The sequence below is a fragment of the Schistocerca nitens genome, chromosome 4, assembly GCF_023898315.1.
Source record: "Schistocerca nitens isolate TAMUIC-IGC-003100 chromosome 4, iqSchNite1.1, whole genome shotgun sequence".
In the NCBI taxonomy this organism is placed as follows: domain Eukaryota; kingdom Metazoa; phylum Arthropoda; class Insecta; order Orthoptera; family Acrididae; genus Schistocerca; species Schistocerca nitens.
In genome coordinates, this window is record NC_064617.1 from 618,986,704 (window position 1) to 619,058,792 (window position 72,089).

At 40.2% G+C, this 72,089-nt stretch overlaps 1 protein-coding gene across 3 annotated transcripts; it reads left to right on the forward strand.

The window, feature by feature from the left end:
• Nucleotides 1-45,570: 45,570 nt before the first annotated feature.
• On the forward strand, nt 45,571-57,019 carry LOC126251322 (probable chitinase 10). 3 transcript variants are annotated; one of them, XM_049951653.1, is made up of 3 exons: nt 45,571-45,646; nt 51,570-53,258; nt 53,568-57,019. In XM_049951653.1, exons 1-3 carry the CDS (start codon nt 45,634-45,636, stop codon nt 54,161-54,163), a joined length of 2,298 nt encoding a protein of 765 aa, XP_049807610.1. In that variant the 5' UTR covers nt 45,571-45,633; the 3' UTR covers nt 54,164-57,019. The 3 variants fall into 3 exon arrangements, with proteins under 3 accessions (XP_049807610.1, XP_049807611.1, XP_049807609.1); XM_049951654.1 differs by having other exon boundaries at nt 51,570-53,201; nt 53,511-57,019; XM_049951652.1 differs by having other exon boundaries at nt 51,570-57,019.
• The last annotated feature ends 15,070 nt before the right edge of the window (nt 57,020-72,089 follow it).

Genomic DNA, 72,089 nt, shown 5'->3' on the forward strand with positions numbered 1-72,089 from the left:
CACAGATAGCAAAAAAGATTATAATTGTCGTTGTCTATAAACGTAGTTCTCTTATAATAGTTTTAATTCACACAGAAATTAAACAGAAATTAAATTATTGCAGAAATAATGAAATAATTATCGTCATTTTTACACGATACAGTCTTTTTTATACGTAGTATGGACAATATTTGCTGATGCTTGTGCACTTAGTTCCTTTAAACATCTTGTGGCTAGAACATAGTGTCGTGGATATTACAAGTGGCATCAAGTTGGTCTATATACATATTTACACAAATAGTGTTGAGTATTTAAATTGCTTCAGTAACTGTATAGTTTAGGAAAAAGCGGCGGATACTTCCCGGATTGACTTATCGCCCCCCCCCCTCCTATATGAGTTCACTGGACTCGGAAAACCGGGAATAAAACCGTCCAAGGGGCTTCAAGAAAATACAGTTACCTACTCTTAATTGTCAGGCTTGACATGAAGATAACATATAATATGTTGAAAATGCAAATTTTATACTTCTGTTAGTTGCATCTGAGGTATAAAATGTCTTTTATGGTGGTGTTTCATCAAGGTTAAAATTTCAGATAAGTATGTCAAATAACAATTCGCCGATGACTTCGTGGAACCCCCCCCCCCCCTCCCACTGTCCAGCCGCTGGGTCTCAGGCAGGTAGAAGCTGCTGCTGGATCGCCCCAGGTCGCGTGGATGGATCGTCGGTTGCCGTCGGCTGCATCCCGACCTGGATCTGCTGCTGTCTGGAAGTTGTACTGCAGCAGGTCTTGCTTCTCTCTTTCCACGTCCCTCTCGTACAAGATGGGTACACGAAATATCGAAACATGGGTATCAGTGACAAGATAATAATTATATTCATCCTGTGGAAGAAGTTTTTAGTCTCAATTTCACTTTCATTCACACGGATGGAAATAGTTAGTTTTTGGAGGATGTCTTGTATCTTCACACTGTTCATTTAAATGTAGTGATTCACAATTAGGTTTAACACAGTATGCACATATACGACACTGCACCGTTATTTTACAGGTGACCATCGTGCGCTCTGTTTATTTCCTGCGGTATGTAAACATTTCCGTGGAGGCGCTGCGTAGCGAGCGTTGCATTATATTGTTGCCGCGCGGCTGGCTGTCCAGTCTGTCACATAATATTCGACACTCGAAGACGACTTATAACACTTTAATGTGAGGTCTTCAGTTCTACGTTGTCATAAATGCTGTTAACAGGTTTTCAAAGTCTGTGTCATTGCTGCTAACATTTAACTATGAGCGTTCATGTGTTCTATGATCACAGTTCTAATCACTGTCTATCACTTTTTACAAAAAAGAACACAGTTTTCACTCGTCCACTATATTTTTTTAGTTCTTGTGAAAAACGTTTCACTGCCCTGATTGCTGCCAGTATTACTCAAAGTACTCGGCAGAAAATCTTATATGCAAATGATACTTTACAAGATAGTGAGGTCTTGTAAATTGGCACATCAGTTCTTATTATTACATCAAGGTAACAAAAATCATAGACTGTCACATTAAATATGAGACAATATGACTTTAAAATCTGCTACATTGTTTTCACCATAAGATCATTATTGAACTATGTAGATATCAGTACATTTCACTTTTCATGTCATACATTTATTAGTGTTTCTTTGTAGTCATTCATACATGTTTTCATTAGGAATATTAACATATTATGGGACAGATGTCCATTTTCGGTTCACCTAACAGAGAGATGCCCATAAAAGCATACGAAGAATATAACCATGTAAAGAAAAGTATGTACACAAATCGGTAAATATTTGGAAAACGTTTCACCAACAGTGGAATCGGTTTCTGACAGTCACGGAAGTCACACACAATTGACACCCGTTACGTGTGTGCTTCTACATGGGTCAGGTTCATGGCAATATTTTTACACATTCACTCCCATACATGAACAAATACATTAGCCAAAGATACACATTTTTTTGCATTGAACATTTCTCTATCCTACGTGGAAAAGATAATTTTTTTTATATTTAATAAAATAGAATTTGACAAGGAACTTGTGTCAAGTTAATGACTTTCTCAGAGTAAGAATGCTTATCATTAAGATTCTCCCTTTTTAACATAATGTTTCATGAATATTTTAATGTAATAACTGGCATGAAAGCTTACAGACTAATACACACATAACATCATGACTTTTCTTATGCTAAGAATTTTACTATAAGTACTATTTCAAATTTATAGTTATGCTATAGTGCTCTTGCACCAAACATATTATTCTGTTTACACAGACATTTAAATTGGATTCCTATTGTAAATATTTTTAATGTCTCCATGACAATATAGTCATTTTCTCTTTCCTGTATTGACGTCTTCTAGTATACAGCATCCATCATGTGTGATAGAAGTTGTTTTATATGGTCCTTCATACAGTAATTGTTATTTTTTTTTCTTTTTTGATTAGCGATGCCTTGGGATGCGTCCTCAACAATACCAATTCATCGATACAATATCGCTGTATGTTAGTAAGTTTTTTGCCAAACTTCGCCTTTCGGAGTTCTGCTTGGTGATTTATATTCTGTAAAGCTATATCTAGTTTCTTTTGATGTGTTAATCGTTCTTCTTCGACTTTTGGTATGGGATTAACCCATTAGTTCACCTCATTCTTCTGTTTGGTCATGAGTTCATTGGGCGTAAAACAGGTTGATACATGCGGTAAATTATTATAAGTTTCCATGAAACCAGTTAGGTATTCCACCCACTTAGTGTGCTTATTGTGGGCGTATGTTCGAATAAACCGGTTTAGTCCCCTAAAAGTTGTTTCGACCGGATTACTGATAGGTGAAAACCTTGAAATTAATATATGTTTAAAGTTACGTTCTCCCATAAGGGCCTTCCACCTCACTCCAGTAAAATCCTTTATAACAGTTGATGGGCACCTGACAGACTTGATGTAATCAGTCGTTTAACTTTTTCCAATACTACTGGCAGTTGATGTCCTAAGTGGATACATTTTTATACATTTTATGAATAAATCATACACTGCTAGGACACATTTCACTCCATAGCTGCAACAATCTGCCGTGGACATCTTGCAATAATAGGATGTAATTCAATGTCTATGCATACATTGTTCGGTTTCACTTTCTGCCATATTTTACATGTTCTGATAAAATCTTGAACCTTCCTCTTTAAATTTGGCTAGTAACAGTACTGATTTATTTTCATCGTATTTTTGTTAATGCCGAAGTGCCCCCATGCTCGATGCGTTAACGAAATTAGATCATCAAGCTGGTCTGATGAAATGCACACTCGACAGTTACTGTTAGGAGCATCCGATTTGTAAAACAGAATATCATTGTTTAACTGATAATACAGGTGGAAAGCACTGTCATTTTACTGACGCAATACGTCTTTGATGTTCTTCCACATCAGATCATTTTCTTGACATTGTTTTAGATTTTTCCACGGCGCTAGATATTTTTTTCTAGTGGCTTTGTCCCTTACTAGCAGAATTTTATACTCTGTGGAATTTTCGACTAAGGCCGAAAACTCTGGTAAGCCTTGCGGTAGCCTGGATAATGCGTCGGCACTATCAGGTCCATGGGCATGCCCGATTTCAAAGTCATATTCTTGCAGAGGTAGAGTCCACCGAGATAAACGCCCGTGCAGTAACTTGCAAGTTAACAGAAATCTCAAAGCCTGGTGATCACACAGGACCTTAACATGTTTCCCATAAACATAGTATGTCAATTTTTTAAAGGCAAATAGTACGGCAATTGCCTCAGGCTTGGTCACTGTGTAGGATCGTTCACATATGGTTACTATCCTACTCGCAAAACCGATCATCTTGACTTCCAGTTTATTATTGATGTGTTCAGTTTGAAACAGGCATGCTCCGATTCCATAATTTGAGGCATCGGATGCAATAAAAAATCTTTTGACACATCCCGCTAATGTAAAATCGGTGCATTGATAAGTGCCTCTTTGATACTGTTAAAGTCTTCCTTGCATCGCGATGTCCAGCAGCATTGTGCATTTTTCTTTAGTAAACGCAATAATGCTTCGCTGTTTAACTGCTGACTTGTCAGAAGTCTTCTAAAGAAAGATACTAAGCCAATGCAACTTTACGTTTTTTCTTCGTCCATGGGTACGAAAAATTAGCAAATCCTCCATTTTGCTAGGATCTGGTTTTATACCTTGAGGCGATATTACGTGACCTAAGAATTTTATTTCCTTTCGAGCAAACTAGGATTTCTTTAAATTTACTGTTACTCCTCTTGCTAGAAACTTGTCTAGCACGTTTTGCATTAAATTAAGATGTTCCTCCCAGGCATCTGTCGCTAGCAAAAGGTCATACACATATGCTGTGACCTGATCTAACAACTGGGGTCCTAGTACGTGATATAACGCTGCTTTGAACACACCACCACATTCAGTCTAAAGGGAAGAACTTCGGCCTCCAAACACAAAAGCTGTATATTGCCTAGATTCTTTTGATAACAGGACTTGCCAAAATGAAGAACGCAAATCGAGGGAGGTTAGATATTTCTTACCAAAAAACTTCTGAATTCGTTCATCTAAGTTTTCGGGTCTTGTCCGCACTGGCACTATAATCTTGTTGATGTCTCGTGCGTCGAGAACTTAACGTATACTTTTATCTGATTTGGTTATGGCCAAACGAGGAGTGCTATATGGTGAATTTGATGTTTCAATAATTCCCCAGTCCAGCATTTTTCGTATTTGTTTCATTACTTCGTTTTTCTTTGTCCAGGGGACCGAGTATGAAGCTCTGCATTAGGTCTTATGTGGATAGATCTTCATATCATAAAGATAATCTTTTATGATATCTGGTCGTTCACTGAATGCTTCATGGTATCTGGATAATAATTTTGCTGTCCAGCCTCTGAAGCGTCAATGCAAGTTGCCTCTTTCACCTTTTCCTCTATTGTTGCAGATATGTCACTCATATTACTAGGTGCATCATCACTTCGGTTATTGTGACACTTTCATGCATCCTCATATTCTAACACTAACAATTTCTGTTTGCTGATAGATAGATTCACTTTTCTTATCAGCGGAAGGTTCGCACCGAACTTCCGATTCAGATTCAATGTTATTGGCCGCTGTTGGCACTTAAATACACATGTTAAACGGGCGAGATCAATTACAGCTTCTCTGTCCCGTAAAAACTCAAGACCCAGTAACACCGGTATTGACAAGTTTTCCATTAATAGGAACGTGCATAAAACGCTATCATTTCCAAGGGAAACTTCAACCTGTGTCTGGTGCTTTATAATCTGTGCCTTTTTTCCCAGCGATCCTATAACCTTACAATTCGTAACAGGCAAAATCGGCAGTCTTTTTATTTGCGTTACCTTCTTGAAGAATTGTGTATTCATTACGGACGCACTCACACCTGTGTCAAGGAGAATAATAGTTGCTACACCATTGATGGTTCCAGTGACACTTGCTTGAATATTCTCTTTTTCTTGCCTATCAGGGACAGAAGATTCTTGATAGAGTTCATCTTCGATCCTCTTTCCATCCTGATAGCGAATCATATTTATATTCTGTTTTATTGACCTATCGCTCTCATTCTTGGTCTCGGTCACCTGGCGAAGGCCTACAGGGATCGAGATTAGTTTGTTGGCTTCTGTATATTCTGCTTTGGTTCCGAGGGTACCTCCACTATTTTCACATTTTGTGAGTCTACAGTCGGAGGTGGCCTACTTGGGTCCCACCATTGTGGATACTGATGATTTGTCGTGGGTACAGCCTGTATATAATTTATTGGCTGACCTGGATTCATAGAATTTTGTTGCGGCTGCCAGTGACTTGGCCCTGGTTGTCGCCAATACTCATTGTTACCTCACATGTTTTTAGGTTTATCCTTGTACGGAATGTGCTGACATTTTTTCAAAATTTTTATTTTCAAATTTCAATACCTTGGCTACTTCCGTTCGGACTTGTTTTTGAATTTCTGAGGGGAATGTCACAGTAGTAGCCAAAGCTTTGAACTGGTTTTCTAATTCATCGACTTCAGTTCGAAGACTATTGACTTGAACTGATATGGTTCTTAATGGTTCGATAGTAGTTTTTTATAGCACTGATCAATTTGTTAAAATGAACAGTAATACCTTTATCGCGATCGACCAATATCTGATTTATTCTGTGAACAATCTCCTTATCTCTCTCTACGAAAATACTGTTTATCTGTTCCATAAATTTCTTTTCACGCTCCTGGTCCCTGAGCTCGCGTTGCTTTTCACGCTCTTGCTCCCTTCGCTTAATATATTCAGATGAAAGTCTTTAAGCCTTTTGTTCTCTATTCTTTAGTATTTAAAATTATTCTCAATGAAAAATGTTTCATTCTTTTTATACCAGCTGCTAGTGAACTCCGCTGTAAGTTACTAGCGCTAATGGCTGCGCTCCTAATTGCGGAGCTGAAAATTAACACTTAAAAACATTAATTAGATTCGATTACAATTGAAATAAATACAAATCCACATCTCGACAATAGCGACTCTATTTTTCAAATAATAGTTAACAATATAGTTACAGGTTTTCTCTTTACAGACCTCTCACGTCCGAACAGTTCATCGGTTAGTACAGGAAGAACAACTGAACCACGATTATCACAGATAACAAAAAATATTATAATTGTCGTTGTCTATGTATGTAGCTCTCTGATAATAGTTTTAATTCACACAGAAATTAAATTATTAAAGAAATAATGAAATAATTATCGTCATTTTTACACGGTACAGTCTTTTTTTTACACGTAGTATGGATAATATGTGCTGAAGTTTGTACACTTAGTTAATTTTAACATCTTGTGGCTAAAACATAGTGCCGTGGATATTACAAGTGGCATCAAGTTGGTCTATATACATATTTACGTGCTGCTCATGTCATTAATTTATATGTAGCTGGAGGTGGTCTGAAAATCATTAGTATAGTAATGCTGTACTTTGTCGGTAGTCAATTTTAACACGAATGTTAACACTGCGGTATGCATTACCTGCCAAAGGAAAGAGAAGATCCGGTAAGGTTAGGAGCAGGGCCGGTTTAAGACTCAAGTGAAACAAGACGTGGCTTGGGGCACGGTGGCGCCACAGCTGTAAGATTTATATACAGGTTGTATACGTGTGTTAAAAACAAACACTACAGCTATATTAGTGGATAAATTGTATGTCATGGGTGTAACAGCGTGAAGGCTCACAGGGAGATGTGTGGGGTAGATGCGCGGTACAAGTTAGGTCGCTGGATTGTGTTCATGAACTTAGCTTCTTGGTAGGTCTGCTAACTGAAGACAGAGCAGGTGATTCCGCACTGTCTTCCACAATGCGTCACAAGAGGCAACTACAAGGCGTTCACAAAGTTATCTCTATCCTCCACAACGCGCCTTGTGAAATATTGGCGCCGCAGTGGGAAACACGCCAGGGGGATGTTAATATGCCACAGTAAATGCAAAGCAAACATGAGTTAGTAATAACTTATGTGAACAGAATGTACTTAACTCTCTGCACATTGTTCTACATTACTAGAGGGGAACTTAAGTGTTAGTCATGCTATGCATCAGCTGTTTCATTCTTTCGGGAGAGGCAGCTTCCCCATTATGAGCACCGCTAGATTTCACTTGCAGACTATACCTCCACAGCACTGCCCATCCAAGTCTCTTATGTGAATATTCAAAACAAGTTCACGTAGCTAATATTCATATTGCGTAGTTGTTTTCAGTTTATTGTGTACTTATTTGCAGTTATCAATTCAGGTATTATCTAATATAGATCAGCTGTCAACTGTCTACAACACTGAAGAGCCTGTCTTAAGTTTAACATGCTGTCAACACGTTATCGACAACATCGATTTCATTGTCTCCACTATCTACCTCTGCAATGCTTTCCCCAGAATATGCCTCAGCTCTCTCAACATCTGAAGAGACCCAAGGCTTAAATCAGCATCCCTCTACAACAGAGGTATGTACCCTAAGTTTTATAGAACTTCAGATATTTTGACGTAAGTCAATCAATGAATATGGGCAGATTACTGTTCTAGACTTGAACATGACCAGCCCATTCCATCGGACATATTCGCAGCCATCTTGAAAGATATACTATGGATGTGTGGTAAGTGGTTCCACTCAGGGCAGCCAACTCTGCAAACACAAGTAGTTCCTGAATGAAAAAGATTTATGCAGCCTATCACCAGCACAGTTCATGGAGAGAGAAGTGCAGTGACTTACAGCTCATTCATTAATTCAGCGTCAAGCTAGTATAACACAATGAAATGGCTTTACAATGCGCTGTCAATGATATACACCAGAAAGGGGTCACATTTACTAATTCAATCCCTTTCCGTCCAACACTACGTGGATAACTGACATGACACTTACACACTAAACACTTCTCAACTGTTGTCTACAGGATCGTATTTTGTGTATAATCTCACGTAACATCTGGAAAAGGTACTCGTTTGATAAACTGGAATTAGTTACGCTACATAAAAACGTGCTAAGTGGAGTTATTTTAGAGAAATGTAGGATAACTGGACAGGAAGTGCTGGGGAGGTATATCTGTAACTGGAATCTAGCAGCGCTCATAGTGGGGGAAGCAGGCTCTCCCAAAAGAACACAACAGCTGCTGTAGAGAATGGCTAATAATTAACTTCCCCTCTAGCAGCTTAGATCAGTGTGCAGCGAGTTACGTACATTCTGTCCACATGCATGTTTTGTGTTAGTGTTACTAGAAATTAACATCTGAATTCCATGTGGTGTTCACGTATTTTGTCAGAAATATACAATCCCTGGCCATGCTACACGCTGGGTCGCCAAAGTTTCATGAATTACGCACTGGTTGCTTTGGAGACATTTTCACACGACTCCGTCACTGCCTTTTGTTCTATTCTGTTGTTGACTGTTTTTGCTGTTGTTGTGCTCCACGATTTCCCTTATTTTGCTCTGCAGCCTTGCATTCGGTGCTGCAATATTTTAGTGTAAGCTGTTATATGTCATGCAAATGTTATGTCACCTCTGTTAAAAGCCATGTAGATGCACATTTGTTAATCCATATGGCAGTTTCATTTTATCGTTTATCTGGCACATTAAATAAAAACGGAAAATATACTTTCAATGTAATTTACATTGCATATTTCTGCATTTGTTCACTAGTTATTCTGAGGAATTCTCACTTTGTGATCTGCTGAAAAAATGTTCATTCCACGGATACTTATCTTTCCTTACGAAAAATATTTTTGTTTTATGTGGAAACTTCCATGTTTTTACTTTATTCTTGATGACAGATCTGATGATGGCCTTTAGCCGAAACGTGTAAGCAAAATAAAAATAACAAAATGTGGGCAAGACTGAAAACTATTGTGTGTTTGTGCATATACACTCCTGGAAATGGAAAAAAGAACACATTGACACCGGTGTGTCAGACCCACCATACTTGCTCCGGACACTGCGAGAGGGCTGTACAAGCAATGATCACACGCACGGCACAGCGGACACACCAGGAACCGCGGTGTTGGCCGTCGAATGGCGCAAGCTGCGCAGCATTTGTGCACCGCCGCCGTCAGTGTCAGCCAGTTTGCCGTGGCATACGGAGCTCCATCGCAGTCTTTAACACTGGTAGCATGCCGCGACAGCGTGGACGTAAACCGTATGTGCAGTTGACGGACTTTGAGCGAGGGCGCATAGTGGGCATGCGGGAGGCCGGGTGGACGTACCGCCGAATTGCTCAACACGTGGGGCGTGAGGTCTCCACAGTACATCGATGTTGTCGCCAGTGGTCGGCGGAAGGTGCACGTGCCCGTCGACCTGGGACCGGACCGCAGCGACGCACGGATGCACGGCAAGACCGTAGGAACCTACGCAGTGCCGTAGGGGACCGCACCGCCACTTCCCAGCAAATTAGGGACACTGTTGCTCCTGGGGTATCGGCGAGGACCATTCGCAACCGTCTCCATGAAGCTGGGCTACGGTCCTGCACACCGTTAGGCCGTCTTCCGCTCACGCCCCAACATCGTGCAGCCCGCCTCCAGTGGTGTCGCGACAGGCGTGAATGGAGGGACGAATGGAGACGTGTCGTCTTCAGAGATGAGAGTCGCTTCTGCCTTGGTGCCAATGATGGTCGTATGCGTGTTTGGCGCCGTGCAGGTGAGCGCCACAATCAGGACTGCATACGACCGAGGCACACAGGGCCAACACCCGGCATCATGGTGTGGGGAGCGATCTCCTACACTGGCCGTACACCACTGGTGATCGTCGAGGGGACACTGAATAGTGCACGGTACATCCAAACCGTCATCGAACCCATCGTTCTACCATTCCTAGACCGGCAAGGGAACTTGCTGTTCCAACAGGACAATGCACGTCCGCATGTATCCCGTGCCACCCAACGTGCTCTAGAAGGTGTAAGTCAACTACCCTGGCCAGCAAGATCTCCGGATCTGTCCCCCATTGAGCATGTTTGGGACTGGATGAAGCGTCGTCTCACGCGGTCTGCACGTCCAGCACGAACGCTGGTCCAACTGAGGCGCCAGGTGGAAATTGCATGGCAAGCCGTTCCACAGGACTACAGAAGTAGCAACCATGAAGCATCTGTGTTTCATGGAGAGATGAGCAAACTCTCCCACTTTCATGGTGGCTAGTGTGCCACTATACTCTGTCAACTATATGCCTGTGTACTTGTTCGTTGCATGGTTGCAGTCTGATCACTTTTTTTGCACGTATCATTCTATGAGTGTATATGTGAATAATATGGTTATCTGCCGTAATTATCCTTTTATTTCCCATATAGAATTTTTCAGTGATGTTACAGGGATGGGTAAGGATCTGGGCAAGCCTAGTGCTGTGACTATGCAATCCAAGGATGTGTCCACTCCACAACTTATACCGGAAGTTGGTCCCTGGGACGCAGCCAAAACGCTGACACCGTCTACTTTAATCCAAAAGCTGAGAGGTGGTCTGCAATGGGATGGTTTGTAAGGTCAGCGATGGGACGCCTAGTCACCATGTAGATTATGTTGTTATGCCATGAAACTATTTTCAGCTCTGACCTCCAGGGCTGGACTCTAATTACAGAGGAGTATAGTACTAACTCATATTTCTTGTACAATTATTATTATTTACACCTGCGTGTATTGCTTATGAAAAGTTCTTGTTTCTAGAAGATACTGACACAGAGAATCAGCCAGTCCAGGCAATCATACCTTTCTTCAATATGGGCTCACATGGAGGGCTTCTGCTATAAATGAGTGCATGTGTTTTTGGTAATATATGTTTCTTCTAAAATAATCGATTTATGCTTGCATGCACTGCTAATGAGATGTCCCTGTTTATAGGATCTTCCGATAACATTACAGCCGTGAGGGAACAGCTTGATACCAGAGATTTTGAAATCGAATGGAATAACCTATTCTTCCCCCCATCCGAGGCCATGATACCTTTCTCTTCCTTGAACGTACAGAGAAAGATTCCCATCATACACAGCCAGACATGTCACCAGCAACAAGTTATTTTTTCTCGATTAATTTTACGCTTGCATAAAATACTTGCGAGATTTTTTTTTCTAGGTGCACTTTGTGCTGACATGGCCGTGGAGGAGGACTTCAAATGCAACACAAGAGGATTTGAGATATGAGATCCATTCTGAACGATGTAGATGCTGATGAATTTCTACGTAAGTACCAGGAATTATTACTATCGATGATAGCATATGATTCTTTCAACGTCATCACTTCTTCTTCGATGCAGGAATTTCGATACATACGGTTGTGGGAACAACAACACACCCTCACCTGTAGACGATGCTCTTGCAATGCCCATACCCAGGTGCATTAATGCTGCCTTCCCTGCACTGGCAGCAGTAGCACTCTACCCTGTCTTATTAGTTAGGAGAGCATTAAGTCAGTTGCTCACCAGCTTTAAAGTATTATGTACTAGCGGACACTTTTGGGGATATTGTCTCTTACAGTCAAATAGATAACTACACTGCAGGCTACCGAGATCCAACCGTTTCCCTTAATGTGTGTCTATCGATTCTGGAAAGGGAGCTCTAGAAAGTCATCTATGATCTTCAGTAACCCATAATCAGGTGAAGTGCAGTGAGCTAACATACCTCCAAAAGACGAAGGTAATGGTGTGTTGGTGAAATTCATCACCCATATTTGGGGGGGGGGGGGGGAAACGGCGTGATAGCGTGGGGCGATTCTATTGCTGAGCGGATCCATGACTATAACTTGAGTTTCACACTAGGGAACGTGTGCAAAATGTAAGATACGGGGTCTGGTACAGAACTCAGCCATGTACTCCGTTTGGAGATCCATTTATATGTTTCTTCTTTTTCCTCTGCTTCTTCCTTGCACACACCTATTGAAATGGACCAACAGATGACCTTTCTATGGTCTAACACTTCCTGTGGATTTGGGCATCTTGATCTCACATCTGCATTTACACTGTACAAGCACCATTATTTAGACCTTCCATGCCATCTCTGGCGTTGACAGCGAGATGACAGGCTGAATCGATGAGTGAAATAGGCAGTGCCCATATAATATGTCCTTACCAGCAAAGTCTCCATACTAGCATGTTTATGACACATTAAATGGGATCCTCCTGTGTCTCCCTCCGAAGGGTAAGGGAAGAAAACGGGTTTGTATTAATGTCCAAAATCTCGACTGCAAATTTTTGCTCACATGGCCAATACTGGCATGTTAAGAAAAGTACATGATATATTCGCATTTTTCGCATCTTGTGAATACATATTAAGTGGATGACTTTTTTACCACTTGGACTGAATCGATTTCTCCAATTCAGAGGCAAAGTGGGGAAGGGGAGGTGGCCATTTTGGATCGTATACTATGGTAATTAAGATTAGAGTTGAATAAACGTAGCTGGGGCTGCTTGAAGAGGGCTGCTAGTAATTTCAGATCACAAATTATGGTAATTAAAATGTTAGTTTGGGTCACAAATTAGATTAGGCTACAAGCATTTTGCCATTAACTAACAGTTGTATAAATATTACAAAGAGTGCGAATGAGGAGTATGGTTACATTAGAGTCATAAATTATACCACTTTGTTTTCATTGAGGGGCAAGGCCAAGTGGCCAGTTTGTTTACCCAAGAAGAACACTGGGCTCATTAATCTCTTTTGCTCTTTGCTTTACTACTATTAGTCAGTGAAGTCAAAAATAAGAGCGATGATTAGTTAGAAATGAAATGCCTGTCATGTCACAGAAATAATTATAAAACTTGTCTATGTGCAGATATTAAACGTATGTACTACATTTAGTAACAGTGGCGAGTTGTAATATTTTAAATATAGAATAAGAGACAGTTCTACTTTCACAAAACATACATATTCTTCAGATTAGATGCTCAAATCGCCCTACATGGATCTTCGAAAATTTAATAACGAGCTGGATCATGTATCTCTGAATTCTTCACTTGAAAGTAGAATAATGAAAACGATCGTACTATCATTTATTTGTAAGAACTAACCGATTACAGATGCTTTTTATAAGAATCACGAAATTTCGATCACCAACTTCCTCCTCCGAATGCGAAAATGTTTTGATGACGCCGACATACATACGGAGGAACGATCATAATAGTAATACAAGGGAAATCAGAGCTCGCACGGAAAGATATAGGTGTTCGTTTTTTCCGCGTGCTGCACTAGACTGGAATAATTGAGAATTATTGTGAAAGTGGTTCGATAAGCCCTCTGCCAGGCATTTAATGTGATTTGCAGAGTATCCATGTAGATGCAGATGCTGACACGCTCACTGTACAATAAGGTGACAAAGTCATGGGATACCTCAATATCGTGTCAGGCTGCCTTTTGCCCGATGAAGTGTAGCAACTCGACGTGGCATGGACTCAACAAGTTATTGAATGTCCCCTGGATAAGTATTGAGCCATGCTGAATCCTGAGCCGTCCATAGTATCGAAAGCGTTTCCAGTGCAGGGTTTTGTGTACGAACTGACCTCTCGATTATGTCCCAATAATGTTCGATGGGATATATGTCGGACGGTCTTGGTGGCCAAATCGTTCGCTCGAATTGTCAAGAATGTTCCTCAACCAACTGCAAAGAACTGTGGCCCGTAACGTGGCGCGTTGTCAGCCATAAAATTTCCACAATTGAAACACGAAGTCCATGGATGGCTGGAGATGGTCTCCAAATAGCCGAACATAAACCATTTCCAACCAATGGTCGGGTCACTTGGACCAGAGGACCCAGTGCATTCCATGTAAACACAGCCCACATTATAGAGTCACCGCCAGCTTGCACAGTGCCTTGTTGACAACATGGGTCGATGGCTTTGTGTGGTCTATGCCACGCTTGAACTCTGCCATTAGCTCTTACCACCTGAAATCCACCTAACCTGGCCACTGTTTTCTTGTCGACTAGGGTTCAACCGATATAGTCACGAGCTCAGTACAGGCTCTGACGGAAATGTTCTGTCAGCAAAGGCACCGACGTCGGTCGCTGCTGCCGTAGCCCATTAACGGAAAATCTCGCAGCACTATCCTAGCGGATACGTTCGTTGTAAGTCCCACGCGGTTTTCTGTGGTTATTTCACGCAGTGCTGTTTTCTGTTAACACTGACGACTCTATGAAAACGCTGCTGCTTTCTCTCGCTCGGTGAAGGCCGTCGGCCACTGCGTTGTTTGTAGTAGGAAGTAAAGCCTGAAATTTGGTATACTTGGCACACTCTTGACACTGTGGATCGCGTATTGTTGATTTCCATAACGGACAGCCATATGTGTATAGCTCCAACTCTTTTTCGCGTTCAGCGTCTATTAATTCACAAAGTGCGGCCATAACCGCATCGGAAATCTTTTGACATGAATCACCTGAGAACAAAAGACGGCTCCCCCAATGTGCTGTCCTTTTGTACATTACGAACACGGTACTACGTACATGAACCTATTGCTATCCCAGGACTTGCGTGTATAACGATGAAGGGGTCAGATGCAGTCTAAAATAAGGAAACTGAAAATAGTTATATCTACTCTCGGAATCGAATTAACAAACTTGAAACGGACCAGGTGGCGCTATGATTGGCACCGTAGACTAGCATTCGGGAGAGCGGCGGTTCAGAGCCCCGTGCAACCAAATGGTTCAGATGTGTCAGTTGGCTCTGAGCACTATGGGACTTAACATCTGAGGTCATCAGTCCCCTAGAACTTAGAACTACTTAAACCTAACTAACCTAAGGACATCACAGACATCCATGCCCGAGGCGGGATTCGAACCTGTGACCGTAGCGGTCGCGCGATTCAAGACTGAAGCGCCTAGAACCACTCGGCCACACCGACCGGGCCCGTGCAACCATTCAGCTTTAAGTTTTGCATTATTTCCGCAAATCAGAAGGTAAAAGCCGGGTCCCCATTCTTCATTAATCCGAGCTTGTCCTTCGTCTCTAATGACCTCGTCATCGATGGACGTTAAACATTAACCTTCATTCCTTTCTTCCTTTTGCGAACTCGAGTATGCTGACAAAAAGTCTTTCCGCAAATCAGAAGGTAAAAGCCGGGTCCCCATTCTTCATTAATCCGACCTTGTCCTTCGTCTCTAATGACCTCGTCATCGATGGACGTTAAACATTAACCTTCTTTCCTTCCTTCCTTTTGCGAACTCGAGTATGCTGACAAAAAGTCTATCCACTGCAATAGGTGGGGAGCGTTGCTGTTGCGTACTAAGTGATGTAATTACCGAACACTGTATTATTAAGAGATTCGTCCGTTATTTCGCCTAATTTTGTTCCTCCGTTCATTTCTTTTACACGGAGTGACTAACTCTCCTTCTTTGTATTCAAGTCCATGACGAATTATATTTCATGGAATAATTAGAATCTTAAAACTTATTTTCCTGATAAATGACTTTGTTGTAATATTATAGTTATGCTGAATTTCGTAAATGTTGTCAACGCCTGAGCTTCCAAATCGAAGCAACAATCAACGATGGTAATTTACATTGCAATCTCTAACGTGTTATTGATCCGTTAGTCTTTGCTAAAATAATTAGTCTCACGTTAAAAATGTTTTATGGCGAAGAAGATCCATCGAAGATTGCCCCGCGAAAGAGTGGTATTCAGTTACTAAAAAGTGCCAAATGTCCATTATAATAAAATACACACCGAGCGAGGTGGCGCAGTGGTTAGACACTGGACTCGCATTCGGGAGGACGACGGTTCAATCCCGCGTCCGGCCATCCTGATTTAGGTTTTCCGTGATTTCCCTAAATCGCTCCAGGCAAATGCCGGGATGGTTCCTTTCAAAGGGCACGGCCGACTTCCTTCCCCGTCCTTCCCTAATCCGATGAGACCGATGACCTCGCTGTCTGGTCTCCTTCCCCAAAACCAACCAACCAACCAATAAAATACAGCCAACCTGAATTTGACTGACTGGCCATTGAAAGTGGTATCTTTAGATATGTACTTCCGCACTGTTAGTGTTTTATGCACTCTATTATATGTACAGAAGGGCTACGTAATCTTTTGTGCGCTACATAGGTTAGTCAGGAATATGTCACTCTAGACAAATAACGAGTCCTCACTCGGTTTTCGTTTTACAAAACCTGGCCACACTACTCAGTGAAGATGCAGTACTTGCCGTGCATATGATTATTGTCCTGTCACACTGTTCCTAACGAAAATATGCTCAGGACGACATTTTGTAACAGAATTTTTGTACTGCTGGTACGCAAATAAACACGTCAGATGCTGGAAGGTTTCTTGGGGAATGGCAGCCAATTATTCACGGAGTGCTGCACTGAAGAGAGGTATCGATGTCGGTCGGTGAGGCCTGTTGCGAAGTTGGCGTTCCAAAACATTCCAAAGGTGTTCTCTAGGATTCCGGTCAGGACTCTGTGCAGAATAGTCCATTACAGGGATGTTATTGTCGTGTAATCACTGCGCCACAGGTCGCGCATTATGAACAGGTGCTAGATCGTGTCGAAAGATGCAATCGCCATCCCAGAATTGCTCTCCAACAGTGGGAAGCAAGAAGGTGCTTAAAACATCAATGGAGGCCTGTGATGTGATAGTGCCACGCAAAACAAGCAGGTGTGCAAGCCCCCTTCATGAAATACACGACCACAACATAATACCACCGCCTCCGAATTTTACTGTTGGCACTACACACGTTGGCAGATGACATTCAAAGGGCATTCGCCGTATCCACACCCTGACATCGGATCGCCACAGTGTGTACCGTGAGTCGTCCCTGCACACAACGTTTTTCCACTCTTCAGTCGTCCACTGTTTACGCTCCTTACAGCAAGCGAGGCGTCGTTTGGCATTTACCGGCGTGATGTGTGGCTTATGAGCAGGCGCTCGATCGTGAAATCCAAGTTCTCTCACCTCCCGCCTAACTGTCATAATACTTGCAGTGGATTCTGATGCAGTTTGGAGTTCCCGTGTGATGGTCTAAATACATGTCTGCCTATTACACATTACGATACTCTTCAACCGTCGGCGGTCTCTGTAACCCAACCGACGACGTCGGCCCGTACACTTTCGTGCTGTGAGTGTCCCTTCACGTTTCCACTTCACTGTCACATGGGAAACAGTGGACCTAGGGATCTTTAGGAGTGTGTAAATCTGGCGTACAGACGTATGGCACAAGTGACACCCAATCACCTGACCACGTTCGAAGTCCGCAAATTCCTCGGAGCGCTCCATCCTGCTCTCTCAGTAAAAAGACTATTGAGGTCGCTGAGAGGAGTACCTGGCAGTAGGTGGCAGCACAATGCACCTAATATGAAAAACATATGTTTTTGGGGGTGTCCGGATACGTTTGATCACATAGTAAAGGTGCAAAGGTGATCGGATTGAGTTATCTCTATGGCAAATTTATTGAAACATTATGCAATGGCATTCTCCAAAAGACAAGAGATAATTAAGTGATACATTTACGAGTGATACATTTACAATATGCAGGTCAGACTTTATGGGACGTATTGCTGTGCTACGTATTTGGTACCATGGAGTCAAAAGGAGGCATTTCACCATGTAGAACTGTTACGGGTCGGAACTCAGGAGAACTCCGCTCACTCGACGTTTCACTCTACAGGGAGCGAGATGTTTCAAACCGGATACGGTGAACAGTGTAAGATTCTTTTGTGGTGCAATATTATCGTCTGACTGTTCCATCTACACCACCACACATGTCTATGTGATGAAGAAATGTTACGTGTGTAACACGCTGCGCACGTCAGCGAACTTGCGTCAGTTGTACCGGTCACATGCAGTGAAAATAATGTTCGTACAGTCCTCCCTATTTAATTAATGCTGATTGGAAGTTTAGCGGTATTTTCCGTCTTTGATATGAAATGTATATCTCTTGTACAGAGATAAAAGAAAGTAATTTGATTAGTCACACACGACTGCGTGTTTGCAGTTTCAATATTCAGGCTCTAGAAACGTATTACGTACTAGCTTAACGCCCGCTACTTAACTCGCGTAGTGTGTTACGGCCTGAGCAGACTTTTTTTTGAGTGGAATTTTTACGTTGTTCACAAACTGCCTCGCCTTCTGAGCTATTCTCGCCGTAGATGCATAGTTTTTTCCGAATGAACTTCTTACCAAATGGCGATTCGGAAAGACGGAGTCGGGGCTTTTCGTTAAGCTTACGTTTTAAGTTTTTATGGTGACATTTCTAAAGAAACTTTCATCACCTAACGTATTTCTTCATTGCAAACGAAAGAGTGAAACACGAATATTCATACATTTACTTTTAAAAATGTTTAATGAAGTAAATATTTCCTTAAAAATTTTAATCCCCTATTTCATTATCTTAGGAGTTGAATTTCCGGAAACACTGTATTACTTTTTTTTTTAGTTTCCAACGGAGAAGTCAAATACCAATTTCCAGAGATGTAGCTTAAAAATGCTTTAGTACTGGTTTAATAATGACTAATTTTTAAAAAAATACTTTCACCCACTATTTCATTCTCATAGAAATAAAATTTCCCGAAACGCTGAAACATGTGTTACTTTATTTGTGACCGAGGAAACAAATACCAATTATCGTAGCTCTAGCTTCAAAACTGCCCTAAGAGCGACGTATTTTGAAAATATTTTTCATCCCTTACTTTAACTTCTTAGGGAGGCATTTCGAACAATCCCTTACTAAGCGGTACTGTCGGGCTTGGCCGGCTATTCGATGGGTGACCATCCGGGCCACCATGCGCTGTTGCCCTTTTTCGGGGTGCACTCAGCCTCGTGATGCCAACTGAGGAGCTACTCGACCGAATGGTAGCGGCTCGGGTCAAAGAAAACCATCATAACGAGTAGGAGTGCGGTGTGCTGACCACACGCCCCTCCTATCCACATCCTCAGCTGAGAATGACATGACGGTCGGAAGGTCCCGATGGGCCACTTGTGGCCTGAAGACGGAGTGCTTACTAAGCGGTAACTACAGTTTAAGATCAAACCCTCTCCACTATGAAGTTCCTATCCTTAGCGGTTTCCGCTGAGCGATGATGAGTCATTGAATCAGTCTCACCATATTTCACGCTCTCAGGGATTGAATTTCCAGAACCACTGAAATAAGTATTTTTTTATTTGTAATCGAGAAGTTAAATACCAATTTTTGTCGTAGGATCAGCTTAAAAAGTGCCAGAGTAATGACATGCTTTTTTTTTAAAAAAAGTTTTCATCCCCTGCTTCACCCCTTCAGGTGTGAAACTTCGAAAGCTGCCTTCTTAAACGATGCCCACAGTATAAAGTCAATACTCTCTCCAGATTTCAAATTTCTGCATTTTCGGTTAGGGATGGACGATGATGAGTCTGTAAGTCAGTTAAGACATTTCCTTTCATGTATAAACATTATCTAAAAATGGTAATAATAATAGCGCTAAAATGGATCATTTCGACCCGAAAAACATACTGCTGTATGTTTTCACTACTCCACCCGGTTTCAGAAGAACAACGATATGGCGATCTTATATTTATTTTCTTGTTTTTCTCTCATTTGTTTTTTTTTTTTTTTTCTTTACGCACATTTCGCTCATGAGTGCGAGGAAATTTGGAGAGAATTTCCTCCTTATGCAAGACGTAATTCATTTATTATACTTTCACTCACACATATTTCATCTTTTTTTATATCATCAACTGCGTTTATTATTCAGCCTAAACAATTTTTTAACGTACTAACTTGTTCTGGAGATTAATACGATTTCGGCTTCAAGCGATTTCTATGGAAAATGAAGTGATAAATGGATTTTAATTTACAAGAGTTTAAAAATGTAGTATATGTAAGGCCTGTGACAAATATTACACAGTAGAGACATGAAATATTAATTGCCTATTATTTAGTAAAAATTAGACCTACAGTACTGTTTTGAAAAGAAGACAGTTATACTCATATTTTTGCCCCTTAAGTGACCAATTATTTCGTGCTGGTGACAGCATGTTTAATGTATGATATACGGCTTGTCATTTGCGAACAACACAATGTTTTCTATTTCTTTCATTTGAAAACCGATATATTACATCGCATATTTAGCGTGTCACATAAATTTTCTTGTAATGTTGTCTTGTTTACCGTTGTATCACACGTGTTAAGTGACGTATTATGTTCACTGTAGATGCTTCACCTACTACAAGCGCATTTTATTTTATTTTATCGTGAAACTGTCATCAGATCGGGTGCTTCTATAACTATACGACATAATAAACAGTATACAGAAAGGGAAGCAGTGGACGGTTTCTTTGACTTGCGTGAAGTAGAACACTTCGCTCGATGCCGTATTGAAACAGAGAAAACGCGAAACGATAGCTGCTTTCTGCTATGGCTTGAAATGGACGTAATTAGATAACGAAAGTAATCTAACCATCTAAATTAAAACTTTTACATAAGGAAACGCTAATGCAACAAGTTGTGATAAACTATAAGTTAAAACTTATAAGTATTTAAATTAATTACTCTTCACATGTGCAAGCTGCGGGTTGCCACTGTCTTTAGTTTCACATGACAACTAATTTGGATAATAAATATCGCTTTTTTCCTTGAAGCAATTTTATTTTGCTTCTTAATTTTTCTTTTCGTGGACTTTCAGCCAGTAGATTAACTTCATTTCCGACAGGAACAGCTGTTATAAGACACACTGCAGGAGTTTCAGTATTAGTATCGGTACAGGAACTTTCATTCATGTTTTCAACGTGAAATTAAGACTTATGTATTAATTTTTTGTGTGTCTGAATGGACATTCATAAACGACGATTGACAGGAGTCCGAAATTAATTCTAATTTGGGTACACGGAGAGCCACAATGGTTAAGGCGACCGCTTGTGTGAAGTGGGAAATCTGGAATCGAATCTAGTTCTGGCACAAATTTTTACTCTCGTGTTCAGAAGAAACAGAACACCTTGAGCGACTAGTGACAGGACGTTCATATTCACAGGACATGTACTTCAGTATGCCTTGCTGAAAAATGGCGTCTGTGGTATTGTACAGAAAGGGTATGGCTACGAGTCACAGGATGTCATTCACGTAGGTCAAATGGTCACAGTGCCCTGGACATGCACCAATTGTATTGTGTGGCTGTACCCAGTAGCATAACACACCATCAGGCCTTGAGTTGGCGCTATATGTCTTGTGCGAATGCTGTCACTATGATTCCGCATCATCCTGTCTGCGGCGAACTAAAATGCGGCCATAATTTTCAAACAAACAGAACCTGGATTCGTCTGAAAACACTATCTGAGGTCAGTGAGTTCATTCCTTATACCATTGCCGTCTAGCATGGTTCAGTACATTCGTGAAATATAGGCGGAGACGTGGACGACGCGCACGTAACTCATGCCATAACAAATGGCGACGGACTGGCACCCCTGATGGTGTACGATGTGTTCCAGTGTTGCATTAGAGCCGAGGAGGACGCAGATCTGTCCTGCAATCCCATTTGGACGAGGTGCCGATTTTCTCGGGGGGTGGTTTGGGTGGTGCGACCTGATCCATCTCGCCTTATTCTACGGCCTTCCGTGAACTATTCTGCACACATCCGTGATAATGCCGAAACACTTGGTCCCACACGAGCAGCAATTTCCCGGATGGATGCATCACATTCTCTCTCGTTAATTATGTGCCCTCTTTTAAACTCACTGATTTAACGGTACTTTTCACGCTTACGTTTGCGAGGCATCCTGCATGTTTGCGCAAGTCACACTGAAAATTACCTTCAGATTATAGAGACAAAGAGAGCGGCTGGTACATTTTATCGATAGGTGCTGCTGCGCCGCGATTTCAATGTTGAGCTTGAACCCGCGAGAAGACATAGTTTAAATGCTAATCAAATCTGCAGAACATATTAGCGTACCATTCCGGTGAATATGAACGTCATATCTCTAGTAGCTCAAGCTGTTCTGTTTTTATCTGAACACGAATGTAATGTCACTAAGAGGTAGTATATCTATCCATAGCAGAGCTGTCTCCTAGATACTCGCTGCCAGCGAGTTTATTTCTGATTAATATTGGTATTAATTTAAATAAATACCTTAGGCTGCATTAAAATTTAATTTATACAAACGTTTTGATTTATGCTCAGATAGATAAGTTCACTCTCACGTTATCTGTAATACGAATCATGTTCTTTTAATACACACATTAGAAAACGTTTTGTATCACCTGAGACTTCCGAAACCTGTACAGAAAACTGGAATAGAGATCAACATAAACATCATTTCTGCCCTTTTTATTGCTCATGAAAACCACACATTGCATGTTGTAGCACTATACAGCGAGATCTCCAGATTGCTGTACATACCGGTACCTCTTATACTCACTATCACGTCCTCTTGCATTGATGTATGGCTGTATTCGTCATGATATACTATTCACAAGTTCATCAAGGTGTAGCGGGACTTTGAATTTCGCCGCGCTACACTCGTTCCCTCAGATAAAAAATATCTCGTCGCGCAGCGGTATGAGCGCTCGACGGCAGAGAAACTACTAAAATCGTAACTTTTTTTCTGTTTTCCATCCGTTTTCAATTGTCTCTTGATAGCCGAAGCTGAAGGCAGACGTGACCTGATGAAGACGTTAAAAAACTTATTAGCTAGTCTTGATCTGATTTTAATGTGTAGACATATTGTGGAAGTTGTTAAGAAATTCGGAGGATGGAAGTAGCGAAGTAAATTAAATTGCATACAGTATCAAGATGATTTTAATTAGTATAAATTAGTGATTGCTGGACTATTGCAAGATTTCGGAGCAGTTTTTTCACGCAGAAATGAAGGAGATATTTGAAGACCTGGACGCCGCCCGAAAGAAGACATGTTAACCTGGTAAAGAATGAACTCAAAGCTACGCCATTTCCCCCTGTCAGTTACATTTTGTTATTCTCTGTTCTTTTTTTTTCAAAAATTTTTGTAGTGGAAATTGGTTTAACTTTTGCTCAAAAACGCCACAAGGACCACCCCAACAATAGCTTTTCCGAATAACGAAGTCCGATAGCTTTTCTGTAATACAAAGTCCGATTTGCTTTTCATTTTTCCCCTTTTTCACGGTCATTAACGATTTTAAAAAACCCATTTTCACTTACGATTTCTTCCCACATTTTCAACCTTTTTCCTTTTCTTTTATTCTCTTATTTTTCTTTTTTTATTAACCACTACAACTGGCGACCGTGACAGGACGCAATTTTCGGATGTGTCGTTTTTGAGCAAATTTGAAACTTTAATTTGTATTTTTTCCCAACAGAGAATATCAAGAAATCCTGAACTTTAAATGGTAACTAAAACACCAACTTTATTGTACCTAAGCAAATGATTATACAACAATGTTGTAAAGAATTTTTGCAACTAATTCAATCTGTTTTCTGCTCATGGCATATATTGATGCAAAACTGTTATTTTGAGACATTTTGGTGATTATCCGATGGAGATGTATTAAGAAAATCCGTATTTTGACGAATACGATTTACGCAGAAGTGTTTGACCAGCCGCTGCAGGGCAGAAAATTTAATGGTGAGTCATACAATTATGTTTCATTCAAACATTCAATAGCCAACTGCAGAATCCATTTTTCCCTTTCCACACATCCTGTAATTTTCTTCTAGATTTTTCCAAAATTATCTATCTCTATTGTACTTTGTGGTAATTATAGTATTGTTGTAGCATGTGAAGAATGTGAATTTGACCGCCAAACAGTCATTTGTTACGAAAAATTTTGTCCGCCCTGCTGCATTTTTCTCAACCATTGTTTGCAATAGAGCAATCATTTACATTGACGAGAAAATATTTCAACCTAAATTTGAGTCAAATCTTTATTAATCAGACTCATATTATTCCCTTTTGACTTACGATTATACATCCTATTACAATGGAACGTGCTAAGGTAGAGATAGTTTCGGCAGATGAGTTAAGTGAAGTAGATTCATCTTTCAACCAACAAGAAAGTCCGCGTTTCCCTCCATGGACGAGTTCACAGATCAATGCAATGATTTTGCCTCAAACTCGCAACATTTGTGATAATACACAGATGGCGACTTTAAATGACGAAATGTGGAATGGACGCGAGACTAGACCGTCAGCGCCATTGTTAACATCAATGTCAGAACCAAATATGAGACAAATTCAGCAATGTGACACAAATCGGACACAGGAAACTGACAAACTGGACCGACTATTAGAGTTATTTGCAGACATGAAACGAGACGTTAGTCAGAAAATTGACATATTAAACCATACTATGACCGAAAATTTTGAACGAACGACAAAACAGATGACATAATTAAATAACACCACTCAACAGCTCAGCCAGCGATTTGAGACATTGTCCGATCGAGTCACTAAACAGGAAGAAACTTTGGTTATATTCACACATGAAACAAAAAACAATATCGCCCGATGTGAGAATCAGTTAACTCAAATAGTTAATGTGCAGCAGGAAGTGAACACTCGTGTGGAAGAGTTAGCTCAGGCCCACACTTCAGCTAGCTCCACCCAAGAAAAGCTGACTGAAGAAGTGGGAAATATTACCCAACAACTCACAATGGTAGTTCTTGAACAAACCCACCTCAAAGAAAAGACAGAAAAATTAGAAGACCGAGCGGACCGAGCGTCACTAAACAACGACACCAACATGGCCGAAAGAATTGTACATGAATGTAACTTGTGAGACGACTATCTGGAAAAAAAACTTGAAACAATTACACAGGACATACTTTCAAAAGCAAAGACACATGTTAAAGACGAGACAAAACACATAGAAGACGAAGTGACAAAATTACGAGACGATGTTGTGCCGTGTTTGGCGATTGGTGCAAACGCATCTCTAGGAAACGACAAAACAGCTAAAACCATGGCTAATGACACAGACAGAACACCTATTGTGGAATCACCTATTTCCAATCAAAATTACAATGAGCCGCTTTCTTTTCCACCAGACGAACAATATTACGGTACGACACCTAGAATAGCAAGTGACACAAACTACGTCAATACAGTTATGCCAACCGGCATGGCCGATGACACGTTTGTAAGACATGGGTATTTCCAGACATTTTCCAGTGAGGACAAGCACAAAGTCCACCCTATTGTGTTTATTAGATCATTTGACGGTGGTTTTCCACGTAGTTGGTCAGAAATCGATAAAATCAGATACGTCACCAATCTCATGAGAGGACGAGCAGCTAAGTGGGGTGCCGCTATGAAACGGCGGTGCCTTACGTTTGAACAGTTCGAACAAGCCTTCTTGGACTAATTCTGGTCCGAGAATGAGCAACAGAGTCTAAGGAGAGAAGTGTGCAACCCCGAGACCTATGACCCTAAAAAAGAGACATTAAGACAATACTTTGAGAGGTACCTAGACAAGACACTGTACTGGTCCAAACCAGCCGACTTGCCAGCGATAATTGACACTTTAAAGAGCCACTTACCCTTTCCATACCGAGACAGATTAATAGGAGTACCGGAGAATGACGTTAAGACTTTCTTAAACTTCTTAGATCAAATTGACGTAGTTTACAGAGGCGATTCACGCCATTCAAATTTTACTCATATTAGTAACCAAAATCAGCACCCACCCCAAAGGAACCGTAGTGACGGTGGTTGGTGGAACCATCCCTCCGCGCCGCGACGCAGTACGATGCCGGCGCGCGAAACATATTCAAATGGAAACGTGTATGACGGTAGGAACAACCGCAGAAATTCGTGGAATTATAATAATAACAACAATAATTATCACCCATATCAAAATGGTAACTACAAGCAAAATGAAAATTACAGACAGTACAACAACAGCAACAACAATAGGAGACGTGAGAATAACCGGTACAACCCGGGCTATTTTGACAGGAACATGACATATAACAGACATAATTACCACCAAAACAATAGCAATCCCAACAATCACCGACAGAATATGTGGAACACACAAAATTCACGCATGACAAATCATAACCCTCCACGGAATCCGCCCCCGTTCCCTAGTACAGTTATGCACTCCCCGCCACGAAGTAGCAATAACAATTGCGATGCGCCATCAGCTGACGCGTGGGCGCCAACCGGCCGGAATGTAAACATAGTGGAGCTGGTCAATGAACCCGGCCAAACACAGCAGGCGACGGAAAACAGTCGACGACCGAGCTAAGCGCTCGTGCTTCGGTCGTGAGTTGTTGTAAGAGCGCAACGACTGAGACGGTTTGTTTCCTCAGGTACGACGACAAAATAACAGTAGAACAGGAATTAACAAACCTATCAAGTTGATGACCTCGTTCTTTTGCGTTCACATCCCAAGTCTACAAAGTTAAAACAACTGAACAGAAAATGGCAGCTATTATATTCAGGTCCTTTCAGAATAGCAAGCATACCTCACCCAGGTTGTTACTCCCTAGAATACCCGTTATCTCACAAGCCGAGGGGGCTGCATCCCCACAGACATTTGAAACCCTTTGTGCACTAAAACAACATAATATAATGATAACTAAGTTGAACATGAGCAAGTTGCTGTGAAAACGAGATCATAAATATTTGTATTGAATACACGAACATTAAGCTATATAGCCTAAGAACACAAACATTAATTTATGGAAATTATATACTGCAGTTACACTTGTACACATAATTATGAAGAGAAGGTAAACCCAGGTGAGTACACTTACTGAATGAGAAACGATATTCATATAGGAATGAGACCTACGCAGGTTACATTGGTTGTTAATTGTAAATTATAAGGTGAATCAACAACTAGTTAGTTATTTCAAGGCACTACAATGACAGGAGATAATTGCTATTGAGATCAGTAATGACATAGGTATGTAGCAGAATGAATGAGGACGTAAGAATGAATGATCAGTATGAATGTGTTAATATTTAGGTTAATATAAGAAGTTAAGTTACTGTGAAGTAGTTGATGGAGACAAGAGATTATTTGATGAAGATGATATTGGAGTTTTATGAGAATGGAAGTGCCAGATGGCCCCACGTATGTGATATATTAATGTTTGATGAGGAATATTTTTAATGTATAAGGATATATATACATATATATATATATATATATATATATATATATATATATATATATATATATTATGATGAATATGTGAGTAAGGAATGAGTGAGAATGTTTTGGTAATATTGTGCTACATAGAGAAGTGAGTAAACAGTCTACATCTTTAAGATTACATAAGAATTTCAGTTTGAAAGAAAACATTTGTGATGAGTTAGAACACGTGAGTACAAGGCGTTAAAGGTGAATCTATTTACAGTGCCCTTGAAAATGAACGAATGCAAGAAAAGCAGAGTGGAACATAATGATGATTACAGCTGTTGAAAGAAGTGTAATAAGAATGTGACTCGTAAACACATAAGCTTTAATTTATTTCAGAAGTGTAACTTAGTAACCTTTCGTTAAGTTTTGTTAAGCCATTGTGCGGAAGAAAACATATATATTTCGTGTTCAGACAGGAGAATGATATTTTAAGGAACTTAAGTTGAAATATAGTTTTTACACAGCCCTCATCTGAATACATTTGTATAATTTTTTTTTTTTTTTTTACGAAAGTGAAATTAGTGCCATGTTAGCCTTTATTATACTTACACACCACAGAAAACCATGAGGAAACAAAAGATAGGAGAGTTATTAAGACCGTTTTGCGATTCGTAAAACACCTCCACTTAAGCGAACAGATGACAAAATTACATCTACGTCGAAGACATTTGACTTTTCAGGCTATGCAAGGTAAGTGCAAAGGAGCAGTGACCATCCGTGCAGCCGACGTCGAGCAACGGACACTGAGAAGGAGACATTTTACTGTCAATTATAATACTGTGTTCTTTATTTATGATTTATAGAACGAAATGATATATATACACCACATACATGATGTTTAACCTTCACTAAAGTAGAAGAAAGTTCATGGTTGAACTCTTGAGAGGAAATTTGATATGTCATTATATAATACACATTATGAGAGAGACAATCTCTGAGATACATTTTCCATTTTTATAGACGGTATCCACAAGAAGTGGAGATATTGAGGAAGTACTGAGCAGATACGCGATTTACTCATGCAAGGATCTGTTAATGTATAATACACTTAGTCATATGAACAGTCAGAACACAAACAGACAATCTGTCATGACGTTACACTACACAGACTTGACGTAAGGACACTTACATTTACCCACGATTTGGTAAATTGTAAGCACCTCCTTTCACACACCCCTGGAAGGTGATGCAAACGTTGTAATGTATTATGTTCTTTTTTTATGTATTAGCTGTAGGATTTGGCAGTTTATAGGTAGTGAATAGTTTTCTTCCACTCTTTCTTTCTTTCTCCATTATCCCACCACCTCCTGCAGCTGGGTATTGTTTGTTTATCGAATGTAAGAATATATTGTGTGACAGTAAACTTTCAGGGATGAATAAAAAGACATGAAGAAAACTGAGTATGGCATTACAAGCCTGGTCAACCACTAGCCAAGAAATGGAATCAAAAGAAAGAGATAAATAATAAATGAAGGAAAGCCCGTGCTTTTAAACATTAAGTCTTATATCCCTTGGCACGCCCAAACCTGAATAAAAAATTAATACCCCAATAAAAGAAAGCGAATGGGACTTAGTATAATTTTTTTAGTATAGATATTTCACATGCATATTCTTGTAAATTTATATGTATTTGTATATGTATAAAAACTTTGCATATTGTCAACATATTTTGAAATGTGACCAAGAAATGTAAGCTTTCAGAATTAACGATGTAAACATGCTTGGACAAAGTGAACTGTTAAAATGTAAATATGGCAAAAAGTGTTGCAAACTGTGTTAAACTGTGAACGTTATAAACGACGAATTTTCTGTTGTTTGTGAAACTTATGGTACATAAACCAAATAACTGTTTGTAAATCGATATAAACTGCAATTTACTTCGACGATAATGAGGATTTTCACACTGCAAATGAACGTTTGTTGGCAAGTGTAAACAACGTGGTGAAACACCTACCTTTGCGAACATCGACGCCGTTGTTCCTGGCCGGCCTTCAGATGCTTTGGAGACAATAAACTCAGCACCTGTCGTAGGCGATGTGGAGGCTAAAAACTACATCGACCATATATGCCCCGGGAACAATAGTCATGAAAACGTACAAGGACCTGGAGTGTTGTGTCGTAACAGAAGACATGGACGTTGCTTCAGATCACGCACTCGCTCAATCTTATGGTGTCACCGGACTTAACACGCCATTTATGCTGGAATAACAACTTGTAATGAACACTATGTGAGAGTGAATACTGTTCAACACTGTCATAATACAGCGATTTTGAAACTGCCGCACGCGAAATTCAGTGATGCTATTGCGCATGCGCAAAGACTACATGCTGCCAGAGATGCATTGGGAAACCAACGCTGGGAGCACACAACATTAACTGAGCTGGCGAGCAGCTTGTTCAAACAAACTGTATGTATATAAATATATTAATTGTGTAAAAAGGATCCAAACTGTAATAATTGTATTTAGTATATAGGTTTAGAAATTAAGTGTTGGTTAAGATTATCCCCTATGGATGCACGTGGCTCAAATGGTTCAAATGGCTCTGAGCACTATGGGACTCAACTGCTGAGGTCATTAGTCCCCTAGAACTTAGAACTAGTTAAACCTAACTAACCTAAGGACATCACACACATCCATGCCCGAGGCAGGATTCGAACCTGCGACCGTAGCGGTCTCGCGGTTCCAGACTGCAGCGCCAGAACCGCGCGGCCACTTCGGCCGGCAATGCACGTGCCCTTTCCAATGAAAATATACATGTATTGACTTCTAGGTTTGCTAGCCTGCCACGCTAAGTGTTTTAGCGTGACAGTCGAGGGGGCGATGTAGCGGGACTTTGAATTTCGCCGCGCTACACTCGTTCCCTCAGATAAAAAATATCTCGTCGCAGCGGTATGAGCGCTCGACGGCAGAGAAACTACTAAAATCGTAACTTTTTTTTTGTTTTCTATCCGTTTTCAATTGTCTCTTGATAGCCGAAGCTGAAGGCAGACGTGACCTGATGAAGACGTTAAAAAACTTATTAGCTAGTCTTGATCTGATTTTAATGTGTAGACATATTGTGGAAGTTGTTAAGAAATTCGGAGGATGGAAGTAGCGAAGTAAATTAAATTGCATACAGTATCAAGATGATTTTAATTAGTATAAATTAGTGATTGCTGGACTATTGCAAGATTTCGGAGCAGTTTTTTCACGCAGAAATGAAGGAGATATTTGAAGACCTGGACGCCGCCCGAAAGAAGACATGTTAACCTGGTAAAGAATGAACTCAAAGCTACGCCATTTCCCCCTGTCAGTTACATTTTGTTATTCTCTGTTCTTTTTTTTTTTTCAAAAATTTTTGTAGTCGAAATTGGTTTAACTTTTGCTCAAAAACGCCACAAGGACCACCCCAACAATAGCTTTTCCGAATAACGAAGTCCGATAGCTTTTCTGTAATACAAAGTCCGATTTGCTTTTCATTTTTCCCCTTTTTCACGGTCATTAACGATTTTAAAAAACCCATTTTCACTTACGATTTCTTCCCACATTTTCAACCTTTTTCCGTTTCTTTTATTCTCTTATTTTTCTTGTTTTATTAACCACTACAAAGGTCCAGATTGTTCCACTCCTCAACGGCGATTCGGAGTAGATCCCTCATAGTGGATCTTGGACAGGGTTGATGTCTGGATAACATGTTGGCCACTCAAGTAGAGCGATGGCGTTATCCTGAAGGAAGTTATTCACAAGATGTGCACGATGGAAGCGCGAATTGTTGTCCATGAAGACGAATGCCTCGCTAGTATGCTGCCAATGTGGTTGCACTATCGGTTGGTGGATGGTATTCCCGTATCGTACAGCCGTTAGGGCGCCTTCCATGATCACCAGCTGCGTACGTCGGCCCCACACAATGTCACCCCTGAACATCAAGGAACCTCCACCTTGCTGCACTCGCTGGACAGTGTGTCTAAGGCGTTCAGCCTGACCAGGTTGCATCCACACACGTCTCCGACTATTGCCTTCTTGAAGGCATATACGACACTCATCGGTGAAGAGAACGAGATGCCAAGCCTGAGCGGTCCATTCGGCATGTTGCAGGGCCCAAATGTACAGCGCTGCATGGTGTCATGGTTGCAAAGATGAACCTCGCCATGGAGGTCGGCAGTGAAGTTGGCATCATGCAGCCAATTGTGCACAGTCTGAGTCGTAACACGATGTCCTTTGGTTGCACGAAAAGTATTATTCAACATGGTGGCGTTGCTGTCAGGGTTCCTCCGATCCATAATTCATAGGTAGCTGTCATCCGCTGCAGTAGTAGACGTTGGGCGGCCTGAACGAGGCATGTCATCGACAGTTCCTGTCTCTCTGTGTGTCATCCATGTCCGAACAACATCGCTTTCATTGACTCCGAGACGCCTGGACGCTTCCCTTGATGAGAGCCCACCTGGCACAAAGCAACTACGCGGGGGCGATCGAACCGCGACATTAACCGTCAAGGTATGGTTGAATTACAGAGAACACGAACCGTGTACCTCATTCTTAGTGGAATGACTGGAACTAGTCGGCTGTGGGACCCCTTCAGGAGAAAAGGCGCTGTTCATGCTTGGTTGTTTAAGTCTTTGGGCTGGTTTAGTGACATCTGTGAACAGTCAAAGGGACTGTGTCTGTGATACAGTATCCATAGTCAACGTCTATCTTGAGGAGTTCTGGGATCTGGGGTGATGCAAAACTTTTTTTAGGTGTGTGTAGATGACAGTTCATAAGTATCGCAAAAAACATTTGGCTGCTTTGTTCAAAACATGAGACGTGTTTCATTATGTAACTGTTGGTGTGGAATTTCTTCTCCTTCATCATTATTTTGGTCCATCTGTAAGTACTAAAATATATCGCGGTCACTAATTTTAGAAACGTGCGTCTACAAGTACGAACTGTTCACGCCTGAACTGCTGAGTTCACGTAAGTGGTGCCATGAGGCAGCAAGCTCAAATAAAATACTTTAATATCTGTTTCCTCCATATAGTGGTGAGATGTGGATTTTCTTCCCACTAAAAAACAATTGCGATATGTTAGCTACATTTTGTGCACAGCATCGTATCACCTAAAATGAACACAACAGCCAGCGAGCACATTTTTCATTGAAAACCATTCAAATTTAATGCTGCAGGGTCTATTAAATTAAATATCACAGTAACTACGACGAATATCGAAAGAAACAAACACTTCATTATCGAGTTGTGATGTGGAACTATAAGAAAGAAAGAAATGAGCTTTGTGCACCATCTAAGGTCTTTAGTATCAAATGGGAGGTATTATTTACAGTAGTGAAGAAAACGCGTAAATTCCAAACAAGTCGTTTTTAATATGTTAAAGGAAAAGAAAAACCTTTACCGAAAAACTAACTCCAGGAGTTGATATAGCTTTCCTTCATTTAGATGCATTTCTTTTTTTACAGTTTAAAGATCTTTTATTGCTCACCACAACGAAATCGGAAATCTTTTTTCTCGTGTACTGCTATCAGCCACTCTGTGGAACAATGGCGTTGATTATCACGATGCACAACTACAAGCCCCATTGCGACATTTCACTGCCAGGACTTTCTCCTGTCCCGTACGGATCCTTTTCCTTTGTGGTGCCTAGGGGATAAGAAACCTTCCCATAGTCATACCAAACGAAAAGGAAGATTACGTACAACTGCATTTTTGTAATAGTAAGCGGCGTTCTTATTGCAGCATAGAAGAATACATGAAAGACAGGTATCTTCTTTAAAGCGTCGTGGCAGCCTTGAGCAGTTCGCACCTTTGCGGAACATCAGCTATATGTAAATTTACCAGCTATTGACATGGAGTAGCTGAACTGACAATAACAGTACTTCCTAGTCCCAATATTTTACAAAGGCAATAGCAGTTTGGAGGTTACCCTCTGTTATGTCACACCAGTTCGGTGTACTCGAACTAACGGGTGGAGTACTAATTTAGAAAACTCTGGGTAAGAGTTAGAAAGTAAGTGTATCTCGTAGAATATCTTGTATATGGATATCGTCATGTTTCAGAGGCCATGGCACACTAGTCGTGAGAAACAGTAGCAATCCTGTCGTACAAGATTAGCTACACTTTGTTAATCTTTCAACCGTGTAAGTTGTAGACCATACAAGAACTGAAAGAGCCTCGCAGCTGCTAGCGATTATCAGGAAACATTTATAAGAATACAAATACAAACGAGAACAATTAATCTTCCAAGAGGAGTCAAATGAAAATGAGACAGGCGGTAAAAAGTAAGTAAACTGTTTATTATCTCAAAAGTAATCGCCATAACTGTCAACAAAATTCTCCCTGTGAAAGACCAGAAGGTCAGTACCTCATCGGAAATGTTGCGGTTGCCTACTGTAACAGCCCCAGAGTTTTTTTCTCTCATCCAAATTGACTCTATCGAAGCCGGTCTCATTGTTAATGAAGCACTCTAACCACTTTTTGTCGATATTCACATAATTCTCAGCTTTTCCTCGGGGTGTGCTTTTTGTTGTATTTATTCATTTGCTCCCTTCTTTTACTCCACTGGATGATTACGAGAGTGTTCTACATGCATTTTACTCGAAGGTATGTACTTTCTCAAAAATTAGTCATCCATCACTTTGAATTTCAGTTTAAAACGAAAACTGATGAAAATAATTATTAATGGCATTACAAGTTACATACTGCAGTAATACATGAATTACTATTTTTCAGATTTACAATATTAATGTCACAGAATGAATCAATACAATTTCTTTGAAGAAACGTGTTTGAACATGAGAGTCTTTTGTTATTAGCTGTTACCACATGACAGCAGTCTGTGTTATGTCCCAGCGGCAGTGAGTCGTACAAATCTTTGTGAACTGTGGGTATTTTAATGGACTAGGAACATTATCAAGATTGTGGCATTAAATATCCAAAGATCTGTGAGCTATATAGTCGTCACAGAGGAGTTCGAATTAGAAAGTGTGGAATTAAAAGATAATTATTTCAGTAATTTGGTGGTCAACCTAGATCTCATTCACGGACTATGTGAATGGAATTTTACCGCCACTAAACATTGGCCCCGCATAAAGAAAAGCTGAATATTCTCTTTCTGTTTGCTAGCACTACCACTGTTATACTTTCCGTGCCAATGCAATATATGTAGTTTACATACGCAATGAGACGACAAAAAGGCATGGGACACCTCCTGATACCTAATTTTGTCCGGCGAAGTGCAGCAGTTCGACGTGGCATGGACTCAACAGGCCACTGGAAGACATCTGCAGAAATTTTGATCCATGCTGCCTCTACAGCCGTCAATAACTGCGAAACTATCACCGATGCAGGTTTTGCGGAAGAACTGATCTCTCGATTATGTATCACAAATGTTCGATGGGATTCGTGTGGGGCTATCTGGTTGGCCCATTCGATCGAATTGTCCAGAATGTTCTTCAAACCAATAGCCAACAGTTTTGGCTCGTGACATGGCGCATTATCATCCATAAATGTTCCATCCTCGTTTGTGAACTTGAAGTCCATGAGTTGCTGCAAACGGCCGTCAAGTAGCCGAACGTAACCATTTCCAGTCAATGGTCGGATCACTTGGACCATAGGACCGAGTCCACTCCATGTAAACACAATCCACTCAATTACGGAAGTACCACCATTCGCACAGTGGCTTTTTCACGACTTGGGTCCATGGCTTCGTGGAGTCTGCACCACACTCGAACCGTAACGTCAGCTCTTTTTCTTTTTGAGTCATCAGTCTTCTGCCTGGTTTGATGTGGCCCAACACCAATTCGGCTTCTGTGCCAACCTCTTCATCTCGGAGTAGCACTTGCAACCAACGTCCTCAATTATTGGCTAGATAAATTCCTATCTCTGTCTTCCTCTACATTTTTTGCCTCTACAGCTCCATTACCATGGAAGTCATCCCTGATGTCTTAAAATATGTCCTATCATCCTGTCCGTTCCCCTTGTCAGTGTTTTCCACACAGTCCTTTCCTCACCGATTACGCAAAGAGCCTCCTCATTCCTTATCTTATCTGTCCACCTAATTTTCAATATTCGTCTGTAGAACCACACTCAAATCCTTCGATTCTCTTCAGTTCCGGTATTCCCACAGTCCATATTTCACTACCATACAATCATGTGCTCCAAACGTACGTTCTCAGAAATTTCTTCCTCAAATTAAGGCCTATGTTTAATACTAGCAGATTTCTCTGGACCAGGAATGCCCTTTTAGCCAATCCTAGTCTACTGTTGATGTCCTTGCTCCGTACGCCATTGATTATTTTGCTGCCTCGGTAGTAGAATTCCTTAACGTCATCTACTTCGTGACCATCAATTCTGATGTTAAGTTTCTCGCTGTTCTCATTTCTGCTACTTCTCATTACTTTCGCCTTTCTTCCCTGATTAATCTCTTTAACTTCAGCCCAATCTGCATCACTACTACATTGTGATCTGAGTCTAGAACTGAATTAGTCTTTCTACTCTCTTTTACTCCTTGTCCCAAGCCCATATTCTCATGTAACCGTTTCTTCTACTCCTTCCTCTACAAATGCATTCCAATCCACCACGACTATTATGTTTTAGTACCCCTTTACGTACTTTGTTACCCTTTCAATATCCTCATATCCTTTCTATATCTCTTCATGTACAGCTTGCCATGTCGGGACGTGTACTTGAACCTCATTTCTGCTACTTCTCATTACTTTCGCCTTTCTTCCCTGACTAATCTCTTTAACTTCAGCCCAATCTTCATCACTACTTCATTGTGATCTGAGTCTAGAACTGAATTAGTCTTTCTCCTCTCTTCCATTCCTTGTCCCAAGTCCATATTCTCCTGTAACCGTTTCTTCTACTCCTTCCCCTACAAATGCATTCCAATCCCCCATGACTATTATGTTTTCTTACCCCTTTACGTACTTTGTTACCCTTTCAATATCCTTATATCCTTTCTATATCTCTTCATATACAACTTGCCATGTCGGGACGTATACCTGAACTATCATTATCGATGTTGATTTGCTGACGATTCTGGCGAGAACAATCCTATCATTGAACTCAAAATGGTTCAAATGGCTCTGAGCACTATGGGAATTAACTTCTAAGCTCATCAGCTAGAACTTAGAACTACTTAAACCTAACTAACCTAAGAACATCAGACACACCCATGCCCGAGGCAGGATTCGAACCTGCGCGGATCCCGACTGTAGCGCCTAGAAACGCTCGGCCACCCCTGCCGGCTCACTGAACTGTTCACAGTAACACACAGTCTCCTCTTCCTTCCTGTTCATAACAAATCCTACTCCCATTATACAATTTTCTGCAGCTGTTGATATTACGCTATACTCAGCTGACCATAAATCATTGTCTTCTTCTCAAAAACTCGGATCGAGCGTTTGGATTCCCCTTTTCAGATTTTCTAGCTTCCATACCACGTTCAAGCTTCTGACATTCCGCGGCCCGACCCGCAGAACGTTATCCTGTTGTTGGTTATTCAGTCTTTTTTTCATGGTCACTTCTCCGTAGGTAGTAGCCTCCTGGAGATCCGAATGGGTGATTATTCGGGAATATTTTCCCAATGGACAGAAAATCCTAGGAAGCTCTGGTCTTACGTTAAACCAGTAAGCGGTTCGAAACAGCATACCCAGACACTCTGGGATGATAATGGCATTGAAAAAGAGGATGACACGCGTAAAGCTGAAATACTAAACACCTTTTTCCAAAGCTGTTTCACAGACGATGACCGCACTGCAGTTCCTTCTCTAAATCCTCTCACGAACGAAAAAATGGCTGACATCGAAATAAGTTTCCAAGTAATAGAAAAGCAACTGAAATCACTCAACAGAGGAAAGTCCACTGGACCTGATGGGATACCAATTCGATTCTACACAGAGTACACGAAAGAACTTGCCCCCCCCCTCCCCCCCTTCTAACAGCCGTGTACCGCAAGTCTCTAGAGGAACGGAAGGTTCCAAATGATTGGAAAAGAGCACAGGTAGTTCCAGTTTTCTAGAAGGGTCGACGAGCAGATGCGCAAAACTATAGACTAATATCTCTGACATCGATCTGTTGTAGAATTTTAGAACATGTTTTTTGCTCGTGTATCATGTCATTTCAGGAAACCCAGAGTCTACTCTGTAGGAATCAACATGGATTCCGGAAACAGCGATCGTGTTAGACCCAACTCACTTTATTTGTTCATGAGATCCAGAAAATATTAGATACAGGCTCCCAGATAGATTCCATTTTCCTTGACTTCCGGAAGGCGTTCGATACTGTTCCGCACTGTCGCCTGATAAACAAAGTAAGAGCGTACGAATTATCAAAATATCGGACCAGCTGGATTGAAGAGTTTTTAGCAAACAGAACACAGCATGTTGTTCTCAATGGAGAGACGTCTCCAGACGATGAAGTAACCTCTGCAGTGCCACAGGGGAGTGTCATGGGACCATTGCTTTTCACAATATATATAAATGACCTAGTAGATAGTGTCGGAAGTTCCATGCAGCTTTTCGTGGATGATGCTGTAGTATAGAGAAGTAGCAGCATTAGAAAATTGCAGCGAAATGCGGGAAGATCAGCAGCGGATAGGCACTTGGTGCAGGGAGTGGCAACTGACCCTTAACATAGACAATGTAATGTATTGCGAATACATAGAAAGAAGGATCATTTATTGTATGATTATATAGTAGTTGAACAAACACTGGTAGCAGTTACTTGTGTAAAATATCTGGGCGTATGCGTACGAAACGATTGGAAGTGGAATGATCATATAAAATTAATTGTTGGTAAGGCGGGTACCAGGTTGAGATTCATTGGGAGAGTCCTTAGAAAATGTAGTCCACCAACAAAGGAGGTGGCTTACAAAACACTCGTTCGACCCATACTTGAGTATTGCTCATCGGTGTGGGATCCGTACCAGGTCGGGTTCACAGAGGAGATAGAGAAGATCCAAAGAAGAGCGGCGCGTTTCTTCACAGGGTTATTTGGTAAGCGTGATAGCGTTACGGAGACGTTAAGGAAACTCAAGTGGCAGACTCTGCAAGAGAGGCGCTCTGCATCGCGGTGTAGCTTGCTGTCCAGGTTTCGGCTTGGTGCGTTTCTCGATGTGGTATCCCCGTACTTACACCTCCCGAGGAAATCACGAATGTAAAATTAGAGAGATTCGAGCGCGCACGGAGGCTTTCCAGCAGTCGTTCTTCCCGCGAACCATACCCGACTGGAACAGGAAATGGAGGTAATGACAGTGGCACGTAAAGTGCCCTCCGCCACACATCGTTGGGTGTAGATGTCGATGGATCGATCATCATGACTTTTTTTTTAATTACAGGTTCTTACCAACTTAAATCGGGACTTATCTGACCAGGCCACAATTTTCGAGTCGTGTAGGGGCCAATCGATATGGTCACGAGTCCTGGAGTGAAGCTGAACGCGATGTCGTGCTGTTAGCAAAACCTCTCACGTCAGTCATGTGCTGGCGTAGGGCATTAACTCCAGATGTTGCCGCATAGTCCTAAAGGATACGTTCGTGGTACGTCCCATATTGGATTCTGCGATTATTTCACCGAGTACTGCTTGTCTGTCAACACTGACCCTAAGCCCGCTGCTCACGTTCATTAAGCGAAGGCCGTCGGTCACCGCGTTGGCCGTAGTGAGAGGTACTGACTAAAATTTGATATTCGTGGCACACTTTTGACACTATGGATCTCGGAATACTGAATTCCCTAATGTTTTCTGAAATGGGAATGTCCCTTGCGTCTAGCTCCACACAGCAATTGTCACTTGACTGAAAGAAAAGCGGAAGAACGCCACTGCGTTCCCGTCTTGTTCTACAGATACAGTGCTTCCTCTAAGATGATGTGTTTGCTACTGCTTCCCAGTATGGGTGATATGAATAAACAAAAGAAGTTTGTCACCGAGAAAAACATGATGTCTCAAATGGTGCACTACTTCACAACGTTTTACCATTCTCTCCAGTCGATTCAGAAGAAGTTTCTAAAGGCCGTCTGATGAATTAATTGTAACCGATATTTGTAGTGTATTGCAACTGTAAGAAATATGTGGCACTGTCCTTAAAACATGCTATTTTTTAAATATTTAAACCACATGGCAAAAATACGTGTTTAAAGCTGCTTGGACGCCTTTCTAACTGACCATTTGCATGCTTTCCGATCTGCCTATGTAAGCACAGACCAGCTGTGGTTTGCATGCGAAAAAATATTATCGATGTCAGTCGACAGATACATACCACTTAAATTAATAAGACATGGTACTTATCCCCCATAGTATGCGAAACAGGGCAGAACACTGTTGCAGAAGCAACGAAAAAACCATGCGACATTTAAAAGAACACGAAATTCTCAAAATTGATCAAGTTTATAGAAGCTCGAAATTTATAGTCAATTTCAGTGCGAGATGCTTCGGACAGTTTCTGCAACGATATCTGGCAGAAAACGCAAATAGGTTCTGGTCACATATAAAGTACACCAGAACCAAGACGGAATCAACACCTATACTGCACGATAACACTGGTTACCTCACTGATAACAGTGACACTGAAGAAAAGTTACTAAATATGGTTTTCCGGAACTTCTCTACGAAAGAAGACGAAGTAAATATTCCAGAATTCAAATCGAGAACAACTGCCAATATGAGTCACTTACTAGATATCCTCTGTGAGACGAAGCAGCTTGGATCATTTGATAAAGGCAAGACCTTCGGTTTAGATTGTACGTCAATCAAGTTCATTTCAGAATATGCTGATTCAATAGCTGCAGGCGTACCAATTATGTACAACCGCTCGCTCGTTAAAATATCCGTACCTAAAGATACACAAGTCACACCAATACTCAAAAAAGGCAGTAGATGTTATCCATTGAACTACAGACCCACATTACTAACGTGGATTTGCAGTAGGATTAATGGAACATATACTGTGTTCGAACGTTATCAATTATCTCAAAGAAGACGATTTATTGAGAAACAGTCAGCACAGATTCAGAAAATATCGTTCTTGTTAAACAAAACTAGCTTATTATTCTCGCGAAATAATGAGTGATATCGACAGCAGATATCGGATTGATACGATATTTTTAGACTTCTGGAAGACATTCGACATCGAGCCTCACGAGCCTCTTCTAATCAAATTGCGTGCCTATGGAGTGTCGTTTTAGCTGTGCGATTGGAATCGTAATATCCTGTCAGAATGGTCACAGTTCGAAGTAACTGACGGAAAGGCATCGAATAAAACAGAAGTAATATCTGGCATTCACCAAGAAAGTGTTGCAGGCGCCGCTACTGTTTCTGATATACATAAACGATATAGGAGACAATCTGTGCAACCCTCTTAGATTGTTTGCAGATGAAGCAGTCATTTATTGTCTTTAAAGTCATCAGATGATCAAGACCAATTACAAAATGATTTAGACAAGATGTTTGTATGGTGCGGAAAGTGTCAGTTAACTCTAAATAATGAAAAGTATGATATCATCCACATGAGTACTACAAGGAATCCTCTAAATTTCGGTTACACGAGGCATGACACAAATCTAAAGACTGTAAATCTGTAAATTCAACTAAACATTTAGGAAATACAGTTACGAATAACTTATATTGGAATGATCACGTAGCTGATGTTGTGGATAATGCAGGTCAAAGACTGTGATTTAGTGCCAAAACATTAGAGAGTGCAACGAGGCTACTAAAGGGACTGCCGGCCGGGGTGGCCGAGCGGTTCTAGGCGTGTCAGTCTAGAACCGCTCGACCACTGCGGTCGCAGGTTCGAATCCTGCCTGGGGCATGGATGTGTGTGATGTCCTTAGGTTAGTTAGGTTTAAGTAGTTCTAAGTTCTAGGGGACTGATGACCTCAGAAGTTAAGTCCCATAGTGCTCAGAGCCATTTTTTTTACTAAAGGGACTGCTTGCACCACGTCTGTCCGCCCTCTTCTGGAATGTTGCTGTGCGGTGTGGAATCCAGCTAAGATTGGACTGACGAAGGACAATGAAAAAGTTCAAAGAAGGGAATCTCATTTTATACTATCATAAAATAGGGGAGGGAGTACCACGGACATGATACGTGAATTGAGATGACAATTCTTAAAAGAAAAGACTTGTTCGTTGCGGCTGGATCTTCTTGGGAAATTTCAATCACAGACTTTATCCTTTGATTGCGAAAATATTCTGTTGGTGCCTACCTACAAAGGGAGACATGATCGTCACGATAGAATAAGAGAAATCAGAGCTCGCACAGAGAGGTTTAAGTTCTCGTTTTTCGCTTGCGCCGTTGGAGAGTGGAGAGGTAGAGAAATTGTTTGAAGGTGGTTCTATGAACCCTCTGCCAGGAATTTTGTTGTGAATTGAAGAGTAATCACGTAGATGTAATGTAGATGTAGACATCAGATACATAGACACAAATAAATTTCGGAATCCAATTAACAAAAGAAGCATCATTTTGACCGTCAGCAGAAATGTTATACAACAGTTATCCAGTAAATCTGTTAAATATCGTACTGTGTTGCCCAGGACACACCGAATGCACACTAGTGGATATCCAACGGTCAAAACCAGTGCAATGTTTATTTACGATTCTCCCTTCGGGAATGTATATTGTACCCCTATTAGTATTTTTCTGGAAAGAGCTCCACTAAAAGTACAAATGATTAAAACAAGTAACAGGTTTAAACGCACGTCAATTTCTGGGATATTTCATCGTTTTTAAATACGTGATAGTTACGACAGAGTATAGCAGTTTTCAACAAAAATAAGTTCTTTATCGGGGCTCACTAGAAAATGTTGATGTTACTGTATGATGGATCAGGTTATTAAATAATATTTTTTTTAAAAAATGAAGATGTCGTTGACAGCACGAATCATGTTTACGTTGAGGTGAATCAGTTAACTCATCGTCAACGAAAAGACTTTTTACCAGCAAGCTGGGTATTATCACATGGGGACCTTATAATGGAGCTATGATTCTTAACCGTAATGCAGTTTCCTGTCATCTCAACAACCGATAATGGTGCTTATAGTTGACTTTCGTTGATAGTCACATGTAGACTAAGTGTAGATGGATTTCGAATCAGATCCCGCTCCCGGGTTCGATTCCCGGCGGGGTCAGGGATTTTCTCTGTCTCGTGATGACTGGGTGTTGTGTGATGTCCTTAGGTTAGTTAGGTTTAAGTAGTTCTAAGTTCTAGGGGACTGATGCCCATAGATGTTAAGTCCCATAGTGCTCAGAGCCATTTGAACCATTTTTCAGATCCCGCATTGAAACTGCTACGAGGTGTTTACATGCTTTTTTATATTAGAGGGCATTATCAAGGGCAGCTTATTTTGCGTATCAATTAGAATTATACTCCTGTGCACTAAAAGTTTCAAATTTAATATTGCGAGACGTTTACTCTATGGAAAGAAACTGTGAAAATTAACTTGTCGAAGACCAACATACGTACAGGAATCTTTCGAAAAGTCCTAAAATCTAGAAAAGCATAAATTATGATGAATAACTGTTCGTGTATGTATGTATGGGTATGTGCAGCTTGTACGTATATAGCTGAGACTCAAACTGTCTCGTTAAAGTATATACTGCAAAAAAAGGCTGTTTCGTTATGTCATACTGGAAAACTCCGAACGATCGAATCAAATGCGATTTCATGCTTAACGTTTTAGGGTGAAAGAAGAAAATTCCCGAAGTATTTCCCTTCTCTAATTCTCCCTACACAGCCGTGAACCTGGGAGTGTTTTAAGTAGATCTTTTGCGTAATTCGTAAACTTCATCTTCTTTGAAGGTAAAATGGTTTCGATAGTGTCTTATATTTTTTTTTTCCTTCCACATTCCTGCCGTCAGTGTTCGAGGCAACAAAAAAATTTTCAAATGTGTGTGAAATCTTATGGGACTTAACTACTTATGTCATCAGTCCCTAAGCTTACACACTACTTAACCTAAATTATCCTAAGGACGAACATACACACCCATGCCCGAGGGAGGACTCGAACCTCCGCCGGGACCGGTGGCACAGTCCATGACTGCAGCGCCCTGGACCGCTCGGCTAATCTCGCGCGGCTTGAGGCTACAGCGTAGTGTAGTGTCCAATGCGTTACTTTGTTTTGGGAAAATGGAATTCGTATGCTCTGGTCTGTTCGTACACTGATTATGTATTTTTTCCTTTGCGTTTCGTCGCAAAGTTTCAAAAATTGGCACTGCTGAGGTACCTTGGTAAAACATTTGCGATAAAGGTAAAGTCCGTGGCGCTCAATCCGTAAACTGGGTTCTGGCCTGACTGAAGGTAGCCTTTTAGGGCGATGTTACACTATTAAATGTACTGGACGATATTGTTTCGTCCAGTATATGGGACTCAGTGTAACAAGGAACTTTCGTCAAATGTTGCCTTACTTCCAGTTTATTTGATCAACTCCAGCGCTTCGCCTTAGATCTGGTCAAAGAAATTGTTCCTCTTCTGTTTCCTCCAATGAGAAATATAAACACTAGGAGCGCTTGCATCGCTGTATCTGTCTGACATCCAATGTTTATTAACATGTCTTCGAAATTAACATGGTGTGTCGCATCTACGACGAAATTGATAGCAGTGTACGGCGCAGATGAAGCACTGTATCCCGAATACAAAAGCAGAATATGAAGCAACGAGAGCTGTAAGAAAATTGTTATGGCCATTAAGCGTAAAGTATGTTCAGGATGTATCCCCAGGATATAAAACAGATAATCTACAACTTTTGTAAAAATAAAAATATTTTTTATGGCCGTGGTAAGTACTAAATAGTTATTTGCCTTCAGTTTCAAACATTTCTGGTATTCCTTTTTGTCAATGTGCACTGCGGTATTCGAGCGCTGTATTGTAGAGTACCTCTCTCCCCCTGCAAGAAATAGCAATGTAACGGTGAGCCTGTCCTTTCCTGATGTAGCTAAGCCACTTTTCCTGAGCACGAATTGAAATGTACTCTCGTTTATTCGCAAGTAATTTTCATACGACTTTACGTTCTCGACTTGCAGCTTCCGTTAACAAATTTTGTGTAGGCTTTTATTATCTCCCCGTGAAACGACTCTGTTCCTCTTCCAAATGCAAACATAATCCAATCGTAATACACAGTTCCAGGTCACAGTAATAAGTCATTGTCCATCATTCTGAAACGCTGACGAAATATTGGATGAGAGTGTAATACACCCTATTGCTCCGCGTGAAAGATCTGTGTCCACTATTTGATCGGATTTCTTTGTCCAACAAACTTGATTGTATAATGGCCCTTCATCCGCTGGAAATATCTCCCTTACTCAAACTGATAGCAGGGCGAGTGGACAGGGGGTCATCCTGGACGGACTGGAACGAGAAGAAATCCCCACTCCCACTCAGGATTGAACGCGAGATCTCTCGGAACAGAGTCCAGAACTCAACTTGCTAGACCGTCACGCCTACTAAAAGATTTATGAGAATAGTTATCTACCTTAATACGTCTGATGAAGGAATAATTAGTGTGGAGAATAACTTAATTCAATGGCGTCTTTAAGCTAGATACGTTGTTAAACTACTGTGAATATTTAAAAAAAATCATTCCAACAATAATTGTTACGTTTTATAAAAAATAGGTACGTTTTATAAAAAAGTATGATCGTACATTGCATAATCCCATGCCACCGCATGTTATTCCTCTTTCCAACATCCCCTAAGTGAACTGAATATCCATTATTCCTTTGCATCGTAACCCACTTCCAGATACATGTCAAAATGTTGAAATACTACATAATAACAGAAATATCTGGCATGTGTTAAGAACAGCAATCTTTATTTCCGTCATACGTAATCAGTACGTGCTTGTGGTGGGGTCAACTGCTGTAACTAAGCGCATAGTGCATTTCCCCGCCAAATATATCCCCGTATCTCCGTACGTAATGAGATGACGTGATGTACAATCTAAAGAGCGTGTCAAAGAATGGGCGTAGTGCTTTCGCACTGTAACCTTCCGAAATTTGGCATTTCCCGTTCGTGGCATACCACCTGTTGCACTTTGCGAGATAAGATCAAGATAACTCGTTTCACTGTGATAATTCCATACGTGCTGTGATATATAAGCTCTAGCCGCCACTGGCTATCCATAGTAGCCGCATTCGCTTAGAACCGTCGAAATCTCAGACGCGTTTCCGACATGAATCTACGAGGTGAGTTACAGCAATAGCTTATTTTACCGTCTGCGTTTGTGATTGCCGCTGTTCTCTTTCAAAGGGTTCCCTATACAGATGTGTTAGACATGCACTAGGGATCGACTCTATACCACATACGTTTCTGTGTCTGTATATTGAGGATTCCCAAGGGGATTGTCACTGGGAATAAGGTGCAACGTTTTCATGTTTCTTGTGTACTTCGTCTCTGCAGAAAGTTTACCACTTGTGACCTGTTTTCAGATCTGTTAATTAATAACTGTAATTAAAGCAACATTCAGTTAATTAAGAGATGAATTAACAAATTAGGACACTGTTAGATAGAACTTATGGTTTCGTTACTTAAAGTCACAAATTTATTAGCAGCTAAGACTTACTGAGTGCTTAGTGGATGTTCTGTGATTGAGACCACTCGGTTTAGTTTCTTATTCGACTACTCTCGTATTTGACAGAAGTGCTTCCTGTAGCATGGAAAGCATTAATTTTCTTCGTTTATGATACTATGATTTTGCCTAGATGGGTCATATAAGGCACTATTTTGGGACAGAATTTCACTGTTCGTAAACGTTAAGCATTGCAGTTTTGGTTGTTAAACAAAAATCGCTATTCCCGCCATCGAGTTTTGACTTGTAGTTCCGTATTAGTTGCATAATACTTTACTACACAGAACTTGAGTAATTTCCTTCTGTAATTCTGCTACTGACTCGATTGTTAATTTGTTATAAAATTCTCTGCTCATCCAGTTCTATAGGAGCTTCGCAATAATGTTAAGTTTTACAAACACTTCATTATATTCAAAGGTGTTTCTTCTTAAATGCGTAGTTTAACAGGTATTATAGTTTCGTATGCTGCTGAGTTTTTCTAAAGAGTTATCCAACCCACATTTGCTCATAGCATTGCGATGACTCATCCTGTGGACTTCTCTGCATAATTGTACCTGAAAAGTGCTATTGGACGTAATGTACACAATAATGGATTTATCATTGTGCTTAAAGCAACGGTAACAGCAATAAAAGACTTTACTTCTAATGACTCAGAAAATAAACGACTATCCCAATGCTCTCACCTCAATTGCTGCATTTCTTTTCCCTGAATCGTAAGATAAAGTTACGAAATCTTTTAAGAATGTGGAACATTTCAAGAGCCGAAATTATTGTTGTTGCTATTATGGTCTTCACTCTGAAGACTAGTTTGTTGCAGTTCTCCGTGCTATTCTATCTTGTGCAAGCCTATTCATCCCTGAATGACTGCTGCAGCCTACTTCCTTCTGAATCTGCTTGTTATATTCATTTCTTTGTCTCATCCTACGATTTTTACTCCTCCCCCCCTCCACCCCACCGCTAAACTGGATACCCCTTGATGTCTCAGAATGTGCCCTAACAACAGGTCCCTTTTTTTAGTCTAGCTGAGCCACAAATTTCTTTTCTCCGCAGTTCTATTCAGTACCTCGTAACTGGTTACGAGATCTATCTATTTAACCTTCGGCAGTCTTCTGTAGTACATTACGTAAGCTTGTATTCTCTTCTTGTATATAGAAAGCTTATAGCTGTTTATCGTCACAAAGCTACACTCCGTACAAATACGTCCAGAAGAGGCTTCCTAACACTTAAATCTATATACTTTTCTTTATAAACGCTCTTTTGCCATTATCAGTATACTTTTTATATACTCTCTTCTATAGCCATCAACATTTATTTTGCTGCCTTATTAACAAAATTCGTCGTAAACTTCAAGTGTCTCGTTTCCCAATCTAATTCCATCAGCACCACTCGATTGATTTCGACTTCATTCGATTGTCCATGTCTTGCTTTTGTTAAAATTAATTTTATAGCCTCCTGTCAAGACACTGTCCATTCTGTTCAACTGCTCTTCCAAGTCCCCCTTACATGCTCCTCTGCCCTTGTAACTGCATTTTGGTTTCTGTACAATTATTAAATAGAGTTTCGCTTCCTTCAGAATTTCAAAGAGAATACTCGAGTCAACTGGGTCAAAACCTTTCTCTAAGCCTGCAAATGGTTAATTATTATCAATGAAACATATCTAAGTTTTGCTGATCATTGTAGAAGTCAAATTTTTTTTATTTCTGTTCAAGTTACTGTTTAACTCTGGGCTTGGCATGCCTTTTGCAAGCACCACTTAGTTTTTAATATACTCATAGCAGCAGTGAATTCATTCATCTCATTACATCTAACTGTTGTTTTTCCTAATCCGTGCATAAATAGTATGTTGTCGACGTGAGGGGTGTGAACTAACATTTAACGACTGGAACAGGTGAGCTAATTAACCGTGACTGTTATATTGCTTTATGTAATACAGTTTCTTTCACACAGTTACTTTATTTCAACAAAGGTTGATTGTGAATTCTGTTTAAAGATACTATAGCATTTGAAAAAACACCACATTCATTCTACGAAAGGTCCAGTGGAGCGTTCTGTACATCAGAAACTATTTAAGTTGAATTAGATTGTTGTAGCTAGAAAATGATGTAGATAGTCTCCAGTTTGGTTTTCGTAACAAACGTGTGAATCTGAATTATATTTTCTCTAAATGAGGATTGTTTACTTAGGACTGATTATTTGTCGTCATTGATTGCTCCATCGTGGGTCAGCCTTAGCAACTAAACAGCAAACACTAAGCATAGACAGCATGATTTGAAAAATTTTCTGGTTTTTTGGTAGAATCACCAGTGACACAGTCATTCCTTTTAATGATACATGTAAAACATTTAATGATGTAATCCAAAAGTCTGTAATTATGACTGTTGACTATCAAATTGTTCCAAAGCCCTAGAACTCTGGGAAAATTCTTAGAAATTTGGTATCCGTTTCTCAGGCAATATATTTTCTATCTTGCCAACTATCTGGGTAAATTGGTACTTAGGGTCGCTGTATTATTTAAACCAATAAGTAGAAAGTAGAGGATTGTACATTGTGCTAGGTTTCCTATTTGCTGCGCTGTTCATATTAGTTTTTTTTTTCTTGTTCTGTCTTGTATTTATGTTATCGACGAGGATTTATATTTCTGTTTACAAACATGAAACGTACATACTGAATAGTTTTCATAGTTTGCATCATGAGGACGGGCTGACCTGCATTAGTTTCAAACACGTGTTACACTCTATGGAATTCATAATTTTGAAAGTATTTGTGATATTATGTAGCCGTACGAATACTCCAGTTATAACTTTTTGAAGGATCCCGTGCTTTTGTCTTATAATATGAAGCGTTTGATCTGGTTTTGTCCCGCTATCTTTTCAGGAAAACGTGTGTGACAAACGTTTCTGATATTAAACCTTCTTCAACAGCGCCGACTGTAGAGATCTCGTGTAAATCCGAGCCTAATTCTAGCTTTCCGACAGCGAGTAACGTCTTTGTTGTAGTGATCTTACTGCCGTTGGTGGGCAGTACAAGCAATGGGAGTTTTAATAATCTTCACTGAAAGTTTTAAAAGCTAAATGCCATCATATAAGGCTAAACATTTAACACGACAGGGACAGCATTATCATACCATTATTCGTAACGCATTTAAAGTTTACTTGAAGTTACAATGAGCGACCGAACTTTTATACCTTGGGATGTAGCTCACTCCATACATTTACAGTATCTTCAAACTGATCTAGAAGCTATTGCTGTACGAAAGTGAGTGACCACAGAGGAGACAGCGGTTTTCCAGGCCTTCCTCACGTGCAATACACTCTGGACACAGATCACTTTAAAACGAGCCGTCTAATGTGAAAGAGGTCTTGGAACGATCTCGACTTTTCAGCTACGAATGTAAGGAGGAAAAATAAGATTATTTGTACTTTACATTACCTACATCTATCAGGCAAGGATAGATTGCTTCTCGCCATAAATACGACACGTTGGGTAGCAGAGCAGACACGCTGTTACATTTTTAGCTTTCAGCCAAAGCTTTCTCTATAAAGGGAAACACACCCACACACACTCATTCACACAAAATAGCACACCTCAAGCACACATAAGAGCCACATCCATCAGCTCGGACTAGCATGCCGGAATTCCAGCTCGAGCAGCTGGATGTGGCGGTCATGTGTGAGTGAGGCGTGCTAGCTTGTGTGAATGAATTCGTGTTTGTGTGTGTGTGTGTGTTTGTGTGTGTGTATGTATGTGGGTATTTTCTTTTCGGAAGAGGGCATTGCCAGAATGCTAAACATGTAATAGTCTTTTCGTTGTGCCTGTCTTCAACTTATCGTTTCATCTTAAGGTGGGAAGCTACCCATCCTTTTCCGTATATTGCTGATATTCCAACCAAGAGTTGCTATGACTATCAGACAGGCATATAAACGTTTCCTGCAGCGTTCTGTACCGTCAGGTTGTGGTTTCAGGAAATAACCCATAAAACACTTTTGTCTTCGGAAGACAGACCACCTGAGAAAGTAAATTTTGCAACAGTCTGATCAGAATTCGATGTTAGATCATGCTATTTAATGTTACATAACTGGATTTTTCTATAGTTATCAAAAATTACTGAACTGTGTGCAACGGCCAGAATTTAAACTTGATGAATACTAACTCAGCAATTCGCATTTGCATCAACAAGCACGTTTTCAAACATTTTCACAGAATTCATCTCGGGCTCACAGTGAAACACTAACGGAAGGACATTATTTTTCTGCCAGAGAAATGTACGGGTGTAATGGCATTAACATAGCGTTAGAGTTAATATTTTGGTAATGGGAAGAGTAATTGAGTTTGGTATCTTCGAATACAAGCTGACGGTTTAGTTTGGCATCGAAATAAACTTATTCCTGACAGACCAAATAAATCCATTCTTAGAGTCCAGCTATGAAAGTGTTTACTTGTCATGGCTTCACTGGGAAGGCGGAAACAGATGGGGGTTGGTGCTCGGTTGGCCCATCGTACGTTAATCGTGCCCCAGGGATAATGCCACATTAGAAACACTTTAGGAAACGTCGATGGAATTGGTTGGGTACAGGTTTAGACATCCTAACTGTGCTGTGTACTATTAAAAACTGTCAGTTCTCTGCTCCTGTGCCGTCTAGGAAAGCCTTAGCCACTGCTGTTGGGTGCAGTTGAGGAACTTTTTGTTATAAGAAATAATGATCTTACGTTACCTTTTAAAATTTTCAAGAAAATAATCCAGCTTTTTTCCATAGCTGACAAGTTTAATTCGTGTCACAAGACTTTAAAGAGACAACAGCACATAATGGAATGCTGCATATATGACATTAATGTTTGGTTTCTTGCTGCCCTATCTGTTCAGTGTATATAGGCATCAGAATCCTTTATTATGTTGTTTCATTACAATAAGGTAAATGTCTCCCATTAAACTTTCGTCAACTGCACATCATTCTCCACCAGCTTTCCTCTGTTCTGTTGAACAAAATACGTGTATCATGAAAAGCCTTGTCGGGACTCCTGAATTAAAAAGTATAGCTCCAGTACTTTTCCAGCGTACTGTGGAGCCATGGTCACTTGAATTTTTGTTTAAAGTAAAACGATCTGTTATGGCTTCATAGAAGCCATACATAACTTGTATTATTCGTTCTAGAAATATATGGAGAAATAATTACCAATAACTGTTTATAAACCAGGAAGGCTGTTGGGTACAGGGTGCAATATGCGCATTGGGAAATTATTCATTTTGGTTCGTTTTACTTCATTTCCATCTATTTTTTTTACTCAGCAAAAAAAATGAAAGAAAAGAAAACATACTTCTACGCCACTTCGACAGAGAATGAAGTGGCAGCCAGTATAACAGCAGAGGGCAAAACATACTTGTTCATCGCATAATGACCACGACAATTCCATAATTCCTTTTGAGTCATAGTATAGAAAATATACTGTTGTGTATAAAGTATGCTGTCACTAACGAGTAAATTTGAACAAACAGAATGTCTCTCAGCGAAAGATAATTAACGTAGACATTTCTTCTATTTCAGCAAGTGTGTTAACGACCGTGTTGGTCGTAATTGCTACTGCTGCCGTCCACGCATCACCTGTAGGCGACTGTCCGCCAGTAGATCCAGTGGATCACACAGACCATCTACCAGACAGCCACAACTGTTCACTTTTCTACAAATGTGATCACGCAGCACCTGTACTGTTTGTATGTCCTGACGGGTTGCACTTCAACCCTACACTGGAAGTCTGTGACTGGCCAGATAATGCAGGTTGCAAAGGTGGATCAGCATCTACCTCAGCTCCCAGCTCCACAGCTGCTCCTACAAGTGCTGCCACTACAGCTGCTCCAACATCAGCTCCAAGCTCGACAGCTAAACCTGCTCCATCAGGAGACTGCCCAGCTGTCGGCACATGTCCACAAAATGAAGATGAGAATTCTATTGCTAAGCACCTTCCCCATGCCTCAAACTGCAGTCAGTTCTGCAAATGTGACCATGGTAAACCCGTGACATTCGACTGCCCTGCTGGACTTCACTTCAACCCTATTCTGGAGGTATGTGACTGGCCAGAAAATGCAGGTTGTGCAGGTGGATCAGCATCAACGTCAGCTCCTAGCTCCACAGCTGCTCCTACAAGTGCTGCCACTACAGCTGCTCCAACATCAGCACCAAGCACCACAGCTAAACCTGCTCCATCAGGAGACTGCCCAGCTGTCGGCACATGTCCACAAAATGAAGATGAGAATTCTATTGCTAAGCACCTTCCCCATGCCTCAAACTGCAGTCAGTTCTGCAAATGTGACCATGGTAAACCCGTGACATTCGACTGCCCTGCTGGACTTCACTTCAACCCTATTCTGGAGGTATGTGACTGGCCAGAAAATGCAGGTTGTGCAGGTGGATCAGCATCAACGTCAGCTCCTAGCTCCACAGCTGCTCCTACAAGTGCTGCCACTACAGCTGCTCCAACATCAGCACCAAGCACCACAGCTAAACCTGCTCCATCAGGAGACTGCCCAGCTGTCGGCACATGTCCACAAAATGAAGATGAGAATTCTATTGCTAAGCACCTTCCCCATGCCTCAAACTGCAGTCAATTCTGCAAATGTGACCATGGTAAACCCGTGGCATTTGACTGCCCTGCTGGACTTCACTTCAACCCTACTCTGGAGGTATGTGACTGGCCAGAAAATGCAGGCTGCGCAGGTGGTTCAGCATCAACTTCAGCTCCTAGCTCCACAGCTGCTCCTACAAGTGCTGCCACTACAGCTGCTCCAACATCAGCCCCAAGCTCCACAGTTGCTCCTACAAGTGCTTCCACTACAGTTGCTCCAACATCAGCACCAAGCTCCACAGCTAAACCTGCTCCATCAGGAGACTGCCCAGCTGTCGGCACATGTCCACAAAATGAAGATGAGAATTCTATTGCTAAGCACCTTCCCCATGCCTCAAACTGCAGTCAGTTCTGCAAATGTGACCATGGTAAACCCGTGACATTCGACTGCCCTGCTGGACTTCACTTCAACCCTACTCTGGAGGTATGTGACTGGCCAGAAAATGCAGGCTGCGCAGGTGGTTCAGCATCAACTTCAGCTCCTAGCTCCACAGCTGCTCCTACAAGTGCTGCCACTACAGCTGCTCCAACATCAGCACCAAGCTCCACAGTTGCTCCTACAAGTGCTTCCACTACAGTTGCTCCAACATCAGCACCAAGCTCCACAGCTAAACCTGCTCCATCAGGAGACTGCCCAGCTGTCGGCACATGTCCACAAAATGAAGATGAGGATTCTATTGCTAAGCACCTTCCCCATGCCTCAAACTGCAGTCAGTTCTGCAAATGTGACCATGGTAAACCCGTGACATTCGACTGCCCTGCTGGACTTCACTTCAACCCTACTCTGGAGGTATGTGACTGGCCAGAAAATGCAGGTTGTGCAGGTGGATCAGCATCAACTTCGGCTCCCAGCTCCACTGCAGCACCTACAAGTGCTGCCACTACAGCTGCTCCAACATCAGCACCAAGCTCCACAGCTAAACCTGCTCCATCAGGAGACTGCCCAGCTGTCGGCACATGTCCACAAAATGAAGATGAGAATTCTATTGCTAAGCACCTTCCCCATGCCTCAAACTGCAGTCAGTTCTGCAAATGTGACCATGGTAAACCCGTGACATTCGACTGCCCTGCTGGACTTCACTTCAACCCTACTCTGGAGGTGTGTGACTGGCCAGAAAATGCAGGTTGTGCAGGTGGATCAGCATCAACCTCAGCTCCCAGCTCCACAGCTGCTGCTACAAGTGCTGCCACTACAGCTGCTCCCACAGGTGCTGCCACTACAGCTGCTCCAACAGCTGCACCAAGTTCAACTGCCGAACCAACAGTAGCTCCCTCAGGTGACTGCCCAGCAGTTGGCTCCTGCCCACAAAATGAAGATGAGAACTCTATTGCTAAGCATCTTCCCCATGCATCCGACTGCACCAAGTTCTGCAAATGTGACCATGGGAAACCTGTCACATTCGACTGTCCTGCTGGACTTCACTTCAACCCTACTCTGGAAGTGTGTGACTGGCCATACCGCGCTGGGTGTGCAAGTAAATCAGGAGCAACAGCAGCTTCTAGCTCATCTACAGCTTGATCAACAAGGACTGCCACTACAGGTGGTACAACTTGAGCTGCACCAACAACTGCTGCACCTAGGAGCTCCATTATATCAGACTCTTGCAATTCAGTTGGATCACGTCTTGTGAATGATCATGTCTCTATTGTTAAGTGTCTTTCATACAGAACCATCTGCGGTGAATATTGTAGACGATTGACTAATAACTAAGAATGTCATGGTGGACTTCATTTCATTTTAAAATTGCACGTGTGTGACTATCCGTCTTGTGCTGCTTGTGAATCAGTGAAAAGTGTATATATATATATATATATATATATATATATATATATATATATATATATATATAAACTGTGTATTACTTAGGAATTTTTCATGCTCTTAGAATTATGTAATGTACACATTTGGTTCATTACTCATAATAAAGTCATACGTTTAATGCTGTTAAACCTATATAGGGTCCCTTTTCATTGTCATAGACGGAACAGGTCAGATATATTGAAATATGTCTGCAGGTCATGTGAAGTATGCTATTCATTTTTGCCTGTATACTAATATTGCAATCAGCGTTCATGACTGAAATTATCCTCTAAACCAACATCTATCTTTATAAGTCTCTAAAGTCTACACCTCTCTTATCACAGTAATACTTGCATTATAACATGTAAGTTTCCCCTACTTTCACTCTCGCAACTCTGCACAATGTTTGGACGTATAAACATCATACAAGACTGGTCTTCTCAGAGCAAGTAATATGTCGCAAGTGTAGGTTTATTTTAGCATTCCCAAAGCGAACGATTTATGAGTAGTCTTCCGTTTAAAGGTTCTGTATGTCATTCAGATTCTGTCATTCAAATGCCATTATGTCATTCAGAGGCCGGTCAAATATCTTCTCGCAGTATCGTGTGTACAACTGGTTTTTACTTACTTTATCTTCCCTTTCTTAAATATTCATATCCCTTGAACAACCTTCTGTATATTTCTTCCGCCGTTCAGCTTTCCCTTCTTTGCTTAGTACTGATTTGCAATGTGAACTGATGATATTCATGCAGCTGTTTCTCTCCAGTTTTTCTGTAAGTGGTACTAGTCTTTGCCCAAGATTTGGGTACCCCTAGCCACTTCTGTTTAGCCATTTCACACCTCCTGTCAGTCTCACTATTACATGTTTGTATTCCCTTCCACCTGCTTCACTTGGTGCATTTTTATATTTTCTCCTTTCATCAGTTAAATTCAATACCTCCTCTCCCATCCATGGATTTCTACTATACCTTATGCTTTTACTTATTTAATCCTCAGTAATGCCTGATATTTTCAGGGAAGCAGAAGGTGATCTCACGTAAATTGTTAAAATGTAATTTTTCTTGAAAAGTATTTTTATTACCCAGATGGCGTACACATAGAAAGACTAAAATTTATCTAGTAGACTAGTTTCACTTGTGAGTGCAATTATCCTCATATCTACAGACTCCACAAAAGACAGATATCCACCTTAAATAAAAAAAATTTCACCCAGCTATCTTCAAGCTTAATATGTTTGAACGAATCAAGAATGCCAAGATAAAAACTATTACAGATGGTAAAAAGGTCAGCAACTAAAGCATGGAAAGAACATAAAATATAAATATTTTTATATTAAATTTTTTTAGTTAACTATGCTCGTATGAGACGCACGTTGAACAAAAAGTGGATATACCGGTAAAAACCTTATCATGCAATAACTTTCACATGTATAACAGGCAAATTCACTGAAAAAGAAGTTGTTGTTACAGCACAATAAAAATGAGACTCGATCTATATCTGCAGGAACACACACGATAAATACACAGAGGTAACAAAATTCGTGGGATACCTCCTAATATCGTGTTGGACATCATTTAGACCGGTGAACTGCAGTATCTCGATGTGGCATGGACTCAAGAAGTCGTTTAAAATCCCCTACAGAAATGTTGAGGCATGCTGCCTATGTAGCCGTCCATAACTGCGTAAGAGTTACTGGTGCTGGATTTTGGGTATGGACGCTCCTTAGATTATGTCCCATAAATCTTCGATGGGAAAAGAAACAACAAACATTATTCAACATAATATATGGAGTACAAAGGCAATCACAATAAAATAACACGAAAGGAATAAATACACAAAAATGGAGGAATAGGAAGGAACAGACAGAGTGGGAAACCCAAAGGATAATGTAAGGTTTAGAAGTGGGGAAGTATTCAGATGTGTTTGGTCATTTAAGGTCTAATCAGCACTATGGGCTAGATATTTACTGTCTTCCCAGAGTTCCAACAGGATGAGTTTTTGGTCTTTATTTGCTAAGTGAAGTACATGGGACGGTGGATAGTACTTGTGGACCTCACTCAGTACATGCTAAAAAATGTGGAATCACAACACAGTTATCTTTGGTATTGAATATACACTGGGTTGTCGTGTCTTCATATATTAGGACATCCTGTAATTGCTGGATGTCAGTGTTTTTGTTACACTCTGTGATACCTGTCCTAAGTGTAGTGTCGTACACCATTTCCTGCAGACAGTGGAAGGATCAGCAAGTGAGAATAGAGGAGGGGTATAATTTTCAATTTTGGTTTCCTATGGGAGGTGTGGTTAGTCAGGTCAAGACTGTGACTATTGGTTGGGGCAATAAATTTTATTCTGTGGAATTCTGCTTTGAAATCTTATTTGAACATGGATACAGATATAAGATGGTGTACCATTCGGTGGGAAATTGCATGGTTATCTGTTGCTGGGTACTGTGACCAAGCAGGTGCTACTGTTTCTGTATATGTACTGTTTCTATATTTTCTGAAACAATGTGTCTATGTACTGGTATCAGCAGTGAGATCTGGGTAATATATGGGTTTGTTAAAAATTTAATTTGTAAACAGAGTATTTTTATGATGACTATTTAAATTATGCAAGAATTTGTTGAGTTGTCTTGTAGTGAATGTCCATATGCACATCACATCATCTACATATCTGAGTTGTGAACAAAACTTCTTTATTCACAAAACAGAGGGTACCCTACAGCTAAGCAATCTAACTGTCCATAGAAAGGCCCTTGAAACTGGAAATACTTTTGTGCTAAGCGTAACTGAGTGGCCAGTATCAAATCATTCAATTCCATATGGTTGACATTAGATATGTACATCAGTTCTGTCGGAATATCAACACATTTTAACATGGGTCTGTTGTAAAACAGGCTGCAGACATTAAAGGAATTTAATTTAGCCCTGTGTGAGATTGATTTTTTATTTTATTTAGAAGGTCACCTAAATTTGATACACCATGCTTTGATTTGAATTTAGTCTTGGTTTCAATTAAAGTGACCAATTTTGTAGCTAGTCAGGTAGAACAGTGAATGACACTAAAACTGGGTGGATGGATACAACGTTCTTATGTAGTTTATGAAGCCCATACAGTCTAAAAGGAACTACATTCATAATAGTTAATAGCCCTGATTCAAAATCAGAAAATATGCTTTTACATCAACTAGTTACACATTTAATATCATATCTGAATAATTTAGTAGGGCCTCTGTCCACACAATCACACTTGTTCAAAAGTATACTACTATTGCATGATTAGATTTTGTGACAACGATGCCTTGCTCATGTAATTTCTTTTCAATGGTTTTGACAATTTGAAAATTATTAGCCTGCAGAGTGTTACACTCAAATGGTTGTTCCTTTCCGTAGCATAAACAACTAAATATTTTGTGGTAGTGTCATAGTTTAAGCTTATTCTATATCTCCATTCATCACATTTAGTTGCTCTTCCAATGGAGGATGGGATGGAGAGTATTTAAAACCATTCTAGAGGACCTTTTGTTCATTTGTCGAAAATATGAAGTTCCACAGGCTGAATATACATTGGGAAAACCGTTGTTTGAAATTTAGGATTAGAACTGCTCTCACACTACTAATCACAGATAATTCCTTGTTCTGTGCCAAGAATATATCATGAACATCAACGTCACCAGAAACATCAAAGTCACTTGGATACAACTTCAAAGCGGTAGTGACAGGTATCACTTTTGTAAGAGTAGAGTTAGGTAACTTTTTTAAAAACTAGTATTAATCATCAGCTATATAACGTAACAACATAAAATTTCTTAATAAATAAGAGTTACACATATTATTTACTATGTTTTCTGTGAAATCTGAAGTAATTAACTGATTTGCAAAGTGACCACTCAACGTAACAGGAAAGGTTAACTGGGAATAGCTAGTAAGGTTAAGTGGTCTAGGCAATAAAATAATTGGAAATGCATTAAATAAATTTAATTTTTAATTCAAAACATTCTAAAAGTACGTTGCAATAACGTTCAGTTGATAGTTGTTGATCGATGAAATACAATTTTTGAAATTTTAAATAAAAATAGCCGTAGGGAATACTACATTCACACAAATCAACATTAAATGAGGTCTTCAGTTCTATGATATAAATAACTGAACGGCTGAGAAAGTTTTGTAACTATATCAGCAGTGGCAATATATGCATTTTCATCTGTTACAGAAAATCTGTTGGAAGGTATGCGCCACTTGGAAAGTAGATCGAAGAGACTTCTCTGATCCATCAACAAAATTGAGACCGAATCTTTTTTTACTTCATACACTTTAACAGTTACTAAGTCATCCACTTTAATTTTTGAAAAATGGTCATCTTCTTCAACGTCTTCGTTCGAAGAATAGTGAGATTCTTTTAATACCAAATGCGTGCTTTTATCTAACAATGAATCCAGTTCTAAAGGAATAGGTTTTTCTAATTATGTTTCTACGATTCTGTGGCAGAGGCTTGTTCTTCCAGGTGGGTCTTCGCAGATGAACTCGTAAGAATAAGAGATTCTCCTTTCTTTCGCCAAGGAATTTCCCTTTTCTAGGTACCAAAGTGTGGGTATAGAAGCAGGGCTTCAGCACTCACAGGTAATTCTGCTTGGAGTTCTTGTTCATGAGAACAAGAAGGAATGTTATTACCAACAACGGTACTAGAGATAGAAGAATTTAAATCAGTAACAGAGGCAGGAGAAGATGGCGGAAATAAACCTGGAAATGTAATAACAACATTACTTTCTGAAACAACTTCAATTCTTAGATGGCTCATTACAAATGAACAGACGATCTGTTTCGTCTAATGTTTCATCACTGAAAGACATTAGTCACGTATGTTTGAAATCTTTGGTGATATTAGAGGGAGTGAAAGCAGATTGAAATGTTTCACTAACTAGGTCTAGTATGTCACAGATACAGAGTGTCTGTCTGGGATGATTTAGTAGCCAACTGACGCAAGATTTATAGTAGCAGCACGTTAAAGGCCTATAAACGACAATATCTAAAGGTTACATTTTATTACTGCATTTTGGCGGTATCGCTGACAAAATTTGTGGCATTGGAAAGTAAAAATTTATGATTAAAATAAACTAGGTCTAAAAGTAGACTTTATCAAAATTTTTACAACGAATGATGTACATTATTTTCGAAAGTAAAGAGATGTATAAACTACAAAGGTAAAAAATTATATTTATGTTAAGCAGACTGGCCCACATAACCTAACTGTCTTGGTGTCTAGTTAACGTAACCACACATTCTTTTTTTCCATGACACTACAAAACTTTTAAACAAAGATTAATCAAAAACATGACAACTTGCTGTACAGCGATAGCAGCTCGAGCTGTTTTGGTGTATTTGGCTTCTGCGAAATTCTTGAAATAACAAAGGCGCAGTGAACAAAATGAACAGGAAGGAAACGTTTGATCTCTGGAACCAAACAAAAGAATTGCTTGTTGCTTTTCAGTCTTTATTAACAACTTAAGTTCTTAGAGGTGAAGAGTTTCTTGGCCATCTGATGAAAGACATAGGAAACAACTTCCACTAATCTTACAAGCAAGAACCAGTTGACCTGACCTGGCCAGTTAACCTAGCTCTCCTTGATCACGTTGCCACTAGCATGACCACCTCATTTCTTCCTCTATCCTCTAATTCCTTGGGCCGGCTATGGCTTTATTTGTAGCGTAAGCTGCTCCTCCTGACTTTATAGTGACTCACATCGCAGTAACTTTGCTTTGCAAAAATTGTTTAACAAAACCAAATGTGTTGTGGCGACTTTGCTTTGTCTCAATAGCTTGCAGTAAAAGACGGACGTCTGTACCGCGATGGCATATTTTCCAAGTTCATCGGTTCTTCCGCCGCTTCTTGGTAGAACAAAGACTTTGCTTTGTGTCGCAATAGTCTACAGTAAGAGACGGACATCTGTACCACATTTGTCAGTCCAACCGTTTCTCCCGCCACTTCTGGGTAGAAGAGCATAACAGTAAACTGAAAGCACTATATTGCGTATGTTCTACAGTATTACTTTATTCAGTTAATCAATTTTCGGCCAACGAGATGATCATCAGACTTTAACTGATTATCATCATCAAAGAAGTTACAATGTTTGTAAACGACATTGAAAAAAGACGGTACTACTCTAAACTGAGGCACAAACACGCAATGAATGTCACCTTTGATGACGCAGTTATAATTAAAATTAAAAGGTAAGAAGTTGAACAACACAAAAGTATGAAGCTAGCAAACTTGGAAAGAAATGAAAATTAAACTCGAAAAACAGTCGTTGTGCTGCAGTTTACATTAAATGAACAAGTCCAATAAAATAAAAATGAAATTAGTACATCACAAGAACGCGTCACTACACAGAAACCAGCTAATAGAAGGAATTAACAATTGTGACAGCAGAATTTATTGAGTACATAGCGCCAGTTGCACAGACTCTTGTTAACAGCCGCTTAAGCTTTATTCTCGGAACAGTGCGGGGAACGCTTTGTACCAACGCGGCAAAACGCCTAACCGGAGAGTAAACGAGGAACAGGTTAACCGGAGATTTCGGACCACGTTACCCAGTTTATCTGGAGACTACGTTTATACGATGGCAGGAATAGTAACACAATCAGACACAGATAAATATATTTTGTTAGGATTGTTTGTTAAATTAAAGAAGAGAATATAGTGAGACTTCACCCTAATTATTTTGAAGACTGCGTGATTTCGAATTTATATCTATATTTTGTCTGTCGAAGGAAGCTGTATTTCATCATTAATATCTCGTAAGTGAGTGGTGCATACAACTGACAGGTGAGACTGTTTCCTAAAATAAACTATTCCCTTGTAGGAATATGCATTTGCTATCAGTACTCGGTGAATGATATAGGCGATTGTCGTGTACTCGGGTTATTTGTGTAAACTAGATGCAGAAAATGATAACTCATTCCAAAGTAGTGTCGTTATTGTGGCACTGTTATGATCTTTACAGTATTAGAAAGATTTCCTCCGTTTTATTTAGCAGGATGGACCCAACCAGAGCGAAAAACCACACCAGTCTCGGTCGCTATTTGGGCTGACATAATTTTCATATTAGACAAAAACATCTGGATTTTTCATGTAAAGATCTTCGATGGAACAAAAATGTCCCAAGTTCACTCAGCCACAATTTATCTGTAGTAGAAACTATTGTTCACTCTTATCTGCCATTTTTCAACAACTGTTCATGTTTTAGTAAATGCTTTAAGACTAAACGCCCATTAATTCTTCAGAACAACAAAATTGTCTCCCAGCTACCATTATTCCCATAAAAATGTGAAGTATTTGTGCTTCCTCAAGCTAAATTTAACGCAGTAGCATGAAGAGTGAGGTCAGTACCTTTTTATTTTAAAGAAAAAGAAAACACAATGCTTCTTCAGCTGTAGAATATAGCGATTGTGTTACTCAGTTATTAGTACGAGGGTTGGAACTTAAATAGTGGCTACTATTTATTCACAACCTATAAAAAAGGGTTACATATTTGCACCTGTTACTGTCCTTCAAAGTAGTCACCAGCGTTGTGCAGAACCCGTTTGCCTGCGATGTGGAAGGCGTAGTATACCGTTAGCAGAGCCTGTTCTGTTGATGGTGCGAATGGAGCGGACTACTGCCTGTCGAATCTCTGGAACAGTTCTGAAGCGAATGCCACAAAGTTGTTCCTTTATCTTCGGAATCAAATCAACGTCACAAGGACTTACGTCCGGAGAGTATAATGGATGGTACAGTACTTCCCAGCCCCATCTACCTAACAGAGCAGCCACAGCTTGGGCAGTATGCGCCCGCTCATTGTCGTGCAAAATCATGGTTGGGTGGGGGGGGGGGGCGCAGAAGGTGTCGCCGCTTCTTTCGTAAAGCTGACTGCAGGTGATGCTCCAAAAACGAACGGTAATACTGGGCACTGACGGTCTGCCGATGAGGAATGTAATGCGTTAGGTTAACACCATCAGAGTCGTACACGAGCATCACCATAAATAACTTTCACCGTACTGGGGCTCCGACGCACTTCCGACTTTCACCACGACCCACAATAACGCCATTCGTTGAATTAGGGTTTCGTACGATGTGGTCCATGTATCATCCAGTGTTACGATACGGCGTAAGAAAGCCTCTCCTTGACGCTCATAGTGCTCCAATTGCGTCTGGGCAGCGTCGTAATGCATCCATTTCTGCATTTCCGGAACCCATCGTGATGCAGTTTTTCGCATGCCCAGGTGTTCCTTCAGGGTGCGAAGCACAGTCGTATGTGCTAATCCGGTTTCGTGGGCGAGCTCATTCATCTTATGGCGTCGATCACTGTTCACTAACGCGACAACAGCATGGATTTCTTTTTCAGAGACGCTAGGAAGACCTGTCCGATGCATGTCTATCACATCTGCCGAACTTCGTTGAAGGCTTTTACACAACTTGCCACTGTTCTGTACGGCAACGCCGATCCTCCCACGCCTCTTGAAGACCCTAGTGACCCTGTCGTGCTGTACGACCTCTGGCTCATTAAATTTTGTTCCAGCTCCGTTGTTCCTGTATCGAAAACTTAGTGACACCGTTGCGTTAGACCGCTCGCTTACAAGTGACTGTGTTTCCCTCGATTATGCGCACGCCGGTGACGTGGGACGGGCGAGTCTCTTTGCTCGGAGGTAAGGTAGGTATGTCAACAAAGTGTGCTATCACCGACAATAGTGGATTCCATTGCATAGTGTCTCCACAGCAGTGTTGCCACTATTTAAGTTCCCACCCTCGTATTGTCCACATAAGCACATCCATATTCATCATTATAATATTATTTACCTGCGTGTTGTAAGAGCGTTGGTAGTTGTCATTCAGCCAGTGGGAATCTTTAGTTATTGAATCTACATGATCATAACATTTGGGAGGAGTGGAAGTTAAGACACGTTTTTAAATTTCACTTGAACAATAATACAAATTTTCCTCTCGGAGTTTCTTTCTTTCAGATACGGCTCTGTTCCATTAATGATTTAGCCACTGTTGACTCTCAGACACTGCGTCTCTGGTGATAACTTTCTGGCCCTTGGAGACTTCTTTGGCATTAACAAGACGACCACAAGCAGAATAATTAAAGGTTGTGGATGATAGAGACCATTTTGTTAATTATATCAGTTATCTGATGTAATGAAATTAAAAAAAAGTATTTAGATTAATATATTTTTCTTCTTCAATAATTTCTTTTAATTTTTGTTTTCTAATACTCATTATTAGCTTTATGCTCTTTTTTAAAGTAATACAGACCTTTTTCCATTCCCTGTTTCTCGTTGTGCTACATTTAAAACAGCACCATGTGAAACTCTGCTAATTCTTTCATATTTGAAGCTAGGTATTTTTATTCTGAAAACGGAATTGAGGGTTTTCAGCTAAGATGATTGCAGAAAACAACATAGTGAAGGTATCCTGTCTCCAGTTACAACCCCCTCCTTCCTCCTAGACTACATACAGCTGGTAGGGATTATTGCACAGGCCACAATTACGTGTGAAATAATCCCTGTTCCCCAGTGATTTAGGTGAAATATAAAAACAACAGTCTCCAGTTTGGGTATGTGGCACGGGTAAATTTCAACTTCAGCAGTACAAAAAATATTATGTTCGTTCATTGTAAATGTTGACAACTTATTCTTGGAATAAGCTTTCAATAAAATTATTAATAACCATCACATAATCGAAACAGGATTTCTATACGCACATGAATTGCGAAATTGGATGCCCAAATACTGTTCAGTAATTCAGCAGAGGTTCTTCCCGTAGGCCACCCATAGCTGCAGTAACGAATTAATCATTTTAAGACGTAACTACAACAGCAAGCTAGCCAGTAACGTCTCACAGAATTGTCAGTGTTTCACAATTTGTTGAAGACTCTTAAAAGTCCTACTACTATTTCACAGAGGATACTGGATTTCACAGTTGTTACTGTATTTGGTGCCTACGTACAGTTTGTCATTGAGCATACAGCTACGAGCCATGGCACATTATCTCGCCTAGAAATATTACATCTGAATCGAACTGACGGTGGAGTTCTTCAGTTGACAACTATCAAGCTGTGTAATTTACTGCACACAACTTGGAACTTACGTTCCACGTATCGGCCATGTAGCCTCTGCTACCTTTCCAGAGCATAAAATTTACGTGTTTCATTCTTTAAAACTAAATTGTATGTCTGTTGTAGCTACAGTGTCGACGAGGTAGATGAAACAGTGTGTCTAGTGAAACTGCTGCATATTTTTTCCCATGTTTTCGGAGTTTTAGAAGGATCACCTACTGGTCAAACAAGTGGATAATCCTTTAACTATTTTCAAGACAGCTCGTTATGTTATACATGGAAGTATCCTACTTGGTTGGTGAATGTTTTGCACTAATCTTTTCACTGCAGGAGCCTGCGTTAGTTTTCTTGTTTCTTACTACGCTCGTGAACACATTTACAGCATTTACCAGCCTCCAAATATCCTCAAGCGAAAAGGTTTTCGATCTAGAACGCTTATTCCTCTTGTTAAACACGCTACTTTTGCAGACGACTTACTAAATAAATATGAAATGAGGTACGCGAAGATAGCCAGAGTGGTTTACTCTTGCTATCAACTTAAGTGGACGGAAACTGTATTCTAAGAACAATTAACCACAGAATAACATGGCGTCCTACAACGGACACTCCAAATTATACCTTCGTTAACCTATTCCTCGGTGAGACATCCCTGACTTAATCCGAAGGTTGTGCAGATAGCCCACAGGGAATGACAATAAAATAAAAAGAAATGAAAAAGTACAGGAAACTGGAGGAATAGGAAGTAATCGACAGTCTGGGGGGGGTAATGGAAACCCCGTGTATTACGCGAAGTTTAGGAGACGTGACGTATTCAGCTGTGTTTGCTAATTTAATATCAAATCAGAATTCTGGATTGGATATGTGTTCAGTTCCATGATTTCAATAAGCTGAGTTTTTGGCCTTTGTTAGCTAAGAGAAGAACATGGTCAGCAAACGTGGAGTCAGAATTCTGCATCCTACAGACGTGTTTCTTTTCAGTCAGTCTAGTTGCTACGTCGCTATCTGCTTGTCTAATATATAATTAATCAGAATTAAGTCAAGTAATTTTGTTTGGTACCAAAACTGTTGACTAGTAACTGAAACTTCTTTGCCGAAAATAGTCAGTTAAATTCTGATAATGGCTTTGAAAGCTGAAAACTGGGAATCTCACTAAATTGATCCCGTAGAACATAAGCTGTGTAGTGTTTTTAGATTATTATTATGTCGTTACACAAAGAAGCGACGGAAGAATCACCTAATACAATTTCTTTAATTGCCTATTCCATGTACATGTATAAAAAATAAAATATGATGATTAGACTAATGCCTGTGGTCAATGCAGCCATCCTCAGGTCTGCGGAAAAAAAAAAAACAGAAAATTGCTTTAGGAAACATTTTCTACAACGTAATCTTAAGTTTAATATCTCTGAGGGAAGCACAAATACCTCTTAGTGAGAAGGTCAGCATCCAACATACGGAATGAAAATCAAATATAAACATTACATGAACGCGAATTAAAGGCAAGTTTACAGTGCTACACAAAAATTTTTTTTGACAAGCTATGTTCATGTTAGATGCAGGTTCAACATAACCTGGATACACCATTAGCAGCCATATTCTACAATAGCTTGTACTTGCATAATGGAGAAGTTAAATAAAAACTATGTTAGCAGCAATAACAAAAAGTTAGTCTGGTTCTACACCCATATGAATACACAAAAAACGTACAATAGCACTAGAAAAAAATACGTTTTTAAAACGTCTAAAGGAAGCACAAATACGAGGATAATAACCTATCACTCACGGTAACAATTTTAATTTCTACATATGTACGCAATCTAGATAATTGAAAGAATTTGAAAAATTATTTTCTACATTTCAACTTATTTGATCCTCTGCTGCCTTCTCTCAAAGCGAACAATTCGTCTTTTACTGTATACGTTTCACCTGTTTCAGTAAATCGTTGCATAATGTTTCATCATTTATGAGACATATGATAGTTTCCAAAATAATAGCAATACCGGTTCAACAATATCAAGTCAGAAAAAGTTGCTTGTTCATGGGTAATACAAGAATGACTTTGCTATGGGCACAGAAATAAATCCAAATAGTTGCCTAGAATAACTTTGATAATAGTTAGTGTAAAATTATACTAAGCAAACTAAGGATTCTCAGGTATAAACAAGTTGCAAAGATTGACTCCGAATATATCAGAATAACATGATATAAAGTATAGAGATAAACCTGAAGTGATAAAAAAACGAAAATTTTTTTCAATCAATCATCCGAGCCAAATCACGGTCTCAGGTGTTACCTATCAACCAATATAATTCTTGTCCGAGATGCTACTCCAGGCGGGTGTAAAATGAATGTGCACAACGGAAAATACTGAACGCGAAAATGAAGATTTGGCCCTGTCTGACTACCCCCTGAAGCAGATCTTAGGATCTCATAATGGTGATATTATCTCTTCCTTCTTGCTCTTTAACACATCAACTACAACATCAACATAAATGAATAATTAAGGGAACTAGTAACTACAAATGATAAATGCTGTTTCTGCTTATACATTTGTTGTGGATTAAAGCCCCATTATGCATTACAAATGTTTATATATCAATGTCCAATGGATATAAAGACATAAAAATGGATTTCCTAACTAATATCATTGATCAATTGCCCAAATCTGCCCCTTTTTGTAGCTACGCGATCTAATATAAATGACATGAGATGACTAACATCACCTACGTACCAAACGCTAAAAGACACTACTTTCAAAGATGATCTACAGTGGTGTGCAACCTCAGTGGAAGTAAAATTTACGTGATTACAGCTGTTTAGCTTTATAACCCTAATATGCCGAAGCAATTAGCAGTATCACCGTATGTACTGCGACCGGTGCGTAGGAGTGATGGTTCTCGTACACGTCTGCGACGACGGAATAACTCCAGCAACAAAAACATAAAAAAAACCTCATTCAAACACTAGGACGGCAGAAGATGGTCCTCTGACTAGTATAATCTAATACTGTCTTCTCCCTCTGTGTTCTACATACGGGAAAAGCGAACACCCAGTCACAAGGACGGAGTTCAGATGACGTCTCAACATGAATATAGGCATGCAGAAAGCGAATCATACTCTCGAAACCACGAAATATACTCCATCTCTACAGATTCATCCGAACGCCGACCAACCATATTTTAGTCTTTTGTCGTCCAGTGAAGAAAGCTTGCGAGGAAATACGTATCCCCGTTAATTACGAATGCATACAATGGTACGCTTCTCAGAGTAAATATCTTCGGAAATAACCCAGCCTGCGTGATTTCCGAGGTAACGCTTCCTCCTTCCTCTCTGCTGCGTCCAGGATTTTTGGAGTTTCCGAAGTATTATCCGGTTATCGTTTCGGCCCCGCTACAATACCGGCCAGCCGCCGCTGTGTTGTGCTTCAGCGCCCAGGTGCTCCGACCGTCCGTCTTGGCTGCTTCCTGTGTCAAGCAGGACCAAAATACCTCTGCGGCATTTTCCACCCGGGGCTTGAGTTACGCCTGCCGTTTCATTTCCACTGGCATTCCAGCCTCTACTAGTATAAGCAATAATTAATTATGCCGTTTTGTTAATAAAGACACTCCGTCATTTTTCATGCATTAAGCGTTCACAAATAGTTACAAAATGTACTTGACAATGTCAGTCTTCTTTAAATATTCATATATCCGATGTACAACCTATCAAATGATACCTAACTGCGGTTGTAAATCACGGCAATGTATGTAGATGGGTGCTTGTGCGAAATTATAGCCACCTTATACTTGATATACCTGGATGAAATTCGCTGCATTGTTAAGAACAACAAGACATAGCCTTAATGTCTGAAACACGGTAGTTACAGACAGCAGACAACAACATCTGTTAGGTAGTAAACGAAGAACTCAAGGAAGTTAACAGTTGGTCTTAAAGACCTTACCTAAGAAATCAAACAGTTGAGCTTTTGGTGAGGGAGGATAATTAACACTTCAGAATTAAGTGAAGTTGATAATTCCATATGAACTGTAAGAAATCCAAACTTTATTTGGGTAAATATTGACAGTCCATAAAAACTTCTTGGACATGCAAGGTACTGAAAAAAATATCATCAACATATTAGGCATTTACAACTCAGTTATCAGTACCAGACATCAATTGTTTGTAGCTATGACCTTCCCTTAGGTATTACTAATTATCTGCTCTTCGCCGTGGAACAGTTGTTTGTGCCATAACAAGCAAGAGTAACGTCGCTTTTAATACAGGCCTTTTTAAAGTACTGTTATGTGAGTACTGTACATCTAGCAGTCATGGGCATTAAGGAAAAAAAACATTAGTATTTGCTGCACTACCAGCTGTATCACTTATAAGGGAACAATATTCAGACTCAACTTTAATACAACATGCAAAGCTGACAAAAATATCAAACAGTTTTCCCACCACTTAAGTAGGTGATACCGATTTTAATATACGAAAAGCAGTATTAAATACAAATATAACAATTTTATCAATCTAAAATAAATTTTCTCTGTACGATTCATCACATTGTTAAACCTTATCCACTACATCTGTAATGCATTATGATAATTTTCTTTCGTTTTCCGGTTTTTCTGCATCTCGTTATAGCATTGTGGTAACAACTGCAGACAAGAGTTTGCAAACAGTTGGGGATTAACAGATCACGAACACTTAAAATTCGCTAGACACAAACACTTGTTTAAACTGGCATTGAGCTCCAGAAAAGTAATTCATTTTTGATGATTCTGAATGTTTCGAAGGGCCTTTTGTTTCCAAAATGAAATATTGTTTTGGGGATATTTTTCACATAGACATATTGAAACCTCCCCTTTAGAAAAATTTATACACGAGACTGTGCTTAACCTGACGCACAATATTTTTAGCGCAACGCAATCTGACTTTCAATAATCTCTACAAGAGAACGGCCCTGACTAACATTAACCTGTACTTTTCACAAATCACTTACCTCACAAAAATCTTGGTTACTCCCCCTACTGCAATACAGCAAGCGCCACTACTGCCAGCTAAATAAAAGATTCAAACTATGGAAGGCATTAACTACTGATAGGGATAGTTAGCAAATGAAAGATATTAATAGAGAACAAACAATGTATTTACCTTGAAATCATCATATATATATATATATATATATATATATATATATATATATATATATATATAGCAGTTCAAGACAAATTTCAAAACTCCGCCATCTCTCTCCCCACATCCACCACTGCTGGTGGCTCACCTCCAACTGCGCAACGCTACGCGCTGTTCACAGCCAGCTGCCTAGCACTACAATGGCGAGTATTACAACAATGCAAAGCAGCCACAGACTGCACACAGCACAGCCAGTGATTTTCATACAGAGGTGGCGTTACCAATAAAAAAACCTAAACAGGCTACTTACATAGCCCCCATGCTCCCCACAAAAAAATTTTACAAATTGGTTTGGGCAGTGGCCAATACAGATTTGAAAAAAATTTTCATAATTACAATAACAAAGAAATCAAATGCACACACTTATTGATACAATGTTGGTCAAAAGCTAAAATTTTCTCACAGTCCATAAAGACAGTCCTGATCATTCATCCTATTGCAGTGTTTTTCTCAAAGTCTGAGCAGTAAAAGAAAATGCACACGGAAGTAGTGGATTTCCATGCAATCTTGAAGAAGTAGCGTTGTCCTTCCAACGGAAAGACAGTACTGACTCTCGACATGCAGACAGGTCATGGGCCACAACAGAGCAAACCCACAGCGGAGTCAATCGAAGTTTTGAAGAATATCGTTTGGTAGGTCATCACAGAGCAGACCCACTGTAGTCCTGGTAGAGATTACGGTATTGGTGGGCCACCAGAGGCGCAGACCCACTGCAGTCCTTGCAGAAATAATGGTACTGGTGAGTCATCAAAGATGCAGACCCACTGTAGTCCTTGTAGAGACAATGGTACTGGTGGGCCACCAGAGGTGCAGACCCACTGCAGTCCTTGTAGAGATGGCCAGCAGCCATCTGTTGTGACTGTGCAGGTGCACAATCACCATTGAAGAGTCTTGCGGATAATATAGCAAGTCCATAACCACCACTTGTGCACTCACAGAGTTTTTGGAATTGTCCTTAGAACCAGCAATGCTGTTATCCAGTCCCTTGCTGAATTATTAACACACGTGCATACCGCAACAGTGTAATACACATAGTTATCATAACATCATAAAACCTCAGCCAAATCTCAAAATCGTCGCAGCTTCCTTCAATAATTTCAAAACCTAAAAAAAAATTCTCTGCTCATGGCAAAAGTGTCATCTGCCTCAAACGTACTTTAAAAATCGTGATCCCATACCAAATATATCATTCAAAGCTCTCATAATATCACAATGGTTCCGAAAAAATATGAACAGTTCACAAAGTACAGACAAAATACAATTTCGTAGGTGTGAAGTTATTCAACTGTGTAATTACGTAAACATCTGTCACTGATGTAGTAAAATAAATATTTGTCTCTCTCAGGTAAATGATCAGATAGCTGTGTAATTATGTGTTAGAGAAAAATGGTACCGATGTGTAAAGTTGTATAAGCAAATACCATATTACCTAGGGCTCCTTGTGCTTGCCAAACACATGGTACACAAAGTAAGCGTGTACCCCCATGAGGATTAATGTAATTATACCCTCAGGTGTTACAGATTACAGCAATGGAATGAAATGTATCACGGAAAACCTTTGTATCATTGTACTCCAAATATCTTTAAAAATAAATATTTTAAGTGCAAAATCAATCACTCAAATACGTGTCCTGTAGCGCTAAATGTGCGTCTTGTTGCAACATAATCTCTGTGGAAGTGTCGTAGTTATCGTCCTCCGAAAGCTAAGTTCTGCAGAAGTCAATGTACTTACCTCATGATGCACAAAAGTGAAATGCTTTGCGTATAGATATCGTAGTTATTATGCTTATTGGCGTGATGAAGAAAGTACTGTACTGTAACGTATTGTTGTGCTACGGAAAACCCTGTCGCATTGTAGCTATACTACAAAAGTTACTACTAAAACCTGTTTTACTTTCCAGAAGATTTCAGAAAAACTGTGCAGATATAAAACAGATACACCGCAAAAGCAACATTGTAAATTGTCACTCATTAGTAGCGTCGTGATATAATCGTGTAGCTGTCAAAGAAACCAAATGCTAAGTCATCTTTAATCCCACAGAAAGTACTTCAAAAAGGATGTATTTTCAAGCAAACCAAAATGTTGCATTAAAATCTCATTAGCAGTACTGGTAAATGTTCTAAGTATGTGAGCCTTACAGTCGTTACGTAATCGTGCAACTAACAAGCAAGAATGTACAAATACAACAACACTGTGTCGTCTATTCACAATAACAATGCATTCGTAATTTTTGTTGAAATAAGTTCTCTTGGTTCTTGACTGGATATTTAACTTCAAACATTGTTGCATGTTAACAGATTCTAAATCTGACAAGCATACTAGTAATGTGAAGTGAAAAGTTTTATGGCAAAGACAAAGTTAAAAAGCAGATTA